Genomic DNA, 71,896 nt, shown 5'->3' with positions numbered 1-71,896 from the left:
TTGTTGTTGTTGCCGCCTCTTGCCATGGTAAAGTGTAGGTCTTTCTGTATGACTTGGGGCGTAGGAAGAGTTTCACCGTAGCCCCACGGTGGGCGCCAAAATGTTCCGGCCAAGGGGTGGACTAGGGGTTTTTCCTAGGTCAAGCCTCAAAGCCAGAGCATTCAAGGGTGTAATCTGCCTTCTCAACTCTAGGGTTTTGGGTTTTATGGTACGTCGTTCATGGGCCACTTGGGCCCCGAGGAACAAGGGATTTCCTTAACCGTTAATATTTGGAGAATATTTTATCACTTAGGATGGGATTTTATTCCTAATATCGGATCAGTATTTATGTGGGAGGGTTAAATCGGATTTTGGCCGAGTTACCCCTGTAGAGCAGACAGGTCGGATTCTGACCGAGTGCGCCCATATAGATGGGTTGGATCGGATTTTGACCGAGATAGTACACTAAGCTGAGTCGGGTTACGACCGACTAGACCCCCTACCGAGAGGTTAGGTCGGTAATATGCCGAGTGCCCTTCTAGATGAATGGAATTGTGCTGGACATGATTGTAGTCGGGTTTAGACCGAGTGTCCTCTCTCGTAGGCGAAGGATTCGGATTAAAGCGGGGTAGTAGGTTATGATCGCCATACCGCCAATACGAAGGTCATGTCGGATTATTACTTGGACGGTACAATTTCTTCTATTTTTTTTTCTCTCTAGTCAATTATTATATATTAAAGTCTAAATTATATAACTTCAAGCATGTAGTTTAGTAGTAGGAGTTGATCAACCTTTAAATAAGGTCAAGGATTCAAATCCTGTCTTGTGTATTAAATCTTGGAATCAGCTATCCCACGCTTGTGCAAGGTCAAGGGTCTAAATTATATTATATATTTTTTAAATTTATTTTGATCTTTTATTTTTTAACATATTTATTTTAGTCTTTTTTCTCTTAAATTTAAATCAATTTACTCCTTTTAATTTTTTTACTAATTCAATACTTAAAATTTGTCTTATAAATTTATTTATATGAAAATTATTGAATACAGTTAAAATTCAAATCTAAAGTGTCATAAACATGATGAATATCACAAAGTTTAAAAAATTTAATTTCATATTATTTTCTAATTATTTATAAGATATATTTTTTACATGATTTTTATTATATTTTTGATCTTTTGAATTCAAATGTCAATTATATTTCATAATTTTTATATAAATGAATTTGATATTATAAGTTTGACAACTTGAATTGATCAAAAATTGATTTAAAATTATGCTGCAAAATTAAAAATTATCATTATTTTAAAAGTACTAATCTGATTCAAATTTAAAAGATAAAAGACTAAAATAAATATTTTAACAAATAAAAGACCAAAACATACCTAAAAAAAGAAAACAAAGAAATAAAAATATAATTTAACCTATATTAAACACCAAAGATTATTTTATATGAAAATGTTTTGCAAAAATTTCTTTAACAATTTTTTTTAAAAGTTATAATTTCTTATGTAATTTAATTTTGGGTTATTATAATTGTTTATGAATTAAATTTTAATTTTTTTTAAATGAATTACTAATAAATAAAAATAATAGTGTTACGATTTAAATTTAAAATATATTTTATATGTTTTAAAATATATATATATATATATATACACAAATTTTAAATATAATTTATATAATCAAACATAAAATTTATTTATATATATAATTTATCAAAAATTTTAATTATATATAATAAACATTTAACATTTATATTTCACATGCTAAAATACTAATTAGTATTAAAAATATGTATCACAGTATATTGATAAATTTTATAAATTAACTTGATGAAATAAACTTTTTTTATACACAAATTTATTTTAATAATTTTAATTTATTTTCATAAGTTATCAAAAATAAGAAAACTTATTTTCATAAATTACTTAAAGTACTTATGAAAATAATCTAGCTTAAAGTTATTAAATTTTTTGTTTTTATTTTAATTTACTTATTTGAATTTTTTTAGCTTAATAATCTTTATATATTAAAGGCAAATAGTTATTTTGTATCAAAGTTGTTTCGACTATAAATCTATTGGTATCAATAGAGTCATGGTATTTGAAATATTATCTATTTTGACACTTGTTAGACCGTTACACTTTTATCTTTAAAAAGATGTCTCGGTAAGTTAAGGATAGAGAATGTTTATAAAATACTATTAAAATTGATATGAGACTTTTAGGCATATCAGAATAAGCCCTTTAGTCACCACGTCTAAGGTATTATTCGTTTTTTGTGTTCGTTGGATTATTATAATTTTATTCTTAAAAAAATGCATTTGTGGGTAAAAGAGATAAGATATTTATAAACTATCCTCTATTTCAATTTCTAAAGGATGTGAGACTTTTAGATATATCAGAATAAAAGTATTTATACAAGTGTTTTTTATGATGAAAGTACTTTTAGGGATTTTTTAAAATTCTTATATAATTTAATTTGTATATGTTATATTTATTTTATTTAAAATATAATTTATATGTTTAAAAGATATTTATTTATACATGTTTTACATAAAATTTATATATTCAAATATAATGTTTATATATATTCAAACGTAATATTTATTTATATAATTATTATAAAATTTAATTACACATAATAAACATTTAACATGTCCAAATACTAGTAACTAAGTAGACTTTTTTTTGTTATGTATAAGACAAAAGTAATATGTCAATCTTAAATTCAAACCTATTATCATCATTGTATTTAATTCTTATAAATAAAAATATTCTTTTATGCTATTTAATATTTATCAGTTAACTTATCAACAAATCTTAGCAAACTTTAATTATCTTATGAATTTTTAATTAACTTAATTATAAATTGGTTTTACTAAATATGATTTTCATATCCATATTAAAGATTGTTTTTTCATGATCTCTAACGATATATTTCTTTAAACTTGATTTTTAGTTATAAGTATGTTCTTTAAGAAATTAAATCTTGTGCTAATTTCTTGCTAAAACATGATACCATCATGATCAATTCATTCAAGTTTAGGTAAGCAACCCTCTCTTTTGCCAGTTGATACTATGAATATCTTAGATATTATAGTGTAGTTTTTTATTCTATATTTCCACTTTACATTTTTTTTAAGCATTAAATAAATGAATAAATACAAGATTGTCTTCTTTCACATATGGCGATTCATAACACTTGAGCATGAAACGGGAAAAAAAACTAATTAAAAAAGTCATGCACAACACAAGCCATTTCCTTGCACGTGGCCATTTATGTAAGGCCAAACCAAGTTTGACAGGCTATATATTAAGAAACAAAGTTTAAGTCTTACTTTGGTTATTGTAGGCATGAAATGAAAGTCTATTTAAATACCTAGCTTTTTAGTTAGGCCAGACGTTAAGTAGGTCCAGCACCTTGGCTTTTGAGAGACAGCTTAACCTGTTTCCAGCCTAGAATTTGGAGAGATTATAATATTCTACCATGCTTTCCACACGCAAAAAACCAAGAACGCCCATGTTCTCCCAAAGCTCTAAATTATGAAAATCGAATAGCAAATGAGAGGTCTTTACGAATAGCAAATGTATAGAGGATCATAGAAAGAACATGAAAGAATGTGAAAAGGGAAAAAAAAAAAAGTAAATAAAAGATATAATGGTTAATAATGAAAATGAAATGGATAAAAAAAATAATTATATATTCATATATAATAACCTCAAAATATTATATTTAAATCCATTTTTGTCCTTATAATTTTACAAATGTGTAACTTTATTCTCTCAATTTTTTTCTATAGCAAATTTGGTTCTCTTAAATTTTAAAATTTAGTAATGTTGTTTCATTTATTAACATATTATCTAAAATTAAACAAAATATAGATGTGTAAATGATATATATCCTAGTAGTTTTTGTAACTAAATTTTTGTGAATTAATTTCTAGCAGCAATAGTTATATGTTATGGTATTATGATGTGTGGTGTTGAGAGAATTTGGGAGTTAAAGAACTTCTAATGAGATTTTAGATGTTTTAGAGGGATTCTCTAGGTAGAGATTCAATTGGTTTAAAGGAAGAAAGTATATAATGTTTCTTTTGAAATTTAAGCCTCGTAAACTCATTTCTCAAAGAATTTTAAAGAGGGAGTAGTGAAAAATTTTGGAGCTCTAAAAGTTTTCTTTTTCTTCTTCTTCTTAGCTTCCCAAGAGTCATTGAGAATCGTTATTGGGTGAGATTCGAAACTTGTAGCTGAGAATCAATGTTGTGGTGTTGTGTAGAGCATCCCAAAGTTTAGAGCTTGTTCTTCTTCCTCTTTCTCGTTTCTTTTTTATTTTGAGGTAAGAGAAGTTAGAACTTGAACATTGATTGAGTTGGTTGTTCAATGTGTTTAAATTTATCTAAGTCGTTGACTATGTTGGTGGTTCAAAGATTAAATTCTTGCATAGTGAGACTTTTGGGTCACTTGAGCATGTTGGGGCGATTTAGGTGATTGTTGATCAACCTTGGTTGCATGTTGATTTTGTTGTTGATGATGAATATATGTAATTAATATATTGGATTGCATGCTTTAGATTTTCTAAATTTAAGGTATTTTGAACCAAATTTGTGAGTCTACAAGTGCAAAACTCGTCATCGCATCGGACATGGCTCAAATAAGGGGGTCTTTTCTTGTTCACGCCAAGTGCATGATTGGTAGCGTTGGGCGTGAGGAGAGAGAAAAGCCTCTAACTTAGCCATACCGAGCATGGTTTGAATGACACCAGGCATGAGGTGAGAGAATTGGTTATGATTGAATTGGTGTCAAGTGTCAAAGAAGTGATGTTGGGCGTAAGGAAAGAGACTAGTCTCTTCCTGGAATGGGTCCGAGCATAGATTTTTCTATGCCTAGCATTAAGGCCTAGGGGTTCCCTAACTTATCCACATTGGGTGTGGATTGAATGGCATCGGTGTGGGAGATGCAAAGAGTTGAGGTGTGATGTTGTAAATGTTTTAGGCATTTAGGCATGATATGTTGCATGATTATGATCGTAGAGGTGTTGATAGTGAAAATGCTATAAGTATTTAGGCATGTTGATTGACTTAATACTAGAGCAGACAATGTTTTCGAAAGTTGAATATCTCATAGTGTGGATATTGGTGTGGTTCTCTATAAGGCAAGTTGTTGAAAAACCCTCCTCGAGTAGGTGTTAACTCTTGGAGTGGATTGTTGAGTCTCCTTTAGATCCTTAGTTAATGTTGGAGTAAGGTATATGAAGTTAGTAGAAATACACACAGAAGGGGGAGGGGGTTGAATGTGTGTGTTTGTGTTAGAAGGAAAATTTTAAAGTTCTTTTGCAAGAGCAATTTTGGTTGGAAAACTTAAGTAGACTTTTCTGTCAAGTGAGTTTTCTTGTTTAGTAAAATTGATTTTCAACGTAAAAGGCTAAGTAAATTAGTTTTCTGTCTAGAAGACTTTATCGTCTAGTAAAAGTAGTTTCAACAAGGTCAAATATGCTCTCGTCTAATGCTTTGTTGAAAAACGAAATAGAACAAGAGCAAAGTGAGTAATAAAAAAAATGAAAAGAATGCACAGACAGTTATACTGGTTCACTCAATCTGAGCTACGTCTAGTTTTCTTCCGCAGAAAGGTTTCACTAATTACAAAGGATTAAAAGTATTCTCAACCACTTCTGGCTCGTCAACTAGAAGCTAGTATTCTTAACCACTTCTGGTTCTCCAAGTATTCTTGACCACTCCTGGTCCGTTAGCTTCACTCACCAACGCTAGTATTATCAACCACTTTTGGTTCATAAGTATTTTTTTCTATCAGCCTCTTCAAGCTTTATAGCAGTTGAGGGTATTGAGTGTGTTTATAACTCTCACAAAGAGGATAGGATAATTTCTACACTCACTAAGGTGCGCAACCTTAGTTTTACAGGGATAAGTGTCTAAGTGTTTGGTTACTCTCGTAGAGAGGATGAACTATTAGCAACACCACTAAGATAAGCTATCTTAGTTTTTACACAGGTATACAGGAAGTACTTTGAGAGGGAAAATAGTTTATCCTCTTGACTTTCTTTTCTTTTTGTATTACACATTTTTTTCCTTGTTCTCATTCTTTTTCTTGGCCTTGATACTTATACGCTTTTGATAAATCTACTCATTGTTTGAATTTGAATTTTTTCATTGGAGCGTAGCTTCGTGTCGTTGTAGATGGAGGCTTTGTTCATGTTCATGAAAATCTCCTCATTTAATGCATTTGATTTTGCATTAAATGTTTGCTTGTATTCGTGGAGACTCTCTGTGCAATTGATTACTTTGGTATCTGATTTCAATCATGATCTAGATATATTTGTACTTTTCTCAGCAGTTTAGCCATTGCAGTGTTGTCTTTTTCTGAAAAGTAGGTGTCCTTCCTCTGACACACTCAGCTTTGACTTGTGAATGCATGATTGCCTATTTTTATTCACGTTGATGTCCTCTAGTGTTTCTTGTATGATTTCTTTCAATGTGATTACTGGACTTCGGACGAGCTTCTATATTCTTGACACCGTCTGGTTACTCTGTTTGATCTTGACTACCCTTTTTGTTTGGGTATGGAAGTGATAAATTTGTCTTCTAGTTTACTTGGTTCTTTTTGATGGTCACTTCATGTTGATGTTTGGCCAACTTGCGTCTGATGCCTCAGACTTCTGCTGATAGACTTTGTATCTTGATATGTGCCTGAATCAAACTTAGTCTTGATATTGGCCTTTCTATCGTCTGATATTTTGTCTAGCCAGATTATGCTTGATCATATTTCACTGTTTGAACTTTTTGTTATCCAACTGAAACACTAATGCACATGTTAGTAATAACAATATGTATTATATTTGTCATTTCAAAACTTTGGTGCGATTTGTGAATGCGCTTCGTCTGACTTAACAGTATGAAGTCGAGGGTTAAAACCCTTAATCGATTACTAGAAAACTGCATGGTATCACGAGGATAATTGTTGAATGACATAATTGTGATGTAAGTTGATATGTTTTATCATGAATAAGTTGTTTGCCTTTGAAAGGTGGGTTTTGCCATGACACAATAATAATGTTGTGTTTCTATGATGTAAACTATAAAGTGTGTTGTTTGGTTAACACGTTGGTGCATATAGTATAGTTGCATTCCTTTTATGCTTATTATATGGTTATTTCTTTTGTATGCTAAATTACCCTTACGTGTTTCTTATCCAATCCCATAGGACATGATTCATTAATCTCATGAATTTACATGGTACATTAGTAAGCCCGAAAGGCATTACTAGCCACTCATATAATTCAAATTTGGTTTTAAAAGGAGTTTTCCACTTATACATTTTTCTTATCTTGATTTGGTGATAACCACTTTTAAGATCAATTTTGGAGAAAATAGTGGAACCATGAAATTCACCCAATATGTCATCAAGCTTAGGGACTTGGTGCCTATATTTAATTGCATATTGTTGATGGCTTTACAATCACAACACATCTTCCATTCTTATCTTTCTTGGCACCAAAAGCATAAGAACTGTACAAAGGGTTAAGGCTTTCTTGAGTCCAACTCTTATCCAACAACTCTTGAACTTGAGACTTTATTTCTTTAGCTTCTTGGGAATTGGTCCAATAGGCTAACTTATTGGGTAGGCTAGTTCCAAGAGTAAGAACAATTTGATGTTATATTTCCCTAAAAAGAGGTAATCCCTTCAGACCTTCTTTAAGAAATACATCATTAAATTCCTTTAAAAGTCCTTTAACCCCATTTGGTAGAGTTTCATGTTCAAGGGATGTGGTAGTGCAATTAAGTGTCCTTTTGTTGAAAAGAAGTATGGAGGTTATTCAAGAAAAAGTTATTTTATCTCACTTTTTTTCGTCTTTATATTTTATGAAGTATAAAATAAATAAATAAATAAAAGATTTTTTTTTTCACACATGACTATGACTATGGGGTAACACTTGTGCATTAAACGAAAAAAAAAAAAAAAAGTCGTGCTTCATCCTCCGAAAACAGATTCCGAATCATGTTCCAAAATGATAAAATATTAATATTTTATAATAAATTTATTATAAAATAATTATTAATTTAATATTATTTAATTTAAAGTAATATTTTATTTTTTCGAAATAATTTTCGGAACACTTTTCGGACGATCTATCTTTTCTGAAAAAAAAAAAAAAACTATGAAGGTCACGCACATGGCCATTTATGTACGGCCAAATCAAAATTTTAGTTATTGTAGGCATGAAATGAAAGTCTATTAAAAACCTAGCTTTTTAGTTGATCAAGACATTAAGCTGTTTCTGGCCTAGAATTTGGAGACATTATAATATATTAATATTTCTACCATGCTTTCCACACGCACAATACCCTCCAACGTCCATGTTGACAACTTGAACAAAATTTTAGAGAACAAAATTTTATCTCGAAAAACTACGGTGCCGAAAAGTGAATTTAACCTAAAATATTACTTGCATAGATTGCCTTTGATAACATTAACCCTCTTGCCAACTATGATCTAACACACGGCTCACTTGGAGTTGGTGATTAAGCAAGCAACGCGGATAAGTACACTTAATTAATAGCCAATCAGATTAATTTGTATTCTTTGGAGCTATGAGCTATGTGCTATCCCACCAACCACCTTTTAATAAATTTTAATTTTAAATTATTTGACACTAATCATATTTTAAATAATCTCTCATATATATATATATATAAAAAAAGGAGAAACCCGTTTATTTTAAAATAAGTTTATTTATATTTACTTAATTTAATATTTATATTTTACATCAAATTTTAATGATTTAATTCTTGAATTTAAAATTCTTAATATATAGATCAAGTTTATAAATTATTAAAAAAATTAAAGTTTATTTGATATTTTGTTTCATGAATTTAAATTTATATATAAAATAATTTTATAATTATTCGTCAATTTGAATTGATAAAATGAAGTATTTAATGATTTTTAAATTTTTAAAAAATTTGTAAACTTGATCTAAATACTAAGAACTTTTAAATTAACGATTTGATCATTGAAATTTGATGTAAAACATGAATTATTGAATACACTAAGTTTAGATAGAAATACTCATAGAATAAATTGATATTTCCTCTCTCTCTCTGTATATATTCATATGTAAATGCCTGAGGTTTTGTAGAGTAGAGAACAATGAATAGAGTTCAGCTAGTGGCCATAGTTTCGTTCATGCTTTTGCTTCCAAATACCCAAGGATGGGGAGACGAAGGGCATGCCATTGTTTGTAAGATTGCTCAGGTGCCTACCTACCTTCTTGTCTTTAACTTCTTTTGAGTCTGAATGTTCAATAATCAAATTAGTAAAATAAGAGGAGAAATATATGTCAATAAAAGTAAATCTATCAAAGTTTAAGTTTAAAATAGACCATATTAACAAAGAAATATGAGCATAACATAGTGTCAATCACAAAATTCATTTTTTATTTTTAACAGGCTCGACTCAGCACTGCAGCTGCAGAGGCTGTGAAGAAATTGTTGCCAAAATCTGCAAATAACGACTTGTCTAGCAAGTGTTCTTGGGCTGATGATGTTAGGGTGGTCTTTCCTTGGTCTTCTCCTTTGCATTTTGCTGATACTCCCGACAACGTTTGCAAGTACAAGGATAGCAGTAACTTCCTTTCTCATTCTTCTCCTTCTCTCCACACTCTCTTAAATTATGGATTTTGTTACCAAATTAGTTAATTTATCAATGCTAAAAGCATCAATTTTTCTGACAAAATCCACTTTCCGGGTCAACCCTTTGGTAAAACTGAGATCATACATGTAAATCGGGCGCTCACGACAATAATAGCCTGGGAAAAATTACAAATAAGATTGGTTCATATTTGAAATTTTATGGATCCTTAACCACAATTTTGTTTTGGAAAATAAGATAATTGTATTGAATTTCAGGGGATTGTGTAGATAACAAAACTGGAACTAAGGGGCGATGTGTTGTGGCAGCAATTACCAATTACACCAACCAGCTCCTAGAGTATGACAGTGATACTAAATCTAAATGTAAATCCTTGTTTCAAACTAATGTTGTCTCCCCCTTGAATTGTTCTATGTATCTTGTTTTCACACTAACAATTTTTGTTTAAATTTATGTTAACTTCCCGATATCAGATAATCTCACTCAATCTCTACTATTCCTTTCACATTTTATGGGAGACATCCATCAGGTATACATATATTTATGCATCTATGTAGATCTATATATACAAGGTTAATTAATTAAATCACCCATATACCATGCTTCTATAGAATTTTCAACCATATTTCTATAATAATGACTTTCTAATTTCTATACATTAATCTGCAGCCTCTTCATTGTGGCTTTGTCTCAGACAGGGGTGGCAATGATGTCACTGTTCACTGGTACAAAAGAAAGCAAAATCTTCACCATGTTAGTCAAATTCTAATTTTCCTCAACCATGAAACAATATTTTCTTTTAACACCCCGTCGTAAATATATAGTTTATATATTATATATCATATATGCGTACAGGTTTGGGATTCTAGCATAATTGAGACAGAACTTGAAAGATTCTATGATGACTTGGACGACTTCGTTGATGCCATTCAAAAGAATATTACGGTATTGTTTGTGGCATCTTTTGTTATCTTCAATCTAAAGATTTGGCTGACGAAAATTGAAGTTTAATTTGAATTTTCTTTTTCTTTTTGAATAAACAGAAAGTATGGGCTGATGAAGTAGAGGAATGGGCGAACTGCAGTAACGATGACATACCATGTCCAGTCATGTATGTTCCGTTAGAATCTATTATTAGATCGGATCATTTAAATCAAACATTTTGTTTTCAAAGAATAATGCTTTAACTAACGAAAAAATATATATGTAACTTTTCTTTTATACCTTTTGCTTTCGATTTACTTAACTTTTAGGAATAACTTATTGTTTCTCTTTAAAATTTCTCTTGGTAATTAAGATTTTGATTGTAAATTGTTTCTAAAACCGTAAACTAATGCTTTTATATATACTAGAGTGGTGTCGACTAACGTTGTGTCTGAACATTATTTTTGCTTTATCACATATTTTTTCTCATATTTTACTTTATCTTTAAATCTCTCTCTTTCACTATATACCTTCAAATGAGTTATTAATCATGGATTCACAGTTTCCTAGAGAAAAAAAATAAAGAAAATATCAACTATATATTTTAAGAGTTAATCACTTATACTATGTCAATATAAAATTTTTTACATCGACAACCAATTATATCTTTTAATTGTATCATGTCATTGTTAAAAATAAATGTGTTTATAGTGACATTACACAATTAAAAGATATAATTGATTATCAGTATAAAATTTTTTTACACTTGTATTGTAATTAACTCATATTTTAATAGTCTCTCATGTTATTCAAAAATATCAATGCACAGTGATTATTAATATCCTGTCTTTTCAAACACTCGATTAATATTTATTTTTCTTTTTTGCCACTTTTTCTTTTCCTAATTACTAACTTATTTTGTATGCAAAATATAAGTGACTAACACGGGTCAATTTTTTAGATATGCATCTGAAAGCGCCAAAGATGCCTGCAAATGGGCGTATGAAGATGCTAGTGAAGGCTCAGTACTTGAAGGTGAGTTATGAAAAATTTGTAGCCAAGAAAATTTTAATTTCTTATACATTTTTTTTCTCACTATACCATGAAAATGTACTTTGCAGATGATTACTTCTTGTCTCGTTTCCCAATAGTCAATTTGCGGTTGGCACAAGGAGGAGTTCGATTGGCTGCAACTCTCAATCGTATTTTTGACTCACAGTTTGCAGTGTCAATGTAATTTATTTATCGTAAGATAGGTTAGGTCCACGATTTCCATGGAATAAGAGAATAAAGTGTCAACTAATTTGTGGAGCAATTTGAATTGAACTGGAGTAGATGTCTTTTAAGATTTAGGTTCAATGTTGTTGTTGTTAACCAAAAGCCGAAAAGAAAAAAAAAATGTTGTCACTGGGAAGGGACACGTTACGAGGAACTTGACATCATAGGATATTAGATATTAAAGAGATCAATGCTTTTATTGTAACAAATAAAAGAGAACAGTGATTGTGAATTGATTTCTCGTGCATTCACATATTGTCACGTCAAATCTGCAATATCGTACGTGATTGGTCTTCTTTATATTACTCGTCTCTTAATTAGGTAGAAATATCATTTCAAACATCAAATGGAAAATCTCAATTAATTCACAGCTGCACATATTGTTAATTGTATCCAAAAGTTAGGGGGGAAAATTAAATAGCCATTAACCAATATAGTTTCTAATTCCTAAATTGACCCGTCACTTTCATCTCCATTTGAGAGCCACCAAACTTGATCCATTTGTACAAAAGACACAAGGTCTATATCTAATTTAGCAGGTATATAAGTCAAGGCCTTTTTCGTTTTTTCCTACTATATTAGTGGTAGAGAATATGAAGTAAAAGCTAACACACAAGAATTAGAGGTCGAATTATACGTATGTTATGACTTGAAAATCTTTCAGCGAACAATTTTATATTATAATTTCTAAAAAAATGTTGTCGGAAAACAATGTGATACGAATGATAGAGAGAAAAAATCTTTAAACATAAAATTATACTAGTTTGCTCCTCAACAAGATATATATATATATATGTCTAGTTCCTTCAACACAAATGTATTTTCCCTATAACAATCCTTGTTAAAGCAAGTGTTTAGTATATCTTCAAATTACAACAAAGTAATATTTAAAAGGTTACTTATTGTACTATCCGTGCTACAAAGCCAAGCTATGAGCTCGGCACAGCAACGCAAGACGACCTCGGGCACGCGCTACGCGACGTCAGCTCGGTATTTAAGCAAATCATAACCGATCCCCAAGGATCTCGCCCCAGATGAGATCCACCATTTAATCATATTATACCATATTATATCTTATTTCAGGCCCAAAGCTAGAAGTAACCCTAAATCACACCAAGGTACGTGCATTATATATACGAGACTAATACTCATACAAACCCTAACTTTAGCATCGGAGTCTCTTTTACAGGTACCACCCTCATCTTGGAGCATCAAGCGTACTAGTGAAGGAGGCTCACCAATCTTGCTTGGAAGATCGTCCCTACGACAGATTCCGGTAAGAACATTTGGCGCCCATCGTGGGGCCGATCAAGACAGCTCTTATCGGCCACCTGTATGGTTTTCACCAGAAGTCATAGTAGACGCGCGACAGACGACGTAGATCACTCAATCACCATGGACAGCGACGTTGCAACCTTGAGGAGACTGATCGACCAAGTCGAACAGATGCGACAACAACACGACACCGACTTGCACAACATGCGTGCCCAGCACGAAGCCGATCTAGTGGCAATGCGGACAGCCAACGAAGCAGACCTCGCAGCGTTACGCGAAGAAAACGAGCGCATTCGCGCCCAACTCCCTCGACGCCCCTTTGATCACTCTCCTCACGAGAGCAACATTCATGAAGACGAGGCACACTCGGCCTCTCAAGCCCGGACTACGACCAAGGCACCGACCTCACGACCAGCCACGCACCGATCTCACGCATCGACACACAAGTCGGGCCACGACGTCAGCATAACCCCCACTCATGTCACAAAAGGCCAAGAAACCTTCCGCCGTCATCCTTTCGTGGACGGCATTATGGAGACCCCACTCCCCCGCGGATGGAAGCCTTTCCATCTCAACCGCTATACGGCACGACGGACCCCGATGAGCACATCGACCTATATACAACCCAGGTAAACCTCTACACCAACAGTGATGCTATCCTATGCAGGGTTTTTCCGACCTCGCTTAAGGGAGCCACACTCCACTGGTACACCCAACTACCCGCCAAGTCCATCGACAGTTTCAGCACCCTAATCCGGCGGTTCACGACGCAATACGCCACAAGCCGACCTTACCACACAACCTCGACTGCTTTGGCCAACCTCAGGCATAACGATGACGAACCTTTGCGAACCTTCATGGAGCGCTTTTCTAGCATCTCGGTGAGGATCCGGAACTTAAATCCCGAAGTCGCCCTGCACTCCATGCTCATGGCTCTCAAAGCAGGCCCCTTCGTTGACAGCCTGTGCCGAGACCCCCCCTCCCCCCGCGATATGGACGAGCTCCGTGCGCGCGCGCCCGGGTACATCCAGATGGAGGAGCACTCCGCTTTCCGTGACCAGGTTCGCAGAAAAGGCCCGGCGAAGTCGGAACAAGGGCATAAGGATAAAATCAAAGTCAACAATGATAGTCAGTTCAAGAAGTCGACTAAGGAAAACAGAGGGGGGAGATACGACTTCTACACTCTCCTGAACGCACCTAGGGTTCACATCCTGGAGGAAGCCAGCAACAACAACCTGCTCGCCCTTCCGCCACCGGGTCACACTCCTAACAGCACCGACAAGTCCAAGCACTGCCGGTACCATAAGAACCATGGTCACACCACAGAGGAGTGTCGCACACTCCGGGATCGCATCGAAGAGCTCATTCAAGCCGGTCACCTCGGCCAATACGTCCAGCGACAAAAGGGTAACAGAGGCGGCTATGGCAGTCGGGGGCGGGGCAGAGGCCATGGTTCGGGAGCTCGCACTGACCCACACCAAGGCTTCCAGCAAAATGCCAGCGGCGTAGTACAAGCCGAGATAAGCCAAGAGACAGAGTCAGCTCCCTTACGGGGAGTAATCAACACAATTGCAGGTGGCTTTGCTGGGGGAGGCACCAGCAGCTCAGCTCGGAGAAGGCACCTGCGAAGCATCAACTGCGTCCACTCTACTACCTCGGCCTCGCACCTAAGCTCACTGCCGATCTCTTTCTCCGACGAGGACTACGCGGGTATCAGTCCTAACCAAGATGATCCCATGGTCATCGTCGTGGAAATCGCCAATTGGAAAGTGCAGAAGACACTCATTGACCAAGGAAGTTCGGTCGATGTCCTGTACTGGCCGACGTTCCACAGGCTGGACGTCCCCCATTCCCTTATCCAACCTCACACGAAGCCCCTAGTCGGTTTCGCAGGAGAGCGAGTTCACACTCACGGGTACATAGACCTACTGACAACCTTCGGAGTACCTCCGGACACAAGGAGAATCATGGTCCGATACCTCCTCGTGGAGGCCAACACCTCCTATAACATCATTATTGGGAAGCCAACCCTGAATCAGCTCGGAGCGGTGGTATCCACTCCACACCTCACCATGAAGTTCCCAGGGAATGACGGTAAGATCATCACCGTCAAAGCAAATCAGAAGACAGCTCGACAATGTTACGCCGAGAGCCTGAAGATCTCCTCGTCCAGCAAGCAAAGCAAGAGGGATCCTCCCACCGTAGCTCCTTAAGTTTCATTTCTTTTTTCCATATGAACAAAGTTGTGCACTTTTTTCCCGCCTCAGTCTTTGACCGAGAGGGTTTTTAACGAGGCACACAGACGTAATAAATAAAATCACTCATTTTATTCAATCTGTATTCTTATTTTCCTGCTTGTATAAAGGACGAAAACGAACCTCAAACGAGCGAACGCAAAATAAGAGGTCGAGTAAGAACCTTAGAATTTCTCACTAAAGGTCGAGTTCGAACCTTAACTAAATCGTTCTACTCAAATTTGAGGTCGAGTACAAACGTCGAACACGCAAAATAAGAGGTCGAGTACGAACCTCGATATTCTCACTTAAGGTCGAGTCCGAACCTCATCACCCGGGGTCGAATACGAACCCTGACACTTTCGTCAAAGGTCGAGTTCGAACCTTAATTAAATCTTTCTACTCAAACCTGAGGTCGAGTCCGAACCTCGTCACCCGGGGTCAAATACGAACTCCGACACTTTCGGTAAAGGTCGAGTTCGAACCTTAATTCTCTCTACTCAAACCTGAGGTCGAGTCCGAACCTCGTCACCCGGGGTCGAATACGAATTCTGACACTTCCGGTAAAGGTCGAGTTCGAACCTTAATTAAATCATTCTACTCAAATATGAGGTCAAGAATGAACCTTAAACGAACCAAATCCGAGGTCAAACACGAACCTCGATATTTTCATTTGAGGGCAAGTTCAAACCTTAACGCGTTTATTTGAGGCTCGAATACGACCCCTAAGCATTCTCATCTATTTATTTAAGGTCGAGTCTGAACCGCGTCATTCGAGGTCGAATACGAACCTCGACAACCGCTTCACTCAAATCCGAGGTCGAATACGAACCTTAAACACTCAAATTCGAGGTCGAATACGAACCTCGACGCCCTCGCCCAAGGTCGAGTTCGAACCTTAATCAAATCGTGCTACTCAAATTTTAGGTCGAGTACGGACCAAAACCGAGGTCGAGTACGAACCTCGATGCCATCGCCTAAGGTCGAGTTCGAACCTTAGTTAAATCGTTTTACTCAAAGTTTAGGTCAAGCACGGACCAAAAATCGAGGTCTAGTACGAACCTCGATGTCCCCACCTAAGGTCGCATTCGAACCCTAACGCATTTACTTAAGGTCGGATGCAAAGCCTAACACGCTAATCTGACGATGAGTTTGAACTTTCACAACAAATAACCAAGACCAACTTCAAACCGCGACATGGTCAACTCAAAACAGTGAGAATACATAAATAACAAAGAATCAAACGCAGACGCAGACGAAGAAAAATGCATATATATATACATTCAAGCCAAGTTCTCAAGGTTCAATACATAAATCCGAGAAAAAGAAAAATAAACTAAGCTATTACAGAGGAAGCCTAGGCTGAGGCATTCCCACTAGAACTGTCATCGACATCGTCCTCCTTGACCAGCCTCCCAAAGCGGACGACCTTCTCCACATGCATGGAGGAAAAGTCGAACCCAGGAGCAAGGAGCCGTGCCTGACGAGCAGCCTTTTGGAAGCCCCTCTTGTGCTCCAACACAACGAAACGTTCGACCTCCGCAAGCCTCTTTTCTGCGGCCGCCTTCCCCGCCGCCAGCTCCGCAAGTTCCGCCCTTAAGGTGGCAATCTCGTCCTCCCGGCCACCTAGAACGACCTCGCTACGGAGGCGCTCCTTAGCCGCTACCGACAGCTCTCCCTTAAGAGAAGTGACAACATCCTCTAGAGCCCGCACTTGGCCACGAGAAGACGTCACATCATCCTCTAAAGAGCGGACGCGACCCTGAGAGAAGGCAACGAGCTCCTGCAGCTCCCCCACCTGGGAGGCATAAGCCTCGTTAGACTGCAAGGCGATCTCAAGAGACTTCTACACCCTTGCAAGGTCGCCCTGCGCAGATCGAAGCTCAGCCTCCTGCCGCTTTGCCTCACCAAGAGCAGCACTTAGAGCCTTGTTCTCCTCCCTCAGGATCTTATTCGCATCCTTCCAGGGTTGAAGTCGGCCCCTCAGCTTGGCCAGCTCTTCTTGCTGCCTGGCCAGGTCCTCCTACTGCTTGGCCCACCTGGGCTTCCAGTGGCCCATTATGCCCATAGCCCTCTATAGAAGGACCTGGGCAGCGTCAAAACTATCCTCGAGTCTGACCTTGTCTATCAACCCCTGGTCCTCGGAGCTCAACGAGCCCTGAGGGAAGAACTTCTCAGCAGTCAACCTCGCGCTCCACAACGTATCCATGTCGGCCGAGGCGCTCACGTGGTCCAGCCGCACCTTTGAAAGGCCATTCCCGAAGCGATGGGATAGGTATCAGCTCTGGGAAGCCCCCTATGATGAGCAAGACGGCGGCGCCGAAGCTGCAGTAGTGGACATGGGAACCTCACGACTTGGACCTCCACCACGAGCCTCAATAGAAGCAGAAGCCAGTGTCCCCTGCCCGGCATCTAGAAAGTCCACAATAGGGACCTTCGACCTCACCTGCGAAAACCAGTCCCATGTCAAAAAATAAATAAGGTGACATACGGGGAACCACAAAAATAAATAAATACTACTTACCTCAACAGCATGGGCGGCCCGCTCAGTGGCCGGGGCCACTACTTCGACAGCTGGGGAGGCTGGCCCAATGCCGAGGGTCGCCATCTCGGCAGCTTTTTTTGCCTGCGAAAAATGGCCCCAGATCAGGCGACCAGAAAGCATAATAAAATATAAACAAAACACCCAAGAGACAAGATACTCACCACCTCGGCAACTTGAGCAACTTGCTCAGCAGCTTGGGCTCCTACCTCGGCGACGGCCACCCGGCCTACGAGAAGACCCATACCGCCTCAATAAACCAAACAAAGTCAACAAAAGAAGACGCGTATGAGGAAATAAGACACTCACCTCGGCGGCCTACGCAGTAGGCTCAACAATCTGGGCCACCTCCCCAGTAACCACTGGAGGAGCCTCTTTGGACGGCGGACTCTCGGTGAGATCCACCGCATCAACATCAGCAGCTCTAGAGGTCACCTCCTTGGCATCACGAGGGGCGGAGGTCCCCCCGACCTCCTTCTCCCCCTCTTTCTTTTTCGGTGTGTCTTCAGGGGAGCAACCTCCTCCCCCTGAGGCTCGGTAACATCAAGCTCGGTAACATTGTAGCGATGCTTCAGCTCACACCACAAGTTCCTCCCCATGATGCCTGCAAATGGAAAACCAAACACATCGGCAAAAGAAAATTACACAAGCCCTAACAAACTACCAAAACATGAAATACTCACTCTCTAGACCCCTCTCCCTATAGGGCGAATTCGCAAGCGATAGAACGAGCTTGCAATCCAATGGGCGAGGGAGCGCAGCAAGGTTTTCAATGGCGGCCGCCTCCGAGGCCGTCAACTTCTGGTTACCCAAACCGTGAAACCTAGACGGTTTAGGGCACCAATAAAAAGGAAATTTTGGCAAACCACCGAAATGGAACACCTCGTCCTCCAGAGGGTCAACACCCACAAGGGCGACCCGGAAGAACTCCTGTTTAAAATTTTTATATGATTGGGAGTAGAGAGTAAACAGACCCCCATCCCTACTCCCATTCAAAGACAATATACCGTATGGCGGAGCGCCTAACTTCAACTGATAAAAATGAAGAAAGACGGGAAGAGACACCTCTATCCCTAGAACTGTACAGAGGACTTGGAAAGCCCGCAAAAAACCCCAACTGTTGGGGTACAACTGGCAAGGAGCCATGTTGATGAACTCCAAAAAAGCACACTCAAACTGAGTGAAGGGAAGACGGACACCCAGTTCTCTAAAGAAACACTGGAACACATAGAAGTGGGGAGGGTCAGTGGACCTCCCCATATACACACCCTCACCGACCTTGCAAGGTTCGAGCAGGATCATCCGCGAAATGGAAATGTCACAAATCCGGTGTGTCCTCCATATCGCGTTGACCTCGAGGAACGACCGGAACACGCTTTGGACCCTGGCCATATCGCGTTTCACCCAGTCGTAACCAGGGACACCTAGTTCCGGACCCTTGGGTGGATCGTTCCCCTCGACGGCGACCTTTCCAGCAGGCACTGCCTTACCGCGCCCCCTACCTCTGCCCCCGACAGGCGTAGAAGACCCAAAACCAGTCTCTCTACCCATCAAGAAAATGAAAAGACTCGAAGAAGGAGGAGATGGGAGAAAGAAGAGAGAACAAAGAAATCGAAGTACCTGATACCCTTTTGACAAAAGAAAGAAGGGATAGGAAGAGGCGAAACCCAGTTGTCGGAAACAATTATGGAAATTGAACGAAAGCGAAGGTACAGGAAGCGCCTTAGGCAAGAAACTAAAGGAAAGAGAAAATGAAAGGGTAAAGTGAAAGGGGGGAAAGGCGCGAGTAAGAGAAAAGGGGTCTCCCAAAATTCAAACGGCCACAACACGTGCCAACCAGGGGACACACCTGAACGCCCAATAAATGAGACCCATTATGACAAAAGGAGCCATCATTGCATAACTGTCACACCCATTAACGCACGGGCCTCGGTTACCGAGATAAGAAATGACAGTTTTGACACGTGGCATCTTAACAGGCCGAAGTACGCGAAAAGCCATTTCCCCCCCCCCCCCCCAACAAGCTCGGTCTCGGCTCCGCGACCTACGGTCCAGTGTACTATCTGTACTGTGAAACCAGGCTCTGAGCTCGGTATCACAGTGCAAGATGACCTCGGGCATGCACCATACGATGCCAGCTCGGCACTCAAGTAGGCCATGACCGATCTCAGGGATTCTAGCTCCAGGCGAAACCTATTATCTGACCTAACCTTGAGACTACATTTTCTTAACCAAGGTCGAGCTCGACCCTTGAAGATCACATCTACTCAATAAGGTCGAATTCGAACCTTCAAACAAAAAATTAGGGAGCTCCTTAGAAGCTCCTTCACTCTTACATCACTCGCTACTTGGGAGAACAAGTGTACTGGCCAGTCGAGTCACCGACTTGTCTCTCGCCAATCTATTGACTCGGTCGAAGGTTTACTAGCCTAACCAAGTGGTAAACTTGGTACCTCCGATTTCCTCGACTTGGCCATGAAATATGGACATCGGGGTACCACATCGGCCCAACGAGGCCACATCGTCAAACAGATAAAAATACAATCTTGTCACTGCGCCGCAATCACAAGGTAAAACCCTGACAATGATCCTAATATTACCAAGGTACGTCTACATGACCGTTACCTCCCACCAGCACGCCCCCCACGAGTTTTGGGAGGCGAGTTGACATTTGTGACACGTGGCATCACAAGAGAGAAGCGTACGCCAAGAGTCACGACCCCTTACCAAGCTCGGTATTAACTCCTCGACCTACGGTCTTCGGAGCTCGGGGGGCTAGTGTACTATCCGTGCTACAAAGCCGAGCTCTGAGCTCGGCACAGCAATACAAGACGACCTCGGGCACGCGCTACGCGACGTCAGCTTGGTATTTAAGCAAATCATAACCGATCCCCGAGGATCTCGCCCCATATGAGATCCACCATTTAATCATATTATACCATATTATATCTTATTTCAAGCCCAAAGCCAGAAGTAACCCTAAATCACACCAAGGTACGTGCATTATATATACGAGACTAATACTCATACAAACCCTAACTTTAGCATCGGAGTCTCTTTTGCAGGTACCACCCCTATCTTGGAGCATCAAGCGTACTAGTGAAGGAGGCTCACCAATCTTGCTTGGAAGATCGTCCCTACGACAGATTCCGGTAAGAACACTTATACTAAGTGTTCCTCACATTCTCTTCATAATATACACTACATAATCACTTAATGAATTGAAATTACTTAAAACAAATGTAAAAAAGATAAAATATTAACATAAGTGTGCTTATAGTAAAGCACAATTACAACACTTAATATAAAATAAAATAAGCTTTACAAGTTTTTAAAGATTGTCAATTATAAGAGCTTTATGAAGGAAACTCTTTTGTAAAATGGAATCTGAATTCTCCAATGTAGCTCACATGATTCTTCCATGGACCAAAAACTCAAACAAGCAAAGCAAATATGGATGAGGTAGAAGAGGATTGGCGCACCACCTTTCAAGAGAAAGGTTAAGCTAGAAATGAACAACTTGCCACAAGGAGAGTTTCCTTAATACAAGCACTTAAGGAAAGAAATTTTCCTTAATAATTCTAGAGAGATTTTAGAGAGAATTCAGAAAATGAAATTTTCACATGCTCAAAAGTGACAAACTACACTAGGAAAAAGTCTTAAAAAAAGCTATGAATTATGGAGAAAACTAAGTTTGGTTTAAGTTGAACAATGGTAGCCTAATTAGGGTGTGTTGGTCGTCCAAGATTTTGAATTCAAATTTTGGTTCTAACTTGCCATGTGCATCATGTGCTTCTAGATCTAAGATGTAGACTAGCCAATGAAAGAAGGTCATGTGACAAGCAAGGAAAATGTGACTTGTTTTTGATTACCATGTGCTTAACATTTGAATTTAAATTTGTAACACCATGTGGTCCCCTATGAGCTTATTGATTTGGTTGGCCACATGTGCTTCAAATTCAAAACAAACATTAATACATGTCCCAAAAATGATTTGCACCTCCTAGGTCCAAATGTTACACAATAATAAAAATTATAATGAAGTTTCTATATTATTTGACCCAAAATAAAAGAAAATATACACAAGTGCCCAAAAAGATATATTTAGTAGCATATAGCTCAAGTTGAGCTTAGGTCCACAAACCTCATAATGGGTCTAATTCTCTTAGATCCTTTTAGCTGTTGAAGCCCAGAGAGGTTCATTGTTCACAAAATATTTGGATAGTTGCTTGAAGAGGTAAGTATAAAAATAATACTTGTATTTTTATTAAAAATAATGGAACTTGATCAGGTTGATCAAGAATTGGATGTAGTCTTGCCTATTGAGACAAAATTAGTATAAAAATACTTTGTGTTCTTTGTTATTTATTCTTTGTCTATACTTTTAAGACTTTTGGATACTAATTCATTATTTCAAAAAGTGTTGAGTTTTTTATTTACATTATTCGACCTCCTTCTAATATCTTTCTTTTCTCCAAAATGCTCGTGCTGGAGATTGAACGCTAAGGTTGGATTGACTGAATTGTAGTCTACATTGATTGAATGTTGGTGTTGGATTAACCAATATTAATGTAGGAATGATCAAATGTTAGGGTTGGAATGGTTGGATATTGGTGGTAGAATGACCTGAATGTTGAGGTTGGATCCACCAAATGTTAGGGTTGGATTGACCAATTGTTGGTGCTGAATCAATCGAGTATTAGTGTTGGATTGGTCAAAATGTTGGTGCTAGATCAACTTAATGTTAGTATTGGAGTGACCAAATGTTTGTGCTGCATTAAACATGGGTTGTGTCAGGTAGATACTAAGCTTATACAAAATAAAATTGTAACTTGTGTCAAGTAAGCACTAGACTTAAACAAAAAATCAAATATGTCAAGCAAGTACTTGACCTAATGGTTCTACGCTATTAGCTTTGAAGACCTAAGGAAACTAAGTCGTAGACACTAAAATGTGATGCAATGTAATGATGATATGATGCAAAATGTCATGAGAAAGAGAGATTCACATAGGAATTTTATACTTATTCACTTTCCACATAAAACTACATCCAATTGTCTATATATAAACAATCTTAAATCATAAAATTTTCACTATAGGCCTTCACTTAGTGATACATCTCATTGTTATTTTGTCTCATATTATTTTACTTGGATAAGAAGGCTCATAGATCTTATAAAGAAACCAAAATTCAACTTAGCATAATATATATAAGCTATCAACTACATGCATTTACGAATTTAATTTACACACCAACTTATTAATGTATACACACCACATGCAAATACTTTCAACTCATAACAACTCAAATAATGGAACAATTAACTTCACAACCTAGTGGCAACAATTGGCAAGTCCTCAAATCAACGAGACATGGTGGGAACAATTGGAGGGTCTACGCCTTCCCTCTTCCACTTCTCAACGTTACCTTCCCAACCTTTTAAACAAGATGTAAATTTTATAATCAGTATTCAACATGAATAAATTTAATTAATAAAAAGTCATACAAACAATGATATTTGACTTAGCTAAAAGTATAAAATTACTTTATAGTATCGGTGCATATGACCATTAACCTCTTAAGCTATATAGGAACATAGATAGATATTATGCATGAAATGGAATATGAATGGGAATTACTTACCAATGGAAGGATCAATTCCACGGTTTTTGAGTTCTTTGTATTCTTGTGTGAGGGAACAAATGCAACAACAACAATGAACAAATGAATCAGAGTAGGGTTCCTGTGGCAGTGAGAACAATCGTCTCAATTTGGATCTGTAAGTTGCACCATATAGCCATTTCATCCCCTCGTGTGTGAAAATATAAATGCAACATGCTGCATTTTTGGCTGCCAATTGATGCAATTGAATGATGGTTTATTAGCTTTTTATTTTCTTATTTTCTTTCAAAAGGAAAAATAATATTATATTCACATGATAAATATATTGTAAATATTTTATCACTGTTTTGGCTAAAACCTACATCAACCTTATTTACAGGTTTAGCTAAAGGTATTTTTAAATAAATTTTTAAGTCAGACTTTTTAAGAAGTTAGATCAACCCTTAAAATCACGTATCGACATATATCAATTAAATAAGTTAAGTTAAAGTTTTAAAGAAGACAATCAAATCAAAGTCAAACCTTTTAAAGTCAAACCTTTTAAATTTTAAATTCATTTAATTTTATTCATTTCATATAAAAACTAAACTTTACCTCCTAAACTATCCTTAATAGTATTTATTGAAAATAGTAATGACATAATTTAAGGATGATTTTTGTAATAATAATATTAAATTGGATAAGTTAGTTAGAATTTAGTTATATTTAAATTTAAAAAAATTATGTACTTTTTTTACTTATATAAATCCAAAGGGAGTAGTTAAAAATATGAGTCACATAAAAAATAAAAGAAAAATTTATTGGTATTGAACTTGAAAGAAAATTGATTGGTATTGATTAGGACATTAGTACCACAAAAAACACTTGAAGTATAATTCATACTACTTGACTTTGTATCTAATTAATTGTTTGTTCAGAAATTTGTGGTTCATTGTGTATTAATTCTACATATTGTTACGGTCTTATTTTTAAAATTTTAAATGTAGCATCAACTTGCAGGAATCAAGCGATTACATTGATTATAGCTATAATTTTATTTCTATTTCAATCTATTTTTATACTTTAAATTAAATCATCATAATTTTTTTAATGAAAGTGTTTTTAGACATGATTTTCTTTTTTATTTAACTCGTTTTCTTTCTTCTTTATTTTATTTATATGATATATTTTCAAATATTTTTCCTTGAATTTAGTAAATATTAGTTTAAATTAAATTTTAAAATTTTAATCTCAACACATTTTTTATATATAAAAATTAGAATAATTATATTGAATGAGAACGATTTTAAGAATTATTTATCAATAAGAATGTTTTTAAGAATTTTTTTAAGGAGAGTTTTGAGAGATTTTTTTTAACTTCTTTTATCTTTTGATTTATCCTTTTCATCTTTTCACTAAAATTCTGAGAAAAGCATTATATTTTTATATGACTAGAACTTTACTTTAGAAGTAGGAAACAAAACTAAGTCTAACCGGTTGTATCTATATTTTTTAAGATAGTGAATTTAAACCTTAACTCAATCCTACAAAATCAGTTTATAAAGTAAGGATCATTTTCCACTTATATATTTTTTAATTGTCTTATCTTTAATCGAAGTAAGACTTGAATTTTTCTCAATTTTGTCACCTCTAAATTAAGGTTTGATTATGAGGCGTCTTCTCATGAAATAAATAATAACTATGAATATGTTAAATAATTGATATCTTAGCGTTCAACCTCATTCATATATGTAAAATTTATAAGCAAGCCAACTAATACAGTTAAATATTATGTGGCATATAATGCTTATATTACAAATTGAATAAAATTTAGATATAATTTCTTAAGTGTGGTTGATATTATTCTCCGATCAGAATTAAAATTTTATTTCGATAATATACATAAATGTATATTAATAAGGCTCATATTAAATAAAAATATATAATGTCAAAGTAAAATTCAACACTAATATAACAATAACACTAATCATACATAAAAAAAAATTAAAAAAATTAAAAAAAATAAAAACTATACCTAAATTTTGGACTTACTAATTTTGTAGAAAACACATCATCCAATAACTCATGAATATTAGATTTCATTGATTGACTTACATATTGTCCCTTCATCAACAATCTCCGCAATCTGCCCAAACGTGATGCATGGACAACAGCATGTGAAGCAACCTATAAATATCGTATGTAGCAACAGTGTTTAGATCAACCAACAAAAGCAAGAAGCTAGCATGTAATAATTAATCCCAAAAAAATTATTAATTGGACTTTACAATGAGAGGGGTCATCCCAACAATCATAGAGACCAGTGGTCCATTGTCCCTTGGTGGGTTGCTTCCCATATGGCTTGTATGCTTCTGGGTTTGAAGCCATATTAATAATGCTATAATATGGAATAAGAGAGAATCAACTTTGTTGCTATGATATTAATGGTACAAGGGAGCTCAACTATATATATATATATATATACGTGAATATTATATATATATATATATATATATATATATATATATATATATATATATATATATATATATATGTATGTATGTGTGTGTGTATGTGTGTGTTTATCAATCTTTACAGGATAAATTGTTTAGTTAATTACATCTGGAGTTTTTTAATTTTTTTCTTATTGGTTACGTGATTACTTGGTTTCAAGGTTACGTTATATATAAAGGAATTAATTATTGGTTGAGCTTTGAATGGTATAAGGAAGACATTAAAAAAAATATCCTGAATTTAGGTAAGGGCCTCAATTAAATAGCGATAATTATAATATTTCAAAATGGTTATATTTAGGGTCAGCTTGTTACAAATTAAAAAAAAAAAAAAAAAAAAAAAGTACTTGATGTAAAAAAAAAATCAAGCGGTTATATTTTACAAAATTTAAACAAATAAAAATTAATTTATGTTTGTTAATTTAAAATTATAAAAACCATATTTTTCTTCAAAAGAATCAGCTGGTTTTTTAAGAAACTATTAAAAAAAATAGCTTATGATTTAAACTTATTTTATATTCATTTTTTAGTTTTTGATTATTTTAAAAAAAATATAAAGAACTAAAATAAGAGATTATTTAAAAAAAATGATTATTTTACTAGACAAACTTTAACAAATGGGCTCTTAAAATATTTCCCTACATTGATGAATTCTCAAGAAAATTACATTTTATGTTTTATTCTTAAATTTTGAATTTGTTTCTACTTGCTTGGAGTCCATGTTGCGTAAAGGAGTTAATTATTGGCTGAGATTTGAAGGATAAAGATAAATGGTGATATTTAACGTTTAGTTGACCAAAGAATTAACAATTAAATTTGCTTCTGACATCAACTGGATATTGTACATTGTTTCTGAAGTCCAACAATTTTTAGGTCATTCTTTGAATGCATATCTTTATGAGTTTGACATGGTATTAAGAATAGAAGGCATAAGAGTGATTAGTAGTGCAAGAAAACTGTATATGAACATGTTACGAAACTTGGTGTTCGATGATTGCCAAAATCTTTTCATCGTTCAAAATAAACATATGGCTTATTTCTGTGCGTTCACCTTGTTTAATTTTCTGTGCACCAGTCAAAATAATTTTGTAATGCACGTTAAGCTTCATATGAACCTTAACTTACATGTGTACGTTTATTTTTTATTTTTTTTATTTTGTCAATAATGAAAGAAGAGATGAAGAAAAACTTGAATAATATTGTAAATAGTTTAAGGTTGTTACTCGGTCAAGGCTCAATACATGTTGAGTGACGAGATTTTTTCCTATTGACCAAATTATAAACATATTTGTAAAATTCACAAGGTCAACTTAGTGGTGAAGAATGTGAGTAATATGTACAAGATTTTAAATCTTAATGTTGGTAGATAATTGAGTTCTTTGAACATGTTATGGTGAGTTCGATTTCTCACTGTGTACATAAAGAAAACCTTATTGAGAGAGACAATTCATTTTAGTAATTTTTATGTCTCCAAAAAATTAGCCTCCAACTATCATTTGGAGGATAGCTTTAATGCAAATAAAATATGAATAATTTGAATTTTTTTTTCTGTTGTAATTTAATTTTAACAAAATTTGGCATTCATATTCATAGTAATATAAGTGGTAACTCATTAGTTGAATTGACAAAATTCACTTTTTATATAATGTTATTAAATGGTATAAGAATCGTAAAAGTTATACCAATATAATTCATTTTGATCCCTCCCTTATATTTTGATGTCCAAACATCTATCTTCTTTAATTTTCCAAACAAAAATAAATAAATAAATAAATAAAGAGACTACAATCATTGTTCAAGAAAATCCCATCTTAAAAGAATAATTATGTATGATTATAGGACTTTATCCTTTTACAACATTTAATTATAATTTATACATCTATATATACACATATATATAGGAGGGATCCACTTACTCTAAAATTGGTAGACTTCTTCCACTCAATAATTCATGTTTTATCAAATTTTAACAATTCAATTGTTGAATTAAAAGTTTTTAATATATAAATCAAATTTAAATTTTTTTAAAACATTTAAAAATTATATGATATTTTGTTATATAGATTCAAATCAATGTATGAAATATTTTTATGCTTATCTGTCAATTTAAATTAATGAAATGTAGTATCAACTAGTTTTTAAATTATTTTAAAAATTTGTAGACTGAATGTATATATTAAAAATTTTACCCCTTTTATATAATGTATATAGATACACACACAATTATATACAACCTAACCTTGTGTTACCTGTTATTTCTAATTTTATACTAGTTGTTTCAAGTTGTTGTGTCAAATGTTATTTTTAGTTTTATACTAGTTGTTATGATTCGGTAGGGTCAAGTCACTTATACTGTTTACTATTGTTATAAGAGACCTTCATTGGATATTATGTGTGGCAACACATTCATTGTTAAGTTGTTTAGCAATTATGTTTGGTTTTAATAATTGTTCCATTGTTAGCTATGACTCTATTGTGTTTGAAAGTTGTTTATCATCTATGTTGAGGTATTTATATGATGATCTACTATTACTTGATATTATTCATTTGTTGTTTTAAATCATTGGTGAATGATTTCAGATGAAGTTTTACTTGAGCTTATTATGTTGTTGAACTGTTTATGTTATTTATTTCACAAGCTTACCCTTTTTTCTCCATATGGTTGAAATTGTAATAATCATACTTGGTATGAGAATGAAACAAGATTAGTAGGATAGATTGGTTGGTTGGTAGAGGATCGTGCTGGTGATGGCCCAATTTTGGTGATGTTATTTTGATATAGCATGGTTGTTGTAGTGACATTTAACTAAGGATTAGGATTATTTTATACATAGTTGTATAACCTCTGTAGATTGTATATATGTAATGGGTATATATGTAATCGCATAAGGGGATTTTTGTTTTTACTCATATATACAGGAACAATTTTATGTTTTTACCTTTATACATGTATTGAATTACATGAATGATCAGAAACTATTGCATGAAAACCATAAGAGTAGTAGATTTCAGTTTAGTATTTCAGTTGCATAGTAACTATACTATACTAAGTGTAATGACTTGTCGGGATCATTGTACATTTTATCTTTTTTATTTAATCATAAATCTAAATAACTCTTTCTCTCTTAAGGTATTTTCAGTCTTAAAATACTTACTCTTTATAAATAACTACCCATTTTTTTCCTTTTACAAAATAAGTAACTACCCACTTCATGATTTATTTTTTTTTATTTACTTTAAAAATTAGAAAGACACAAAGTGTCTCTTTTTCCTTTTATATATATAAAGACAATACATATTTTTGATAATTTTCTTTTATCTCATTTTATTTAGACACTTTTACCCTCAATTGACCCATTTTTTATTTATTCTTTCATTCTTTTTTAAAAACTAACCATTACTACTCTTCAAACTCTTCAACATTTTTCTCTTTTGTGCGTCATAAGTTTTTGTCTTTATTTTTTATTTTATTTTAAATACATATACAATGGCATAAATGTCTTTTCTCTTCAAACTCTTCAACATTTTTCTTATGAGTAATTTATAGACCACCTTTCATACACACAATAAAACGCTTAGAATTTTAGAGTAAAGTAGAAATTCCTTTAGCTTTTGTCATGTAAACTAATGGAGAATCACATGCTTTTACATGTAAGCTTTCACAAATTACAAACTTGTGTTAAAATGCAAGTGTGAGTAGTTTTGAATTTCATATTGGATAGAGATACAAGTTAAACAACATTTAAGTGCCACGAATCCAAAAACCTAATGCCTTAATCGGGATTTTAGGTTAAATGTGATGTCAAATTTATTTGTTTAATTGATTCATGACACATTGAAGAGGATTTCAATCCTTCATTGTTCTTCCATTAAGAGTTGATAACCTTCATAATGTAACAACTATTCCTATTCAATTTAATAGCTTTTCCATCAATAAAAAAAATCAAAATGTAAACATTGACTATTCAAATTCTAAATTATATAATATTTTCTCGCTTGACCCAAATATTGTCAATGATAATCCGAACTGTTAATTATATGACCTCAAACTTTGTTGTCAACTTAAGCTTGGTATTTATTAAACTCAGAAATTAACACACATGAATAATGACAATTACGTTTTAAGATAAAATTTGCGATTTAGATAACAATACAGAGACTGAATATATAGCTTTTGACAGAAACAGAAGCTTTTTTTAGTTGTTAAATTTTGATCTAACAATTAAATAGTTAGTCTCTAAGCAAAAAAAAAAAAAAAAAGTCCGTAATAATTGAGTATTAACACGGTTTAGTGATTGAAAAACCATAAGCTAGATATAGATTAAAATTAAAAACTAAAACAAAAACAAAAACAATACAAGTCACTAAATTCTTAAGTAGAAAGAATAGTTTTTTTTTAAAATTGCAAAACTATAATATATATATATATATATATATATATATATATATACAAAAAAACAAACTTGTCTGAAAATACCAATATGTGTAAGTCAAGTTACTCAAATTCAATTGTTGCTTACATAAAATTTAACATATATTACCGAAAAAATTTTAACATATACAACGTTGCAAAATTTATCATGTATTGATTAGTCTCATCCCTTTTCAAAGTTTTAATAGAATAATTTTATTAAATGTAATTTGATTTCAATATTATAATTTGACTTGATTTCATTATTACAACTTTTCTTCGTCTCTACGCTATTAACTGGGCAAACATTTTGAATCAGCAAGTCCCTTACATAAATATGATATATTTTCAAATTTATTAAAGTTACCACCTTCACTAGTTTAGTGCTAATTGGTGTTTAAAAAAAAATAGTTTGAAACAACCCCAATGGTAGGAATTTAGTAAAAGGTCGTAAATGCAGCAATACAGGGTTGAGGTCCACAGGAAAACTATTTTGGGTTGGCCAATAGGAGATAAAATAGTGTCATATAGTTATAGAATACCATAATAATAACCATTACTGCTCCTAGCAAAAATACATAATGAAACCAATATAAAATACATTTTTATACAATCTAAGATGATTAAATAAGGAAGGTTATAATAATATCGACATAACTTCTACCAAGTGTTACACCTTCAAATTGTTCAATTTTAACAAAATTTGATATACACATAGAGGTTATAATTACACCGGTGTAATTTTTACCAAATGTTACGCCAATTACCAAGTATTCATATCTCTTAAATCATATATACAAAATTTTATATTAATCCAAGATGATTTGATATTTCATTTTTATAAAAACAAAATTAGCGTAATATATTCATTTTAAAATATACTAAAATATGAACACTTTGATTACCTTTAAGTTGTTCAATTTTAACAAAATTTGATATACACGTATAAATTGATATGAACTTTCAATCTAACGGTTGGATTTACAAAATTTATAATTAATATAAAGTTATTGAGTGGTGTAATACTTAGTAAAAGTTACACCGGTATAATTATAACCCCCTCTATATACATACATACATACATACATATATATATATATATATATATATATATATATATATATATATATAATGAACCAATGTAAAATACATATTATACAAGCTAAGATTTAATCTCCCTTAACCTAGATTGAGTCCTTAATATTTAGAAGTAGTTTTTTATGGCAATCACAGACAAGCAATTCGCTGTCTACGAGGACAACAAACAAAAAGAACCTAGCAACATACAATCAACATATTATACACGGGTACAACATCACCTAAATTGCTAATGACTAAGATATCGCTCACAAAACCATATATAGCTATCGCTGAGGAACACCAAGTAGAATACAAGTACTTTTGATAATATTAGCATCTCTACAAAGGCATTCAATCTAAGGCGTGTTAAAGATTGCTGCCTAGCTAGACATCATGATATGATCAATCGCCTGAAGTGCTTGATTGGAAAAAAATCTTACATCGACATCGGGATCCTCGCTGAGCTCAACCAGATTTGGACGGATGGTCGTCTCCACAACCTAAATGGAAATGAAGTTCACAGACATTAGAAGTGAACAACAAACAAAGAGTATATAAGAGGACAGAAAACACAAGAATTAGTAGACTTATGTGATGCTAAGTTGCTTACAGATTGATCCACTATGGGGAAGATTGACTCCAAGACCTTTGCCACATTGAACTTAATGTTGGGTACTCTACAGGGGATCAAACAGGCAGTATTTAAAAAGGTATTATAACAATACCTTATAGCATAACCGCACTCAAAAAAAATTAAGATACCTGTCTTTAGATGCATTAATAATAACAGGCAACAATCTCGAACAAGTGATTTCAGAGCCCATTACAGGAGCAAGTAGAGAGATGGCATGAAGAATGGTCATTCGATACAAATAGTGCGGATTGCTACTCATCTCCAAAACCTGTTTCATACATGCCAATACAGTTACGTGTAAGTTATATTTGGAAAATCAACTAAAAAGTAACTAGTATATTAGATTAAAAGCAAATCTTGTAGTATGCATCTTAGACCATAGCAAAGGGGAAACATGTATCGAGCTCAAGAGATATGTTAGAGTAGAACTGGCAAAAAGGATTTTAGCAGAGAACAGAAGAAAGCTTGGACTGAAAGAAACCACAAATCCAAGCTTTGTTCAACTAAACCTCTCAATTATCTGGATATTTGACTCCAAGGTCATTTGTAGAAGCCAAATAATATAGAAGTTCCTATTTTCAAGAGTATTGATTGTTCAGTACATGACATCATATTTAATCAAGTACCAGCACAACATTTAATTACATTATTCGGTTACGGTTATCAGTACATATATGCTTAGGCTGAAATGAGACAAATCCAGTACCAGGCCGCAGCGTCACCAATTTCAAGCAAAACGTTATCAAAGGACCATGGCATTGCAGGATTGTCATGGCGTGGCGGTCAATGGCAGATGTTTTTGCCATAACAGTCATGACAGTGACTGATAGGCTCAATGTTAATCAAAATCAGCTCAAATCAACCAGTTGACCTGGGAACCAACCACCTAACCAATCTGAGTCACCTATTAGATTGAACTTGTTTTTTAACCACTATACCAAGCATGTTTCTGGTTATAAATATGAGAAAATAATTTGTATCGATTCAAGTAATGACCTAGTGATTCAATACTACTAACCCAGTACGTGATTGAGTCGATCACTGATCCGGTTCTCATAACACTGGGCAGCATAGAGCAACAATGTAGAGTCTCTGACTGTTCAGAGACCATTAATTGTGTATTGAATGTTATTTAATTTAATACAAGAATTCCAAATATGCTCTGACCACTCTATTCTGTCAAACAAAACCCAACATCGCAATGAGAACAATATGACTGAAATCTCCATTCCGGCAAATGACTAATTTGGTTTTCTCAGGTAACCTCCCTGTTCTTGAGTCTCTTTCTTTGTTTCCTTCACTTCCTCTGAATCTTTGTTCCTCTGTATTCCCTACATCTCCTTTCCTTTCTATTCACTCTATTTCTCTATTTTGTGAGTCTATTTCTGTTCTACAAGTCTGGGTTCTGTCCTCTCTCAATTTATGCTATAAGGAGAATGATATTTATACCCAGTTTGTGAATCAATATATACTTTTGCTAAATTTTATTTCTTACAATATATTTCTAGTGTATTGTTCTTCATATATGGTTGTTTATTTTTTATTATTTTGCAGTTTTTAATTATACATAATTTTTGCATATTTATACTTATTTTTCTTTAAATGTTTTGCACCTTTTATTTTTCTTTTTTAATGGTTCTTTTTTATTAAATGTTTTTCTGAAGAAAATATTTTTTTTGTGACCTGTTGACCCAACATGAACCAACCCAAATTTGTAACGTCGGTTCAGTTCAGGTTAAGCACCAAAAATTGCCAAACCAACCCAGCCCAACCTTATTTGTTCAGTTTGGAGCAAAATTCCCCCCAACTCTGGCTCAAAAAAACTTGTCCCTGTTTTTTTAACTCAAATCAGAGAATCGGTTACTAGTATACACGAACTAACAGAAAAAAAGTGCAAAACAAAAATGACAATCCAATACAAAAGAGTCTGCACTGTAATTTAATAATTTTATACTTCATATAAGCTACATTCTATACAGATCCAACAAGGTTCTTTCTTCACCCACTATGGTTTACGTAATTTTCCAAGTATCCGTTTGTTTTAGATTTTGGTATAACAGACTTTGAACCATTGAATGTGATTGAAATGTGCCCAAATTAATCTCAATGATCAATCACAGATTTTGTATGGGAATGTGTGCCACAAGTGAAGTTGATTTTGGTAGTAACCTGAATTGGCCTTCAAAACTGCTATTTGTTCATTCACTATGATTTAATGTAATTTTCTAAAATTTCATCATATTGCACACAATGAAAATATGAAACGTATCCAAATCAAAGAATAAAGCAAAACAAGATGTATTCTTGTAGAAGATACAGAAACACACCCACACAAACACATTCATATAGACATGTTGGTGTATTATTCTAAAACAACAATCTAAGCCAACACATGAACAAACCTGTGGAATTATATGCTGCATGGCCCACTCAGGACCAAATTCTTCAGCTAGGCGCTTCAAATTGTTAGCAGCTGCCTCACGGATTGAATGAACCTATGACAAACAAGGAGGTTAATGACAACAGTTATGTAGAAAAAGTGATTCCCAAAACTATGCTCAACCTAGCATGTAGAGTCCACAAACCTTGTCCTGTAACCACTGCATGCAAAGGGCACCAAGTTTGTCATCGAAAAAACCAACCCCCAATTGACTGGCCAACAAGGGTATATACTCTATTATTGCAAGCCGAACCCTCCAATGCCTATCCTCAGCAAGCTCAACAATGGCTGGTAACAAAGATTGAGATAATAAATCGATTCCAATCACCTGCAAGAATGACTTAATCAACATCTCTTTGATACGTTTGAGTTCTTTATACAATTTTTATTTTGCAAGTGCATATAAGGTGGCATAAGACCATAAGCATTGCGAGCTAGAATTTGCAGCATTGTCAAATGAAAAGAGAAAGGAAACCAGGTTGCTAGAAATTTATAAAGCAATTTGCACATAAAAACAACTTGAGAACTACAAAAACCTGGTTCACTTGATCAAGCTTGCTTATGATATTAAGCCGCACATCAGGAAATTCATCCTTCAAAAGGGAGAGGAAAATAGGAAGGAGCTGCTCAATTGTGGCATCCTGCAATAAAGAAAAGAGAATACATATAGTTTCTTGAAAATTTTGAAAGAACAAAAAAAACTAAACACTGCCACAACACTAATTGCAGAATTAAAGTATCACATTCAAAATGCAGTATGGCCAACATAAAAGTCTCAATACCAGCATAAGTTAGAAGTCAGATACCATAAAATTAGGAATGGCAAATGAATTGATCGAATAATTTTTTAGGAGGATCATAATGGATCAGATAAAAATATTCCATTAATCCATTTAAATCCATTAAAAATTCACATAAAAATCCAATTCATCCTATCCATTTAAAGCAAAAAAAAACCATTCAATCCATTCATTAACAATCTTTTTATGGATGGATATCCTATCCATCCATAAAAGTAATGTTTTAAAAATTAAATAATTTTTACTTTTGCAATATTTTATTTCTCTTTTCTTTATAAGTCATTACATTCTTTTATAGTCTTTTAAAATTCACAAGACCTTTTTTGTGAGTCAAAATAGTCTTTTTAAAATTTCAATCTAATAAGCATTTCATATTGTAATCCAATGGATATTGAAAAAAGTAGTACATGGATCACTAACCATCCATAAAATTAAATGGATGGATTGGATCTGATTCTTTATTTATTTTTATTATAATGGATGGATTGGATGGATTTACAAGTGGATGGATGATAGATAAATGAATTCATTTGTCACTCCTACATAAAATAACCACTCAAGAACAATTATCAAGAAACATCAATAACATTCACATAGGCTTCAACTCTCATGATTTACACCTTTACTACCAATGTGCATTGCACTAAACTCCGTTATTGGTTCCAAGGAAAGTGGCATACTCATGGTTTGCTAGATTTTCATGCCCATGGTGAGGGAAAGTTAACCTGGTAATATAACATTAATTTCCTTTCCCAGTCCCACATTTTTCTCCTATCATTATAGTTATAAAAAAATTAAAAAAAAAAAATTTACCAAATATGTTTTTAAATTTACCAAGAAATAACATTCCTGGTTATAGTATTCTAGTAAAGTAATCAATATCTTGAAACAAAAACCTCCTAGAGGGTGATTCTGGTTAACCATAGGTCAATAAACTCAACAGTGCGTATATCACCAAACCAACTCACAAGGGACAATTAGGTATTTTAAAAAGACATAAATCGGTACATGGCTGTTTGAAGATTTAATGAGCCAATCACCACAACCAGGTGATTCATGCGTGAAAATGCATAACATGAAGTATAACCCTACACACAGAATGAAGTGTACATCTCATTTTAGAGTTTAAACAACACAAAAAGGGGGGGGGGGGGTGGAAATAATTTTTGACAGCTATGCACCAAAAAGAAAATTTTAGTAATTTGAAGGGCACCCACATTTAAGCATGAATGATATGAATACTAATGTTCCTTGCTTAGATCACAATAATTGCAAAGAATGTTATTCGATACCTATACCTTCCCTAACACTGGAGCCATTCCCATTATTACTGAAGCTAAAGCAGAGCGAACATGTTGTGAAGAATCTATAGACAATTCCTGAAAAAGATATGGCAAAGTATTTTAGCCTGCAAAATTTTTTTTTAGAATACTGAATTTCAAGACCAAAACAAGAAAGAAACACCTTTACACAAGGAAGAATATGCTGAATTGCAAGATCTGGATTTAAAATCCAGCAAAACTTGGTCACTTTCCCAGCAGCTGCAATCCGTACTTCGGCTTCATTATCTCGAAGCAACCGCACATAGGCAGGGACTAATTCCGTTCTTTACAATAAGTAGTCAAGAGAAATTATTAATAGATAGATAAATTGATAGGACAATGATCAGGACCTTGTTAAATATGAGTAAATCATATAGGATTCACAAGTTTTGATATTTAAAGTTTTAAACCATTATGCATGACCACTTCAACTAGTGAACACAGATTATAATTCATAATACAATATATTAAAATGATGTATTATTAGTTATATGATATGCAGCATGATTAAATTTCAGAGAAACATAATACCTTGTAGGTTCAGGGCCTACAGCTTCACAAAGCTCATACAATTGATTTGCAACCATGTATCTCACACGCCATGACTTATCCTGTTCATGATCAAATCAGATCGAAGGGTGAAAAAGAATAAATAAATCAAAGTGGGACAACATCCCGCTGATAGACTAACACACACATGGACATACATTTATACATGGTATATATGCATATGCAGACATAATAAATTAATAAAGGTGTGTTTGAGAGTTGTGAGGAAAGGATAAAAGAGGGACTACTCCTTTTTAGAGTTACAATCAACAAACTAAACCCAAGGGACTGAGATAGTGAAATCTCTAAACTTATTTATAGTTATAAGATAGCAAAGCAAAGATGGAGGAACCGTTATTGGTCTCAGCTCCTACATTCTAGTCAAAGCTAATTTAGAAACAAGGGATTATCTCAAACACAGAATCGATGCTTAGTATCTTTTGTAAGATCCAAGCAATGATGAAAAAAAAAAAGTAGGATGCCACTGCTTGCATCCCAGTTGTTTTTTTAATAATGTTTTGCAAAAGTATATACTACATATTTACTACTTACTAATATTTTAACCTATACAATGCACAAGATTCATATTCATTTGATATAACCAAATTTTATAATTAATAAATATTTAAAATATATAAATTAAATAGGTTCCAGCCCCTGGTTCCCCAAAGGAGATTAGACGAAGCCAACGAATATTTCGCACAAATAACATGGTTACAAAAAAAAAATTATATTTTAGATTTATAATAAATAATTTATACTATGATATAAAATATTCTTAACCAATGATAATTTATAAAATATATATAATAAAATTCAACTTAAAAAAATAGAACTGAAAATAATAAATTGAATGAGATAGAAGGTTGAGAAAAAATACCTAAAAACACTCATCTAATTTTTTTTTAACTAAAAACACTATTTTTAAAGAAAACTTCCTAAACTAAAAATTCTTCCACACAAGGTAGTTATTCTAATTATATATACTGGCGTAGAAAAGGTACTTTGTGCCTCGTTTTACTTTTAAATAAAAATAAAGCAAAATAAAATTAATAAAGATTGAATAATAGTTAGTGGTTAATAATAGGAGGTAGTTTTTTATGTAGTTATAAAGGGTAGAGATATAATATAGAAGTTATAAAGACAAAATAGTTCAAAAATTGTGTACACCAAAAGGGGATATCCCCTTTATATATACTAGCAATTTAAAAGCCACTACATGCCTTTGTGAAAAAATAAATATTTTTTTAAATAAGTTGGTAGTTACTATTTTTTAAAAAGTAGTTATTATTTTGTATATGCATTAATTTCCTATTTAATCCTTAGATATTTATATTTCCACAAAAAAAATTCCTTTTTGGTGAATATTATTTAGGAAAAAATAGATATTTATATTTCCACAATTTATATTTATTGTTATTAGAATACAAATATAGGGATATCATTGTCTTTGTAAAAGTGGATACCAAAAGCATATATCTTCTTTATATATTGTTATAAATAAATATAAATACATAAATATAAATATATAGATATACATACATATATAAAAGATTACTATCACATTAACATATAAATCAACACTGATATTTTGATGAAATTAGATGTATTTTGGAGAGTATTGGCACTATGTATCATTGGTGTATCTATAAAATTATAATAAATCAAATACATATATTCATAAATCTTGAGATACTTTGAGAAATAAAAATATGGTTGTCTTTGCTTGCAAGACATCAAAAGTGAAGAATAATAACATTTTGCAGCTATTTCTTTTATTTCAAAATACTGGAATATAGGCATGTAGCCATGTATTTTGTGATACATAGGATAAGGCCAGGGTTTTTATTTCTTTTTGCGGTACAATTCTTGGTATCTTTTGGTTGATTTTTGACAAGGTATATATATGCCTGAAGCTACTCTGTAGATGTCCTTTAAGATATAGAGTATCCCTATTTGTTCTTAAAGAAAAAAAAAAGCCAAAAAAAAGAAAGATAGCATAACATCTTAGAAAGTGAACATCACTAAATCAAACACATAGTTTTAAGCATAATGAAGAAGAAAAATTAATTATATGATTATTAATAGTACTAAAATGCACCTGTGAAAAGTTGACAATAACCGGTAGTATATGTGTGACACAATCTTGTGGCTCCAGCAGCTTGCCAAGAGCAGCACAACCCTCCACAGCCAACAATCTAACAGAGTCTTGATCTGAACCATGTTAAAGAATAAAATTACATATTAAAAGGGATACTTTCATTAAGTAAAACTTATTATTGAATTTGAATCTACTATTGACAATCCCTTTACATCTATAAAGAAAGAGAAATATGTATTCAATTACCATCCTTAGTAAGATCCTCAAAAATTGACATAGTGTCTGCCTTCAAATGAGCATACTCAACAGTTGCAGCAAACTTCCCAAGATTTGATGCAGCAGATCTTCTAACCATAGGCATGTCATCTTGACACAACATACTGTATATTGATCTCAATTCTGTCTTTGACATTTCTGGTGCACTAGGGTAAGCAATATGAAATAGTCCACATGAAGAGACTCGAGCAGTGAACCATTCACCTGCTGCCAATCTCTAAAACAAAAATCAAAAGAAAATATTGTCAGGATGTTCAACCAGCAAAAAAGATGTATAAGAAAATTTACATTGACGAAACAATGGTATCTAACCTTCACCAATGGGATGAAATACTCAACCAAATCACTCTCCCTCATCTGTGATCCAATCCTACAAAGTGATTCCACAGCTTTATCTCTCACACAAGTTTCCTCAACGGTGCAAAGCGTCTCCAAAGGTGGGAGCAACATGTGGGCATGTTCCACTCCCCCAACAAAAGGAATGAACACCCCCAACTCTTCCGCCATCGCAAGAAGTACCTCATCATCATCATCATTATTCTCACCCAAAAAGGGTATCAGTTCCCTACGCGTTCGCTCCTCCCCAAGAGCCCGCGCAATCGTAGACAACTTTCGAATTGAGTTCAACCGAAGCTGAATGTCATCATTTTTCAACTCATCTATAAGCACTGCTATTGGATATAGCGGCTCCTCAACCATAGACATTTCCTTTTCTTTCAAAATTTCCACCCATAACAAGTAACATCAAATTAGGTTGTCAAACTAACATAATTTGAATGTATAAATCATTCAACTGACAAAACAAAGAAAGAATAATTGAAATTCGAAACTAATTAGTATGAAATTAATTGATTTAAAAACAAAATACTCTCAATTCAGAGGTTTATGTTTGCATCAAGCCTCATCCAAAATATTTCAACTTTTTCTTGAAATCTTAAAAAAAAAAAAAAAAAAAAAAACTGAAAATGCAGTGAAAATTGCAATTCAAAAGGGGTCAACAAAGCCCTAGAATCCAGAGACTGAGGAACCAAATGCCGTACCGTGTCGCAGGATAATGTTGCTAGAACGGAACTGCGAAGGAATTGGGATACTTTGTGGAATCGGTTGGATAGAGTGAATATTGAGAAAAAAGTGAAACTCGGAAAACCCTAATGCTACGGTGGAAGACGACGGCGAAAGGAGTTTTCTCAAGACTCAGTCCTTCGAATCCTAGTGTTTCAAACGCATGGTTTTACCAATTTTTGTTTGTTTTTTAATTACCAAATTATATGGCGGAAAATTTTTGTAAGGGAAATTTTTATGTTATTTCAAATTCTATTGAAAAAAAAAATTAAAAAAAAAATAAAGAAGGGTTAAATATTTTTTTTTCTATAAATTTGTAATAGTTATTTTGATTTTTCTTAAAACAAGTATTTGTTGTTTTTTTCTTTAAAATGTAATAAATTGGATAAAATTCTATTTTTTATTTCTTTATTTATTTTAAAATTTAAATTACTTTTTTGAATCCTAGACTTAGATATGAAATAAACTATATTTAGAGAAGAATACTTGTCTTACATCTCTAGAAAAAATTAAACACTATTTTTTTATGGTGGATACCTTGTATCAATACCATAATTATCTAAAAAAATCTATGTAATAGAAGCAATTAAGTATAGATAATGTTATTTATTAATTTAAAAATAAATAAGTTGTGACTAGTATTTAGATTTGTTTAATAAATATTTCAATTACATAAAAAAAAAAGATGGATTTTGTTGGACAAGAAAAACATCAATAAATTATTACAAAGGTGAGAAGACAATATAAAAAAATTTATAATCATATAAAAATTAATATAACAATGAATGAAAGAAAGATAAAAAAAAAATGTAATAAACTGTAAATTCTATTTTTAAAAAATAATTTATTTGTTTAATTTAACATTTGAGTAACCATTTAATTTGATCCATAAAAGATAATAGAGGTGATTGATAAGTTGAAGTTGATATAAGAGAGGATAAAGACTACTCAGAATAAGCAAAAAACTTATGTTGACAAGAGGGGAAAACCTCTTTGTTGTAATGTTGTTTTTCCTAAAACGAAAATGTATTTCTGCTCAACCTAGGGTGCACCTCATGGATGTTACACCAAGGTGATTGTTATGTTTTTAATTTATAAAAATTTTGCTCTATCAATGTATTACAAATGTATGAATAAGATAATCATCTCAAGACTTCTTGTTGCCTTTTAATAAAACCTTAATAGTATAAACATGGATCTATTGACTAGTTTTGTTTGTCCATCAGTCTGTGGGTGGCAAGTAGTAGAGAAAATAAGCTTAGTTCCAAATATTTCCAAAATAGTCCTCCAATAAAGACTTAGGAACTTAGCATCCTTATCTAACACTATGATTTTGGGTAAACCATGCTACTTGGAAACTTCTTTAAAGAAGAGTCTTAAGATATGACTAGCATCATCTACTTTGTTGTAAGGTTAACACGCATCATCAAATGTGGTCAAATAATACTAGTTTCTCCTAAATTTTGCAATATAAAGAAATCCTAGGTCGAATTCTCAAAAGACATAATTCATAAGAACACAAATTTTTATCAAAAGTTAACAAGGGAATTTTTCACATATAGTTTATGTGTAGAAATTAAAACATATTATAAAACTACGATTTAATTCTAAAGAATCACGAATTTGACAATCTAATCAGATGAAACACCAATTCAAGTATCTAATTGCCATATTATTAAGAAATAATATGAATTACACTGTTTAATATTCAATTTGAATTAAAGGACGCAGAACGCAATCGCGCTTTATAAAAATCCTATGAAGACAAATATGTTTTGCATTGTTTCAATCTAAATTGAATAAATTCGATGTCCTAAAATTAATTTGAATTGATTTTATTCTTCAATTAATCAAAAACCCAGTCCACAATCATGAATCGAATTCAAAATTAATTGAAGAACCAAAAAAAAAAAGGACATTTGAATTCGAGAGGAATTTACCACAAAAATTGGAAACTTGAATTGATTAATCAAACTTAGCTAGCTGCACATCTCCATTGCTATCAACTCACAAATCTATGCACAGAGAAGATGAAGAGTTTTGTCCAGAAAATAGAGAAAAGAGAGAACTCTGAGAGAAAGGAGAGTTGAGAGAAAATAAGAAAAACTTGTAATGCAAGAAAATTTGAAAAATGAGATAGAAGTTCTCGACTCCAATGCAATTACACTTATGTATAGACAACTAAATGGACCTAAGTATGACTTAACAAAGCCTGACCCACTAATTAAGTTACTAATACACTAATTATAAGTCATTTAAGTTTAAACTAAAAATAAAAAAATAAAATTTTATTGGGTTGTAACTTTGCACTACATTTTTGGAGCTTTTTTTTTATCTGAATTGGCTTTGGAATTCAACAAAGAGGTTGTACCACTCTCTTAAGCTTTTCAACGGTACCAAGAACATCCCAATCAGAGTTTGGGAGCTCAAAATACGGCCTACACAAGACAGAGTATTCAAGTTGATAAAAGTCCAAAAATTAAGTAAAAATTACAAAAAATATTAAATAATATCACTATCATAAATCTAAGCCAAAACATGAATATAAGACACATACAAAGGTCAAAAAGGATAAATAAATGCATACAAAGTTATTTCTCAAAATGCACTATCAAGGGTATAAAATGAGTCATCTTACTAAAACGATTCACAACCACAAAGATAGAATCAAAATCCCCAAGATTCAATAGATTCAAACACAAAATTATAGAGAAAATTTAACTCCTTCATCATCAGTTGAAGTTCCTTTAAAGACCACAAGCTTTCCCTTCTGTTCTAATAGTTTCAGTGCACGATTCAAAATAGTTCGATCTATTCCATGAAGCTCTGCGAAATATAAAAAATAATGAGTCAAAACAATTGCAAAGCCCAGCACGTAGGAAATAACTAAAATATATTAAGAAAAAGAGTATTCAATCTCCCTGAATTGTATGACATATCTCTTTTTTCTTTTATCGGTCAAAAATGGTAGATAGGGATAAAACTATTATGACATATCTCTTTAGCATGTAAACACTTTAACTCGTCCTAATTAATCTTTAAATTATAGTAATTGTTCCAATGTCATTCTATTAACTAGGGATTAAATGATTACGTGAAAATATATATTTATAATACAAAAAGCTTAAAAAGTTTATAAACAGGGAAATAAAGAGAAGTGACAACACTTGAGGTGAAGTTAAAAACTTCCCATTTCACGACGAGGGTAGGGGTCAATACTCGCAACAGGAAAATTTACTTGGTACCATATGATGTTCCTATTAAGCAGGTAGGTTGCCAAAGATGTCATCAAATTACACAAACTAGATTAAGTTATGTTATGCTACAAGAAAACACAATGAAATTTTAATACAGTGCATCACGGAGTTTTAAATCTGTTTTAATATACGCACTCCACGGGCCATTGCTAGTGGCATATAATACTAACTAATGGATCACAGTCATACCAATAGCCTTGCTAGGTTCTGTGTGGTTCACTTCCCACACAGGGCAAGACAAGAATCGGTTACTGACGCATGGGTAGGATGTAACCCAAGAACTATACACTACAAAACAAGTCAACTACAAGTGGGAATGTAGCAAGCAAGCAAGGATAAAAGGTACTACATTATTCAAATGTTAATTAGAAATTAATAGCAATGAGAGAATAAACTATAAAACAAATTAACATTCTTTCCATCCTTTCAAAGCTTAAACAGGGAAATGGATGTCCTTTTTCTTTTTTTGTTATAACATTGAACTTAAATTTGATCCACCGTGAGCAAGACATTTTATGTTGTCAGTAAACAGAAAACTGTAATGTCATTGTAGTAGTATATCGAGTCTTTCCCTAGCAGCACAACTTTTAACAGCTTTGGTGATAGAGTAAGACTCTTTAAATTGTCGATGGATAAAAATTAGATCCTTTAAATTTAGGGCCTGTTTGGGGTGGTCACAAGTTTTCCCTTGGTTTCCAAATACAAATTTCAAAATGGAAATGTTCACTTAAAATGGGACTGAATTGATTATTAAACAAAATTTGAATCACTTTAAGCTTAATTTTTAAAACAATAAAAGGTAGCTTTCTTTTTAGTTGTATAATCAAAGCATTCAATTGACGTAGCTTTTTAAACAGCTTTGATGGTATGGTAAAACTCTTTAAATTTAGTCTCTTTAAACTGCTAGAGTTATTCAAAATTCAAATCGTGATCTTGGATAGAAATAGACTATGTTGAAAAGAAAAAACGTCATCTTTACAATTTTTAGCAGAGATTAGTTATTACTTTTAACAGTAAATACTTCATATTAGTACCACTATCAAGTCCTAAACATACACTCGCATGCTTCAACACACAAGACAATTGTATTGAACAACCAAATAATCGTCAAACTTTTCCTGTCACAAATTATAGCTTAACAAATAGATAGGACATAAGCATTAACAGATTACCTGTTCCTTGAGATTCAGTCCCAGATCGTATTTCTTCTATCGTCACAACACCATCTTCCAGTCCATTATCTTTTGCCTAATCAATATTAAAGCAAATTCAATAACAAGGCATTAAATAACCATTGCAGTATCAAACTAGTAATCTAAACTTACAAACTGTATCAAAATGTCAGCCCAATCTTGAATCCGATGCCAGAGAATAAGACACTTCCTATGTCCTTTATCCATCCATTCTGCACGTCCTTCCAAATTAAAATAACACACTTCAGGCATTTTTCTCTTAGCCAAATACAAGAATTATAAATCCATAGACATGAATGAAGCATACCTTCAGAAACTAACGCTGAAAGGAAAGCTGCTCTTGCTTCATGGGTAAGAGACCCTGCAGGATGAAAAATCTAAAACAATCATACAACAAAAAAAAAATAGAAATAAGCAAGACCAAACACTAAAGAAGCATTTATTCACCAAAAAAAATTGGCGGAGCATTTATTCACCTAAAAACACTAAAGGAGCATTTACGGGATTACTCAACTTCACATAAAATGACAAAAAAGCAGGAATTTTGAGCTTACTTTCAATTACATGATTTGTAAATAGAGGAAATTCTTCTTCAAGTCCAATTACAAATATCTTCTGTGTTTTACAATAATCTAAAATAAGCTCTTTCCATAGTTGTATCTGTTTCTCTCTTGTGTCTCTTACTGGCTGCAAACTGAAAGGTAGAAACAAAGGTGAACCACTGGTTAATTACTACCTCACTCTCAATAATCTTATCAGTAACCCTAAGCAACGAACTTTGCAAACAAAAGAGGAAAAACAATTGAATCACACAACAATAATACAATATCACAAGCAACCTGATAAAATATCCAATGAAAGCAATAGGAAGGTCCCAGCAAATTGACAACAAAGCATTTTTTTTATTCACGGAGGAAAATAAACGATCATATTGTTAGTTTGAAATCTAATAAATTACTTAGAAGAAAATTGATAACAAAGCAGAATTAAAAAGAAAAAAATTGCAAAGCATAAAAAAACTAAAGACAAGGATAAAAAGGGAATTTACGTGAAGTAAGGTGGGTAATTGAAGAAATGTGGTAGTTTGAAGTCACCCAATTTCTGCATCTTTCAAGTGCTTCAATGCTATGCACAGAGATTAACGATCTTCTCAGAAGCTTAATAATTTTTCAGCTAATTACTTGCAGGCACGTAACGAAATATCAACCGTGTCATGCGATGCTGTTGATTTGGCGTGTAATTGGTGGAGGGATCGAGACGTTGATGTGAGGATGAAGAAATGAAGGGAAATTGCAACTCTGCGAACCCTACCACGGCAACGAATAACGATGGAGGAAGAAGACCACCAATGAAGAACCACAACGTTGCAAAAGAAACGACAGCGTTTTCTACTCAAGTGCACCTTTACTAGATTAAATAATAATAATAATAATAATAATAATAATAATAATAATCACAATATTAAACACATAACAAATACAGAAAATAACCTCTAAATCACAATATTAAACAAACTTAAATTGAAAAATCATAATCATAATAAGTCATAAGATTCATATTCAATACATAACAAAACACACAACTCAACATAAGTAATTAAGTCACAACACATAAGTTAATAATACATTCACAAAACATAAGTAGAGCCAATTGTTCGCAGTTTGAACTTCATAGAGTCAAAGTTCTCCACTCCGCAATTCGCCTAGGAGTGCAGAACCATCTGTTTGCAGTTTGCACTTCGTAAAGCAAAAGATGCAGCACATGGTGGAGATGGGGTGGTTGCAGTTGGCATTGGCGGAGAGAACTTAGGGTTGTAGATGAAGAGACAAACAGAGAAGGTATGAAGGAGAAAAGGGAATTTAGGGTTTTTCAAAACCTGGTCAAAAAGGGATCTGACCCGAAAATTCAGGACTGCAGGCCTTACCAGGGATCAACAACCCCACGATAAAAATCGTTATTCTACTATGATCCCACTCACAGGAAATCCCACAACTAACTCAACATGGAAAAGGCAGCTCAACTCTTGCGATCTGACTATCCTAACAACAATGTCTAAAAGAATAGAAGTACCCAAGTTATAACAGGAAAAAGAAAAATAGAAGAAAAAGATAAATCAAGACTAAAGAATAAGACACAAGTTGTAGGCAGGAAAATGGACTACCTTTTAATGAAAAGTGTAAAGTAATATACTGGGAAAAATTAAGCATGAACAAGGTACATTAAAGCAATTTTTGTCAAGTTAAGGGCCAATCAAGCTTGAAGCCAAAAGGAAAAAAGAAGTGTAGCTGTGTCAATATAATTAACATGTTAAAGATGAAGCAGAAGCTAATGCCTTAGCAACTTACATAAACTAAATTAGCAAGAGTAGAGTAAGTACCATTCAACAACAAAAAAAAAACCAAGTGACAGAACAAAGAGTGGAGCATATTCAATCCACAGTTATCACAACACTCATATAGCAAGCAAGAACAAAGAACCCATTTTAATTTACAATCTAACCTATATTACATAAGCTAAGGAATCAATTGTTACAAGTTCCGTGTCTCCTAAATTTTGATAAACTGCCAAAATTTGGCGGTTCAGTTAGCTTCCAAGGGAAGATGACAAATCCCCATCCTCAAACCTCACAAATTGTTACAAGTCATAACAGTGCAATTAAATAGCCATTATAGTTCCATAATTTCTATAGCATTGCAAATTCTTAGGACTGCAATTATGACTCCGGCTATTGCAACAGGTGTCTTGCTGCATCTTTCTGTCATTTCTGGCATCGTCAATTGAACTTGTGAGCTAATATTATGCCAATCTTTATACGTTCATGTTTATGTGGATACAACTTAAATTTCTATATATGACCTTACCATTATAGCCTAAACCTATTTGTCACGTAGTAGGTGAACTTAAGATTATCTCTATCCATATGCAGTGAAAGAAAAGTAATAAAAAGCTAATAGTAAATGGATTGTACACCCTAGACATAAACTTATAACATAAACTAAACAAAATATGGTTTCTTTCTTTCTCAAATTTCATCATCAGGCTCTAGCAATTCACGAGACCTTCAGTTATCCAACCTAAGAGGGATAGCAGAGCACAAAATGTCACACAAACACAATCCACCATGGCATGAATTTTTCATCCTAATCCAACGCTAACAACTTGTGTGCAAAAAATATCAAAATTAAGAAAACCCAGCTCATGTAAAATTGAAAAACCGCAACTGTGACAAAGCAATCGAATGGCGGAAAAGTGGTGAAAAATCAAAGCAGGTGGTATTAGAGTTGAGCAAGCTCTCACCTTTTGTCGTCGAATTTGAAAAGTTGGGGTTTCCAGAATTCTTGGCTTCGGAGTTGGGAAAAGTAGGTTCGGAGCGGTGATTGGTTTGGTTGGAGAAGATGGCGTACGCAGCACCGATGAAGTGATGTGGTTACGACGAACGCAAATGGCGAATTGTAAGGTCAAATAATGTAAACAAATCTCGCCCTTTCATTCCCTTAAAAACAAATCAACGGCTGCAAATAAGAGTGTACAAAAATGAGGTTTCACAATTCTGAAAATCAGTATTTTATGTACGTAAAAATAATAATTAATCTTTGTTATAGTTAATTAGTTAATTAATAGAAAAATAAATATTAGTTAATTAATAGAAAAATAAAGAAAGCTCTCATTAAAAAAAGAACATAGTAACAATTAAATAAAGTCGAGAAATAAGTTGTTATATAATCACAGTTCAAAGACTTTGTTATAGTTTTATTTTCATTTCGATTTAGTTTATCATAGTTATATTTTAATATTTTATTACACTAATTTAATTTTATGTTAATTAAATTATTTTTTATATTATTTTATTTCATAAATTAATCTTCCATTAAACTAAACAACTAATTTAAATAAAATTTAAGTTTTTAATTTTATAAAATAACTTCTATTGAGAAAAAGAAACTTGTTATCTAAAACTTTTACTTTGGTGTCTGTTCAAAAACGCTTTTACTTTAGTTTAATTAAAAAATAGTAGTAATGTATTATTATCCGGTGAAAAAATAAAAAGAAAATTGTCACCAAAAATTAAAATAAAAAAAAAAAAATTGTCTTAGAGCATCTGGAGGTTGCTTATAAGCAATTTCCTATGTCACATCACTGCCATATCAGCTCTGACCCATTTTATGGGTTGCTTAAATTTTAGCAGAGTTGCTTGTAGTATCCGTGTTCTTCTCTCCATCCCAAAATTTCGGCGGTGCTCGTGCGCCATCTTCTCCGAACAATCACCACTTTACCTAACTCCCAACCCAAAAATTTGGTTTCGCTACCTCAGTTTCCCAATTTTAAGACACAAGGTACCAACGCTTTTTCCTTCCCTTATCTTCAATTTTCTTTGTCAGCTTATAAGCCTTTCTTTTTTCTTGCTCAATTTTCTGCAACACTTTCGGGACTCAATAAATATATAGGGAAATTTTTTTAATAATTTATTTGTTTTATGCTCGAAATTTCTGAAAGAGCTTTGAAACTGAGCAGATTTTTGTTTGGTGTGTTTATTTTCCGAAAATCGCATTTATTTTTTATGTTTGTTAAAAAACTGTTTCTAAACCCTTCCTTTTCCTGTCCGCTATAAATAGCCCTAATCATAGGAGCGGGAAAGCCACGATTCTGAAAATGCAGGTCTCGGGTGCCATCAGCGACGTTTTGGTGGTGCTTCCTCCTTCGGCATCTTTCAGACAACCAGAATTTCTGCCGTTTCTGACACCAAGGGTTTTCTTTCTGGTTGATTTCTTAAAGTAAGCTTTCTATCATTTTCGTTTTTACTTTCTTGTTAACCGCATCATCTTATTATACTATTAATTGTGGATAAACGTTTACCGTAAGGATAAGTAAGCTTAACCATATACAGGATGTTTGAATACAAGTTAAAAGTGTTTTTGAAAACTTCTTTTACTGAAAATAAAGAATATTTTCTAGTAAAGAAGCTCCCGGAAGCACTTCTAAGTTTGAATTCAAATAGACTCATAATCTTGAAAGGCATGCTGATGCCGGAAAAGATATTGGGGATGAGTTGGTAAGGAAAGAGCTATTTTATTTGAATGGCAAGTGGCAACTAATGGGTTTTGTTTAGATGGCAAGCGAATAATAAAGACTAGTTGGATTATACCACATGTATTATTTCTGTATTATTTGCGTGCAATGTTCAGTTTCAAGGTGCCATTTCCTTTTCTGAGCAGTTTTTGAGGTCAATAAATATTGTTTTGCTCCAGCGTTGGGAAATAATTTGATGTGTACAGATAAAATAATTTAATGTACATTTAATCATATTATTATTTTTAGTTATCATGATAAATTTTATAATTTTTTAGTTATCATATTATTATTTAATTATAAATTTTTTAATTTTTTTCCTGAATGCAGCATAGAAAAGTCGTATTCAGGACTGAGGTTCCTTCCTACCAAGTTCCAGCTATCATATTTGGGACAGTTTTGTAATAATAAATTGATAAATTCCGGTTGAATACTTGAATCATCCTTCTTGTTGTTGCCCTTACCGAGCAAGTTGCAATCTTGGCCAAAATGGTATCTGGGTTAATCAATGCAAACCCTGTCATATATGAAAAGAAAGAGCGTCGAGCTCGAACTTCTCCATTTGCTCCCCATGATGAGTATGCTGTGGAACCAATTGACCAACAAGAGATTTTTGATATCCTTTTTTAAATTTCAAATTTCATTTTTTTTTCCAGTAATTACTCAGAAAATAAAAAGAAAAGTTGATAATTGTAACTTCAATATTTTCTTAACATTCTCAAATCATATAAGAGATATAAAGGACCCTGAGCACCCATACTCCTTGGAAGAGCTTAAGGTGATCACAGAGGAAGCAGTTGAAGTTGATGATCAGCGTAATTATGTTAGGTATTTGTGATTATAATAATTATTACTGTTATTAATTTATTATTATTACTATTATTTTCATTTATTGAGTTTCTAGATTTTTTGATACACACTTTATGTGGATTATGGAATATTTAATTTCCTTGTTTTATTGGATGGTGACTGGGTTATTCTTCAGGGTTACATTTACTCCTACAGTGGAACATTGCAGTATGGCGACAATTATAGGTCTATGTTTACGTGTCAAACTCATGAGAAGCTTGCCTTCACGATACAAGGTATTCTCCATTTTTCTGAGTTTAGTAACTTGCTCTGATAAATGCTACGTGGAGTTGGAGAGGCAAAAATGTATTGATGGGTTATTTTCTTATATGATTAATAGAAGGGACTTCCTGTTGTGTGTGCCCAGGGGCACATAGTAAAAACTTCAAATTAGAAATTTCTTAACAATGAAAAAGCTATTTGTTTATATAAAATAAATACTAAACTCTTTTACTAGTTTTTTTAAGTAATTTAAAACAATTCATATGGTGTATTTAATGCTTTCATACTATGTGCCAATGGGCACACAGTTGAGTAGATAATTGCTTTAAGTTAAAGTACTGTTGAACTTATAGATTGTTAATACTAACTAGAGAGAGGGATTAAAACAGTAATGAATTGCTTAATTGCAATCATGATTTATGATATGATGCAAAAAATGTGGTAGTGAATGTGAATTGTGACTTTAATATTGAACAGCATGCAACAATTCTGAATCCCTTATTCTTGCTTGAATGATTTCTGGCTTCTTACAAAATAATCAATACTAAATATGTGGGACACCTATTGCAGTAGAGGCAGCACTCATTTTTTTCATTAGTATAAAATTGTTTTTGTTTCCCTTGTTCTTTAGAAGTCAATCGTAGATGGAAATGATGCAGGAGGATCAGAAATCCTTCTAAAGAAGAATCAAGAAAACTCTGTTCAGAGTATCACCTTTGCATACCAGATAAAGATATGTAGATTGTAGATTGTAGACCCTTATAAATAACCCATGAGCTGAAACTGGAAGCCACAAAGCATCTAATAAAACAAGCTTTAGAGAGTTCTTGTTAAAAATCCTGGAACCTAAGCTTGATCCGTGAAAGTGATTCATATAATATATTTAGGGTTTAGGCTTTGATTAGTCAGTAACAATGCTTTTGTTGACTCATTACTAGGCATAGTAATTGATCTGAGCCTGTGGGTACATGTCTGAATCTAACCCAATTTTTGATGAAAAAAATTACTTTAATTGGGTTAGGTTCTTCTCAATTTGTTAAGGCACGCAAGGGTTTGGGGTATAAATACCCAACTGCCTTCAGTCCCACATGTTGTGGGAAGTAGAGCTATGATTTTATTTCCACTCACATTTCTCATAATCATTGAAAATAGTAAAGTAATTTTGATCATTGTAATAATAGTTCAATAATAAAGTTGATATCACACATTTTGTTAAAGGTATGATTTAATTCTTACTTCTGAAGTTTCTTATTTTTATTAGATTCTTGACATCTTTTTTATATATATTTGAATTAAAATGTAAGTCATATATTTATTTTAAAAATATATAAGTGAGTTGAATTAAGAAATAAAATAGAATGGGACAGATTCTCCACATATTTCTCCAAACCCGATGGTAATGGGGTTAGATTTATTTTTCTCTCCAAACTCTCATGCCTATTCAGAACATCCTTTGTTATGCTCTCTTAAAATAAGTTGAACTGGTGCTACTTCACAAGATTTATAGAGGAGGACATGCTAGCTCCTGCCATTGGTATAGCTGTTCCACTCATGATATCTCTTACACCTGCAATACTATTTGGCATGTTAACCATAATCCACATTTTTTTTTTTCTTGTCTAACATTTTTGTATTGTTACCTAATTGTATGATAGTATATATTGTCAAACTATGGTGTTTATAAAGCATAATATGTACTTTTATGTTTCTGGGTATGTAGGGAATACTGAAATACTATTTATAGTATTTACTAATTAAACCAAATATTCTACCAATCTTTGAACCCTATGTTATTTATCTTTACTAATTAATTCTGGTTAGGTGGATATCAGAGTAGCACCTGGATCTCATGCAACTGAAGCTGCAGGTTTTAATTTCTTACTTTTTTCTCTTTCTCCCTGTTGTTATGTGTTACTTTACTGCACCGATGTCCTTGATTTGAATTCTCTGTGTACTGAAGCATTCTGCTGTCCTTCAAATATTGATCTAGGAATGTCCTACTACTTGAATGATTGCCATGGCATTTCTTTCTTAGATTAAAGCATGCTGTTGACCGACCTGTTACAAAACTCCTGACTTTGGTTTAGAATTTAGACTTTTTTGGGTGAAAGAATTAGATTTAGTATTTCATTTTATTTGATGATTGTTTGTTTTATACAAGTAGCTCTGCCCTTAAACCCAGCATTCCTGCTTTCCTGTGCTCCCTTACCCTTTTCAAACACAGGCATTCCTGGCACATGAACAAACATGATTTAATTTTTTTATCAAACCAGCTTATAAGCTCTTAAAGTGTCTTCTGAAACACACTAGTCAATGAATTGTTGATTTTGCCTCCTGACTATTTTAGAATTCTTTTATAGATCATTGATCATGACTGGACATTCATAGTATTGCATTTTAATTTTTATTTCTTTGTCACAAATATATACGCAGTTAACAAACAATTAAATGATAAAGAGCGTGTGGCAGCTGCACTGGAAAACCCAAATCTTTTGGATATGGTTGATGAATGTCTTGCTCCATCTTATGATTGAAGGAGCTTTTCTCTCCTTCAAATGCGTTGGACTGGTGCTTTTGTGCCTGTCGTTGAAGTTGGTCAGCTTTGTTTGTGTATGATATTTTTGGTTGCTGGCGTATTGGCCATGCATTTTGTGTTTACCTCACACAGTTGTTGAATAGGAATGCGTAATTGACAATGATAATTAAGTAAACTATTAAGGTTCTCTGATTATTAGCTCAAGAAAAGAAATAGAAAATTCTTTCCATGTTTTGAAGTTGTCAGCTCACGTTTCATACATTGAACTATTTTTATCATGCTTGATTGAACCTATCTTGAACTATTGAATCATAAAAGTTCATAAAAGTTAGATGAAGAGAAGTTGCCAAAAATGAACATCTCAGCCCTGCCATTAGCGATGTGTGATATGATCATAGAAAAATTTAATTTTTATCCCAAAAGAAAAATAAAGATTTATCCCACCTATTGTATATGTTAAAATAATAGTTACTAATAAACATCGATTATTATTAACACAAAATAAATTCATTAAAACTGAAATAAGTTTAAAAAGAAATGTATATTTAAACAAAAAAATTATTAACATAATAGTATTATGTATGAATACATTTATATTATAATATTAATATCTTAATTTTTTTAAAAAAAATAAACACATTTCATGTACCAAAAAAGAGTACAAACAAAAACCAAAAGTTAAGTTATATGCGTTGTTAGTATAAAACATTTTCATACGTATATTCAAATGAAATTTACCATATTGCAACCTCATTATTGAATAGAATATAATAAGGTAATGAAATTTTATTAAACGTCTATTTAGGGTTTTTTTTTTGCACTGACGTATATTAATTAAATTTTAAAAAATAATATATACTTCACTAAAAATAATAAATTATATAAAAAGATTGTAATATTTTTTTTAAGTACATGCATTGCTTGTAAAATATTATTGATATTATTTGTAATTCTTGTATTACTGAACATATATATATTTTTTTTATATCGTTGAACGTTGTATTTTTAAAATTAAAATTAATCAAATTATATTTAATATTCAAATTTCAAGTACAAGCAATTATCGGTAGGTTCTTGAGGATTTTGAGAATTTAATTTTGGTGTCTAAATTAAAAAGAAAATATTTAAATATGTTTTAAGTTCTAGACATTGCTAAGTGCTCTTGCAAATATGGCTCAATTTTGTTTTAGTTCTTGTAACAAAAAAAAAAATTGTTATTTTTAGTCGACATTTTCTTCTTGCTCTAGACTTATGTTCATTTAGTACTAAAATGACATAAAATAAAGAATATTAATTAAAATAGTTAAGATAACATAATTTTTTATATTTAGATAATTAAAATTGTTCTTATATGGATAATTTAATCAAGTAATGTATTTATTTTTATATAAAACTAAATTATAATTTTAACTCTTTTATTTTTGTCAATCCACTAATTTTATTTTTTTTATTTTAAGATAAAAAAATTTAAGTCCTCTAATTTAAGCAATACATAAATTAAGATCTTTTGTCAAGTTGACATCAATTAATAGTTAAATTTTAAAATTTATTAAATTTAAGTAATATGATATTTAGTGACATGATATTTAAAGATAATTTTTTTTTAAAAATCATGTAAATAATATTTATTAAAAAAATATCAATTATTTGTTAAAATACTCTAAAAAAAATATTCGTTAAAATAAATACAAACAAAATATTTTATATGTTATTTTTTAATCATTATAAAAATCTTTTATATGCAAAATTTTGTACTTAAAAAAATATAGAACTAAATATCTCTATTTTAAAAATAAGAGAATAAAATTGTAAATTAATAAAAATAGGATAACTAAAAGTGCATTTAAATCTTTACATAAACAACATAATTACATATAATTTATTTAAATTTTTAATATGTTATGAAGAATATTATTTTTATTATTTTAAATATTGTTCATACTTTTCAATTTACAAATTTTCTTTTAAAATTGTATTTTTTCAGTTAAAAATATATAATTTATTTAAATGCTTATAATTTACTTCTTAAAATATATTCGGCGAAAAAAAATTACAATTAAGTTACTGATCTTATACAAAATACAATACCAATAATTCGATTTCTGAAATTAGTAAAATTACTACAAATTATTATTATTTTTATAGTGATTTCAAGTTACTATAGTTATAAATTAACTCAAAAGATTAAATTATAAAAGTTATAAAGAAAATCAACAACATAATTACAAATTATTCATATTTAAAGATCTAATTAAAATTTTATCGTAAAATAATATATTAAGCCTATTTGAAACCATATGATTATTTAAATTTATTTAATTTTAATTATCTTTTCATTTGATTAGAGGCTGTCCGCTGTCGTTTCGTTTCAACATGGAAAGAATGCTGTTTGCTGAATTATTAAAGTTGACGCAGACTTCAGATATTTTTTAAAGTTCATTTAACTTTTACTTATTGTCTGCTTAGAAACGTCATTTCAACTACAAAATTGAGTATTTACTTTAATAGTTTGATAATTTTTAATGCAAATTTTCATTGCACAAATTACTAAAATAAAATTTTAATTTTAATTCAAAATAAAATAAATAGCATTTATTAAAGTCATGCGTAATCTTGTAAAAAAAGAAATACAGATTCATTAAAGTAGACGTGTTTTTAACATTTTTTAGTTCTTAAAATTAAAAAAAAATTGTTAATTTGAGGGTTAAAAACTAATTTAATTTGATTAATTCAAAAAATAATTTATATATTTTAAATACTAAAAATTAAATTTTAAATTTCAGGTCTAAAAAAATATATACAAAAATTAAATTTCATTTTTAAAACTACATAAACTAAAAACATAAATTTTAGGCTTAAAAGATCAAAAAATAATTACTTCAAGATTTAAAGCTAAAAACATAATTAATCTAAATAAAACGTCACATAAATGACGCAGGAATACCAATTATTGAATTAAAGTTGACAATAGGTGTTTTATTGGATTATATATATATACATGATAGAGAAATAACGCCAACTATAAATAAATAATTACTCCCAATAAGTCTCATCCTTTTCCAACTTTTTTGTTTTCTGTGTCCGTGGAGTGTGACATGCACTAACTATTCTTCTCTTTTGACGTGATGCATAGTTATGGGGAAGAAAAAGAAAAATAAGTGAAAAATAAAATAGAAAAAAAAAATATAAACTACCATCATGAAATATTAATTTTGATTATTTTTAACAGTTACAAAAAATTGACTTGTTTAATTTTGTGGGAAAAAAAGTGTAATTCCACGCTTTTCTCCCACTCTTCTCTTGTTTTTACACAAGTAAACAATTCTATAATATCTTATTTGTGGTCACTAATGTATGGACATTTATCATTAGCTATATTGGTGAGGTTCATGTGGCTGATAAAGGTAATGGAGGTGAATGATTGTGGATTTTTTCACAAATAATGACACTGTAGGAATGGGCAACGAGCGGGTTTGGTCGGGTTCGGGTGAAAAATGTTTAACCCGTTGTAAACTAACTTTGAAAAAATGTGACCCATATTTGACCGACTGAGCTTTCGGTTTGAGGCAGTTCGGGTTGCAACGAATTCGGATTTGGGCGGGTGGGTACAATCAGGGTTGAGATTTTTTGTTGACCAAGTTATTTTAACGAAGGTGAAGCTTAAAACGGTCAAAATGTATTTTTAAAACAATATACAAAAATAGAATGAAGGTAACAATAGATGATGTAAGTAGATTAGTAGATGAAACATTTACAAACTAAAGAAGCAAAAACAAAAGATAACAAAATTCATAGTTGTTACATGCAAAAGAAATCTAAAGTTAGATTACAAAATCTATAAGAAACCACTGTTGCACAAGTTGTACTCAAAATGGAGATAGGAAGATGGAAAAAAAAGATAAAGAAAGAAATAAAAAGAAAAATCTAAAAATAGACTAGTGTGTTGAGAAATTGAATGAGGAAGGAGAAGACAAAAGAAATATATAGGTTATGAGAAAAAGAAAAAGTTATAAATTGATGGCTATATTATACTTGAAATAAAGATTTTGAATTTGGATCATTATTGTTTAGTTATACAAAAGTAATAAAAATATAAATTTATCTCATTTTCGGTTGGGTTCGGTTTTAGCAGGTTTAAAAATTTAAAATCAAACCCGCCCAATATAACCTGTATAAAATCAAAATTTTAACCCGAATTACCTGTAAAACCCGTCCGAACCCACCCAAAAGTAATATTTTTTATCGGGTTTTTCGAGTTCGGTTCAGGTCTCGGTTTTATGCTCACCCCTAAATGACAGACTGAGGCTTATCTCTCTCTCTCTCTCTCTCTCTCTATATATATATATATATATATATATATATATATATATATATATATTAAAATCTCATTGCTTGTGGACCAGATCAATCAAACCATAGACATGCTATTTTTCGTCAACTAAGAACACTGCATAAGCCATTAATGTATGTGTAAGTATAATATTTATGAACAACTCTTTATTTAATTAGTTAGTAGCCTAGTAGTTGGGTGGGGAGGGATTAAAGTAGTTAGAAGCACAAGGACTTAAGTTTAATCTTCATTGCGACCATCTTTATAATCTTTCGTATCTTTAAAAAAAAAAAAAAAACTAAGTAGTACGTCTAGACTAGAGTTAAACCTGTGCGATAAGCAATGCAGCAAAATGAAATAATGGAGTAGTCTTTTATGTCTAAAGACCCCGTCTCACTTCTTCCTCTCTTTCTCTCCCTCGTCTCTCTTTCTTCTCTCCTTTCCTCCCTCTTTCCAATATAGGAAAATTCTAGAAAAAGCATGTTAAAGAATGTGATAATTTAAAAAAAAAAAAAAAAAAAAAAACTTCTACGATCTAATTTTTTTTTGGTAATATAAACATTTAAGGTAGGATAAGGGACAATATCTTGTGAGTTAGACTTAATCACTAATCTTTTTGAGAATTTTAAAGCGAGATTGAATCACCTATTTATTATCATTAACATTACAAGTTCACATAAAAAAATATAAAATAAAAAAAATCTATAAATTTATTAGTGTATAAGCATGAATAGAAAGTTTAACCCATAAACTTTAAACCCTAAATTTAGGGTTGAAGGTTATAATTGTGTAAAAAGTTTAAATCCTAAATAAATTAGATAAAAATAAATATGTTAAATAATTTATAAGTGAGAAAAACTCATAAATATAATATCTTAAAATTTTGAATTAAGATATGATATCAAGTTAACTTATGTCATTAGATAGTGTCATGTCCCATTAATAAAGTTTTTCCTAGTATTTAAACTTATCTAAAATAAAATATAAGTTTATTTGAAGCTTTTTCTTAGAGTTTATAATTAATTAAATAAAAAATAAAATTCTCAATTTTATAATAATTCTCATACTATCAAGTCTCTTAACTTAGTAATTATAAGGTCTATCCTAGGATCTATAGATTGATTTGGTACTCTCATATTTACTTATCATTTATGTTAAAATAATATTTGAATAATAAAAAGTATGTATTATAAATTCGTATTAGTCATTAATTATAAGATTTGAGACACTATCATTTTCATCGACCAAAAAGGTTACCGGTCTTTGTTTCCGATTTTAAATCCCTTATATTATTTATCAAAAGGAAAGAGAGGAAAAAAAAATATATTTAATTTTTAAATATTATCATGATGCTTAAATATTCTTTCATTAAAAAATAAAAATATAATATGTACATCGATAACCATACATAATTTTTTTACATTATTATTTAATAAAAATTATTATCCATAATAAATTTATTGAATTTAATAATAATTATTTTAAAAAGAATATTAAAATAAATTTTAATTAATTAATGATGTATTTTTTTTACATAATTCTTAATAAATTATTAATGATTCAATGCATATCCATTAAAATTTTAAAATAATATTAATAAATAGATTGAATAAATTTTATTAAATGAATAATAAATATATAAATTTATCAAATAAATTAATAAATTATTTTTTATTAAATACACTGTAACCTGATTAAAAAATTGAGTCATGCTTCAACCTCCGAATCATCCTCCGAAATTTTAAAAAATTAATATTTTATAAAAAATTTATCATAAAATAATTATTTAATTAAATATTTTATAATTTAAATAATTATTTTAATATTTCAGAATGAATTCGACACACATTTTCCGGAGGATGAGTCATTTTCCTAAAAAAATTTATCCTATCTATTTGTTAGTTGTCTCTGATGTGAATGATGGGACGGGTGTATATCCTAATTCAAACTTGGCCTTTTTCTCTGCTTTGGCATTTTTATCTTTTATTAGTACCCTGTGAATGATTGATCATATATATTGGTTGGATGCATGTTTTGATCAAATCAAAAAAAATTATTGTAGTTTTTTTTTTTTTAGTACATAATAGTAGTAATGAGATTTGAATTTAAAAAATTATATACATTACAAAATTTTCACTGCAAAAGTAATTAATTTTAATATGTTTTTCTAACATTGCTTAGCTTGTTTAATTAAATAACTAAATTCAATCGAATATTTAGCAAACTTAAATAATTCATCTCATTTATATATTTATGTGATGAGTAAGATAGATAATTAAAAAATAAGTGATATTTGTATGGTTGAATTATCAAAAACAAATTGTAAGATTGATAATGTGTACCATATCTTCTGATAAGGCCATACATATCGATAGGGGCATCCTAAAATTTAAAATCTCTACTCTGGTGCATAGGTATGAACTGATCATAATTATCAGCTTCCCTGCACATTTTCTTCCTATAATTTTAAGTCTCATTATATATTTTTTTTGTGTTAAAAAAATTGGAAGTTTTAAAATAAAGGGTTATTTTAATTTTTAATATATATTATTAATTATTCTCTCTAAATTATAATAAGTATCATTTTAATATTTGAATATGATTACAAAAAACTTTTTATTATAATAGTATATTTTCATTTATATTATTAATACTATAATTTTATAAAATTATTGTGTTATATTATTTTTAGGTAAAAATTTAATAATAACATTAACTTTGTAATTGAAATCATTATTTTCTTTCGTCTCTCGTCTCCCTTCAGTTGCTCCAAGTCCTATTCCCGTTCTACCACCGTCACGCCGCCTCCGAGCACCACCGCAACCCGCCGCCTCTCTTGCAAGGCCATACCGCAGAGCATACTCTCCGCTCTCCCATTTCTCAACATAGAAGTGATGAAGTTGTTGTAACATATAGATACAGTTTTCGTCATGTATTTTACTATTTTTGTTGTTACCGTTCACTTTTTAATCTTATTATGATCATAAATTATTTATCAATTTTATTGATAGTTAATATTTATAAATAAAAAAAATTTGATCCACTATGTTTATTAAATTATTTTTAATCACATTATTTTTTATTTATAATATTCTAATCAAAATCTTCTCTATTAATGTTACTTGTCATTATGGGTTGTTATGATGTGAATTTCACACCTATTATAACCATTAAAACATTATTTTAATAAATATATTTATTTAAAAACATGTTTTTTTTTATGTTACAAATAAAATCTCTCTTATAAATCTTTCGGGAGTTGCTACGGTACCCTCAAAGATTGAGAGATTTCAATACATTTTTCTATGTAAACTTATAAAAGATTTTAAAAAATTAATTTAATTATAAAATAAATAATCTAAATTATACTTATAAAATAAATAATCTAAATTATACTTATAAAATAAAAAGTAAGATAAAATTATAAAGATTAAAATTATAAGATTTCAATAATATTATAGAATATTAAAAAAAAATTAATAAATAGTAGAAATAAAAAATTATTAAAATTACAATATAAAAATTTAAAAATTTAAGATAAAAAGACAAAAAAAAAATATACTTAAAAAGTTATTAAAATTAAAATATAGAAAATTAAAAATTTTAAGTGAAAAAATAAAAATATACTTAAAAAGTTATTAAAAATTAAACTATTTAAATATATAATAATATTATTACAAATAAATTAGAATATATAAAATAAAAATAAAATAATAAAATAATTTAAAAATGGAAAGAATAAAATATTATAAATATTATTTAAAAAAATTATTAAAAATATAAAATATAAAAGACTGTATCGGTACCCTCTCAGGTAAGATAAGATGGGTAGCATAGAATTTGTGAAATGTTTAATGACCTAGTAGCTTATCAGGCAATCGAGTGAAAGTTACCTGCGGTAGAAGGAGAACTATGTCTTAAGTTTTGTCTTGTATATATATATTGAAGCTTAGTGAAAAACCAAAGCTTATGATGTCTTATACGGTCACACTCTCCTTGGCTTTTGTAGGTTGTTTCCTCTGCCATTTTTGGAGCTCGATATAGGGTTGGAGAATGGCGGGGAAGAATAAAAAGAAGCGTTGTATTTTGTGTAAAGTGGTTGAGAAGTTTGCCTCTAACCTTAAACGGAGACCAGCTGAGGCACCCAATGATTTTAAGGACATAGTTCTGTCCTTAGCAAAAGCCGTCAGATTTTGTTATGCTGAGACACTCGGCAAGTGGCCCGTCTTAGACCCTCCCAGAGTCCTCATTTATACAGCTCTCAACGATAAGGTCCATGCATTTCCAATAACTTCTTTATTCAATTCTTCTTCTTATTCTCTATATATAATATATATCTACGTGCAAGCATCGCAGGGTAAGAAAATAGTTGCAATGGAATGTGGCCAAACAAGTGATTGTGTACAACTGAAAGACCCTGAAATGTTAAAGGACTTATATCAGATCAAAAGATGCTTGACACGAACCATGCTTGTCAGCAAAAAACGCTTTCGTGCCAAATTATTTGCTGCTGGCTTTGTCAAGGAGGATGTTCTCCTAAGGAAGAGAAGAGCTCGGGTGTACGTTTCACTTTTTACAATAATTGTTTAAAAAAAATTAAAATTAAAATACATAAAATTAGAAGAAAATGTATTTTTTTATTTATAAGCTAAATTTCATCATACTAAAATTTAAAATACTAAATATTAAATAAAAATAATTACAAATATTTATATAATAGTACCAAACTTTCAATATAAAAGCATTAAAATGTCATAAAAATAATTCAAATGACAAATAATACCAATTAAACATATTTTTGATATCATAATAATTTAAAAGATTAAATACATAACTTAATATTAAAGTCTTAATATAACCACTAGGGTTAGCCTAGTGGTTGGGAGGGGAAGGGTCGGAGTAGTTAGAAGCATGAAAACCTAGGTTCAATCCTCATTGCGGTCATCTTTGTAAAGTTTCCTATCTTTACCAAAAAAAAATATTAAAGTCTTAATATCTAAAAATATTAATTAGTAAAGTACGTATGAAAAAAATTTACGAATCGGTTTGCGGACTCAAGTCCATCTACCCACCCCTAGATACGGTATATGTATAATTACACACAATTTTAGTATTGATTTTAAATGAGATTCAATAATATATATATTGTATATTATTATAGTCTTTACCTATATTTTTTTTAATAAAATATTAATATATATTACATCTATAATATAGGTAAAAATAAACTTTAATAACAAGTATTGTATCATTATAGGGGATATGGTCACTATATATATGATTTTATTTTTTTTTATTTCAGTGATCCTTTTATAAGCAATAAGATGTTTTAACTTGAAATGAATTTTGATGAGATTCTAAAGCCAGCTTTCACAGTTATACTTGATAAAGAAGCAAAATGTTTGTTGGTGTTGATCCGTGGAACTTGTAGTTTAACAGACACGCTGACAGATGCAATGGGTGCTCCCGTTTCCTTCGAACATAAATTCATTTGCAGTGATGGTGAGGTGAGAAGGAACACTATTTCAGGACATGCACACCGTGGTATGGTTTCTGCAGCAGATTGGATTAGAAAGCGCTGCACCCATATATTAATTACAAGATGCTCTTCGTCAATACCCTGGTTTCCAAATCAAGGTATTAATTGTCACCCTGTTAATTATACTGCCAAACTCTTTTGGAAGAATCTACGTTCATTGATTTTAATTAATGCACCCTGGTAATGCCACATATAATATTATCTTTTCATAGATCGTGGGGCACTCGCTTGGTGGTGGCACCGCTGCACTGTTGACATATAAGCTTAGAGAGATAAACGAGCTCTCTTCATGCACTTGTGACACGTTTGGCCCAGGCATGTACTTAAAACTATATTAACTTCTTTAATTTAATTACACCTAAAGTTCTAATTTGTTCGATTCAGTAGTAACTAATTAATTCAATAGGCTTTGTACTATAATTAGTGTTAACCACATGTAGAATAGTGCGTTATTACGCAGATACGACATTGAATGAATAAGTGTTAAAAGAAAAAAAAAATGAAAAGAAGTTATTTCAACCATGATATGCTATTCTCATTTAAAATACTGAAATAATGAAATAATACAACCAAATATTTCATACTAATAATATAGTTAAAAAAATACATTATTTATACCTATTATAAAAAGGATATATTTTAGTAATTATTATTTCTTTGATTTTTATTCTTTAGTAGACTATTATACCCCTTAGAATAAAACAAAAAAAATCTTCTTATATCTTTTTTAAATAATTATCCGTAATTTTTAATATTTGTTTATGTAATTATTAGAGATACAAAATGCCTCAAATTTTCTAGTAATAATAACAATGAGAGTTAATATAAATTTTTCATCTAGTAATGCAAAATAAGTGAAGCTTACTTAATAGTATTTATTAAAATTTAAAAAAGAGATAGGAACAAGATTTCAAGCGGACATATCATATGTATGAAATGATCCTTTCCTGAAATTTGTCTGTCTTGTAATAATCATTATTGTTAAGTCTTTGTTAATTGTAATCTTTACAACTGTCTGCATGACATCGGAGTTAGCTGAATTTGGAAAGCCCTTTTATCACTTCCATTATAAATGGTTGTGACATAGTGCTTACACTCTCAGCTTCTTCTATTCATGATTTCATTTCCGAGGTGCTTAAACTAGTTCTCCCAACCTATCGTGACTTTGGCAAATATGAATTTATGTTAATTGCTAAATAATTTTTTTTATAACATTATCCGTTAAAAAATGGTTTGATCTTTGCTCAAGTTAACTTTCATTAGGGCAATGCATAATATTGATTGCATGAGTTACAGGGTCGAACTAAGCGTAAAATTTTCCTAAAGGATGTGCGTCGCTCTATCAATGCATTTGGGTCTCGTTTGGTAACCCGTGACACCAAGGTAGTTTCAAGTTCCCTTGTTTACATTTGACAATAATTGTATTCACTAAAATGTTTTCTCTTGCATTTATTTTACACATAATAATATGAGGAACAATGTATTGATCCATTGATCTTGACAAATGCTTATATGTCTCCTATATTTGCATATGAATTTCTCATATAATATATATCTTTTCATTATCTTACATAGAGATATTTTAAATTAATTGAAAGGTTGGGTTGAAGAATAAACAAAGAACTCCATCGTGGTTTCTCTGGACTCGATGTGAGAAGACTCTCGCATTGCCACAATCAAAATCTGAGAATCTTGATGAAACTTCTCAATCATCCAAGCCATGTTATGAATCTCTTTTGACTCAAGAGTTAATTCTTGAGTCTGCAAGTGATGAGGACGAATGTAATTCATCTAATGAAGAATCTGACCATGATGACACGGATGAAGAGAAACAAATCACATCTTCTACTCAAAACATTACTACTCCCACTAATTGCAGTATCTCTATCGATGAATTGTTGAAGAAATTGAAGGAGATTGAACTAGAGGCACGTGATGATATCCCTAGCATTCATGCTAAGGAAAAAGAAACAAGCACAACCAAAGACACCGTTGAAGAGATCAACATGGTTGTTCACTATGAAGAAAGTGTTGGCACAGTCACAACACCAAAGACCTTGGATAGACATCTTTATCCTCCGGGTAGGATCATGCATATTGTCCCTGCACCTTTGATTGAAAATTCTGATACAAACGACAATGATCTTGATGAGAAACATGTTTACTTATATGAAACGTCTAAAGAATTATATGAAAAGCTCATACTTTCAAGAAGGATGATACTTGATCATACGATGAAAAAGTATTTGAAGGTGTTACAACAATTAATCAATCAGCTAGAGAAAGAGAAGATCCAATGTGGTGGGTCATGAGTCAAAAGAATTAATTAATACCAAATGTATTGATACTACTTGGCTTGTGGATCATAGAACCTCTAGATTCTAATTATCATTTTTGTTGTGTGTATTAATTATAATTCTAATTAAATCTTAGCCTAGCACTGTGTAATTTTTAGCAGTTATGTGTTAATATGAGACTCTAGCTTGGTGCTTGTGTTTTGATAAGTATGTGTTATAATAGAATATTCATTGATCAGGGTGATGATAGTAGTGGGAAAATGGGGTTTGGCGTTTATGTTATTTCTAGTATGAGAAATACAATTCTATTTAAATAAAGAGAAAAAAAAAAGATTGTTAACATATAAAAAAATAGTTTAATTTAGAATTATATTGATAATTACATATGATATTTTAGCCCCATACATCAACATGTGATTACACAATATAATGGGATATGATTGTGTGAGGAGAATTGTTTATTGCACCATCTTTTTATATTATATATGCACTCATCACCATTGTTTTGGAAGGTGTTAAAAATAATAATTAGGTTAAGATCAAAAAATGGATGAAAGAAGCAAAGTCTTAATTTTTAAGGCAAATCGTGCATGATGCACTCACATTCCTAGGATTGTCACATAACACAAACGTGGGGAGACAATAGGGCTAGTGCTAGTCTCACTTCCCACTAGAGCCTTTTGTTTGGGCTAACCTTAGATGCCTTGCGGAGAATAAGGAGAGTTTTTGACGATCTAAAAAACTAAAATTCTACATGTACCCCAACTCTTTTCCAAGCAACTACTCTTCAATGCACTTTGATGCTCAACGTATCAAATTTTAATTCTCCACCTTCACCCCCATGTGATTACTCTCATGATTCTGAAGATGAGGAAAAAAAAAAAGTTCTTCATGAAAATACAAAGCAAAATAATGCCCGAAACCCAGTAAGCATACAGAGAACAGCAAAGATTATACAGTTGCCTTTTGGCCCTCCACCCAAGATACAATAACAATTGGAGTTTGTTTTTGAAGATCAAAGCATTCAAAAACCCCAAATTGATTGCTGACTTGGATCCTATGCCATGTGTACAAATCCAAAATTTATGTGATGCTTGCACGGGGGCTTTGCTTCTTTCACCCTTCTTTTTAGATTCTGCACCCATCATTTTTCTTTTAGAATACTCATTCCGAAATAATGATGATTGTGATATAAAAAGATTGTGTAATAATATATAAAATTATTGGTGTTTGGATTTTTTTTTTTAACTTTTTAGAAAATCTTAAACAATCTTGATTTTCTATATTTAATAATTATTTGAAAATAAAAGATTCTCAGAAAACATAATTTCTGATGAATTATTTTTATCTCATTTTTACACAAAAATATTTTCATGAAAAATGAAAATCTAATTTTTTTGAGTTAAAAAACTTTTTATGTATGTAAAAAGATCATATTATTTCTAATTAATATTTTTTTTATCTATTATCGGTTGAACAATAAATACAAAAACACATTAATTTTATTAATTAATTAAAATATAAATTAAATTAAATAATTCATGAGATATAGTATAAACTTTTAATAAATTATTTTATAGTATTTTTTATTATAAAATATTTTATTGTTATCAGGTAGGAATTACTATTTAGCTTTGATCACTTTTCTCCTTAATCTAATAATATAATCATATAACTTTTATAAGATATAGTATTTTATAGTTATTTCAAGTTTATAAATTATAAAATTGCATTGTTAATTTTTTATTACGATTTAGTTTCTAAATTTAACAAATTATTTAAGTAAAATAACGTTACATTTTTATTGTTTTCTAATTTACTTGTATTTTAATTTTAATTGTTAATTTAATTCTTTTTCTTATTATGATAAACCATGAAATTATATTTTACAATTTGATTTATTGAAATTTTACGTATAGTTTAATTATATATAAATTGATTATGCATTATTTTAAACTAAATAATTAATTTTTTTATGTTAGATTATGACATAATTACACCTTAGAGCATCTCCAATGGGGGTTGCTTATAAGCAACCCCTCTGCCACATCATTGTCAAATCACCAGTCTTTGTGGGTTGCTTAAATTTTAGCAGAGTTGCTTAGTGGGCCACTGCTGATTTGGCAGTGATGTGGTAGAGGGGATTGCATATAAGCAACTCCCATTGCAGATGCTCTTACAGTTGAAAGATATTTATGTACAAACTTTTGGTTGGTATCTCATGTGTAACAAGTGTGGTCTAATATGGCTATGTGAGCCTAAAATTAAGAATGAATCTAGGCCGAGTGAGATTTGGCCTCATTATCATATGACCTAAAGTTTGAAGGAAGGCCCAAAATATTTTAGCGCCAACAGTAAAGTTGCTAAAAAGCATAAATAGTATTGATGCATTGTGTGTCTCCTATACAAATATATCCTCCATCTATTTATACCTTTTACAACCAAAATGCAATGAATTGAAATCACTAACAACTCGTAGTGCATTATGCTATATTGTTATCTTTGAATATTTTTTTTTTTTTTGTAGAACAACAAACTTAGAATTTGGGACTTGTTAGTCGTTCAGCCCAATGTCCCAAAGTGCCCCAATAATTTAGCACCAACAAAGACCTTATAAACTCACTAATTAATCTGAATGGAATTCTGGAGTTTCAGGAATAGAAGATGAGAAGAACCAACCATTACTAATTATGTTATTTTGAATCACCCAGCATGCTGAAGAAGAGAAAAATAGTTTTCATCTGTCATGAATGTTACCAAATTCATTAATATATTTTTTCTGTCTATGAAAGCCATGGATACGTACAGCTCACAAAAGCTTTACCATCATGGTATTTTTTCAATCACGTTGATATCAATTACAGATATCACAAAATTGATTGTGAAAATTTGAATTTTTTTTTAATTTAAAATTTGAATGTATTTTGATTGATTCTTCAAGTTGAAGCATTTATTGCCGATAATAATATAAATTAAATGTACTAATTTGTGATATATATTTTTAATTGATTTTTAGAGTTTTTATTATTTTTTATTATTATTAAATATTCTCTGTCAAACACAAAAATAACTTTTTTTCAATAGTTTGACAGATATTAAATAAATAAAATTTTTTAAATTAATTTTTTTATATTTACAAGTGTTACAATATCACTTAATTAAATGATGTGAGTTTCTTACTATTCACGTCAACTTAAGTAATTAGTAGAGTTGTCATTAATTTTAGAGGTTATATTAAATTATATGTAGTTATTATGTAATTATGTGAGAGTAAACTTTTTTATGTTTACTTATGTGAGAGTAAACTTAATAAAGAAGTTGATTTCCGAGAAGAAGAAAAAACTTCTGAAGTTGATAATTACATAAGTTGATTTTAGAGGTTATAAGATCAATTATTCATTTTTATTTCAATATTAATTATTTGTATAATTTTTTTCTTCTCTTTTTTGTTGATATTATTTATTAATCTCCGATGTGCTTCTAACATTGAATGGACAGCTCTAAACATGCCAATTTTTATTTTTTATTTTATCAAAAACATTCCGATGTTAAACCTTTGAAGAGCAAACCAAATATCAAGTTTTAGAAATGTTACATAGAATTTGCTTTTAACATTATAACAAAATTTAGTATTATCGATAATTATTTAATGACAATAAATTAATTGTCTCTACTTTATTATTTAATAAAATATTAATGACTATTATATAATGGTCACTAAAAATATATTTACATCACATCAAAATTTATTATTAGCGACAATTATTTGTTAGAAAAAACTTAAGTCTCACATCGACTAGAAATAAAATAATTAAAGAGTATATAAGTGAATGCTAACTCTCACCTTACAAGTATGTTTTATAAGGTTGAGTTAGGCCTATAACTTACTATTCTAAGTTGGTATTTAGGAGATAAGATAATTAAAAAAAATTAAAGAATATATACTTAAAAGATAACCTTCATCTTCTAAGTCACACATCAATTAGAAATAAGGTAATTAAAGAGTATTTGTACTTATCTTACAAGTCTTACATCGAATAGAAATAAGATAATTAAAAAGTATTATAAATCTTTTCTTAAACTTTTAGCGGCAATTTTAATGTTAATAACAAATGACAAAAAAAGTTATACACTTTTCTCGACCATTATAAGGGTCTTTACCAGCATATAGGATAATTGCCGGTAAATATTTTAGCGACACTGCATACAATAACTAATGTGTGAAATGTCGGTAAAAAAATTTGTAACAATTTTTATTACCACTACAAATCATATTAAATGTCACTAAAAATATTTTATTGTAGTGTAAGATTAATCATTTTCACAATGCGATATTCTTCTATTTTTACTTTTCAGTAACATGAGTGACTTGTATTCATTTATAATTGTTATTTGTCTTATATATATTGTTGGACTACGAAAAACAAAATGAAAAGTTCAAAAAAATTAGGTGAATTCTAGCATGAGGATGTGAACCAAATGGTTCAACCATTGGGTAATAAAAAATATTTTAAAAAAAAAACCCTGCTGCAGTAACCGCAATAATCTCACTAAGAAATATTAATTAGAAAATTATAAATAAACATTATTGTTAAATAAATTATCACTATATCAATAAATCATCAAAGTAGTACTTAGTTCCATTTTTTTTAAGTAAGATTTGAAATTTAAGAGGAAAGACATCATATATTAAAGATTGTTAGTTAGATTTTCATCCCTCTATTCTTTGTCATTTGTCAAGTCATAACCAACAAAATTAATTATGTCATTGTCTTGTCTTGTCTTCGTATTTAAATTTAACAAAAGATTAACTATTATCACAAATCATAAATATTGTTACAATGGTTTATCTATTATTTTATAATTTTAAATAAAATTTCATTAACCTATTAAAATAACATTTATTTACTGAATAACTTTATTTATTATTTAAATTTTTTAAAGCGACGAGTATCGTAGACTTTCCTGCCAGTACCAGTGAACCACTTATTAATTCACAAATAATGCATGATTGTTAACGTTGACGAGACCTTTATTATTCGTTTTGGTGTAAAAAAATTAATTAAAAAAAAAAAGCAAAGGCTATTAAAATTAAGGAACAAGTTGCCAAGTTGGTGTAAATAAAAAAGAACAAGTTGGTGGTAGATGGAAACGCTAATATTTGTTTTTGGTGTAACTAATATTGTTTTCTTAGTTATTTATATATTCACATTTGTACCCATTTGCAAAATAATATATATTTTTTAATTTCGCTCTTTTCTTATTTCCACGTGAATCACGTGATGTAACATATTATAAAGAGAATGCAAAGGAGTGAAGAAAATGTAAATGAAACATTTTTCATATTTAAGAATAACTTTGTCTGTAATTTTCATTATTTAATCAATTGAGCAGCAAATAATAAATATTTTTAGTAAATTTTTTTAAAAAAATTTGAGTAAACCATATCTAGAAGCTATGTAAAATATAAAATATTGAAATAAATTCTTATTTAAATATTAATTTATAACAATTAAAGTTGGATGAAAATTGTTAGTTATTATAATTAAAAATAAGTTTTACAGATGAATTAAAAAAATATTACAAAAAGTATTACATATAATGAGATATAAAGTTCCATTATAAGTATAATATATATGTATATATTTATTTAACATATAATTATATATAATTTTAGTGTTAATTTTTAATGAAATTTAATAACATATTTTGTATATCATTTTAATAATATATTAATATATATTATATTTATTATATAAAAAATAATAATTTTTAAAAATATATAGTATATTATTATTGGACGTGTGTTTTGATAATTTTCTTGTAATAAAATAAATGTTGGATGATAAAGTTATGAAAGAATATATTGTTAAAGTTGAGGCGACTTTACATTTTGTTGTCTGATTAGAAGTGGT

At 31.4% G+C, this 71,896-nt stretch overlaps 8 protein-coding genes across 13 annotated transcripts in view; 4 read left to right on the top strand and 4 right to left on the bottom strand.

The window, feature by feature from the left end:
- LOC109792881 (uncharacterized) overlaps nt 1–26 on the bottom strand; it is a 1,689-nt gene extending 1,663 nt beyond the window's left edge. The window contains exon 1 of the mRNA XM_083067372.1: nt 1–26. This exon is cut by the window's left edge and continues 187 nt beyond it. Coding sequence (XP_082923498.1) covers nt 1–26 — 26 coding nt within the window.
- A 9,066-nt stretch (nt 27–9,092) lies between these two features.
- On the top strand, nt 9,093–12,111 carry LOC109792880 (endonuclease 2). The gene is made up of 9 exons (XM_020352333.3): nt 9,093–9,252; nt 9,447–9,621; nt 9,906–10,013; nt 10,122–10,177; nt 10,318–10,401; nt 10,504–10,593; nt 10,692–10,759; nt 11,534–11,607; nt 11,694–12,111. The coding sequence occupies exons 1-9, from the start codon at nt 9,148–9,150 to the stop codon at nt 11,807–11,809; spliced, it is 876 nt and encodes a 291-aa protein (XP_020207922.1). The 5' UTR covers nt 9,093–9,147; the 3' UTR covers nt 11,810–12,111.
- A 7,570-nt stretch (nt 12,112–19,681) lies between these two features.
- Nucleotides 19,682–25,932, bottom strand: LOC109793155 (protein PLANT CADMIUM RESISTANCE 9). Its single transcript, XM_020352615.3, has 4 exons — nt 25,792–25,932; nt 25,619–25,690; nt 23,546–23,752; nt 19,682–23,338 (listed from the first exon to the last, which is right to left on the bottom strand). The coding sequence occupies exons 1-4, from the start codon at nt 25,889–25,891 to the stop codon at nt 23,265–23,267; spliced, it is 453 nt and encodes a 150-aa protein (XP_020208204.1). The 5' UTR covers nt 25,892–25,932; the 3' UTR covers nt 19,682–23,264.
- Nucleotides 25,933–31,580: 5,648 nt separating this feature from the next.
- Nucleotides 31,581–40,873, bottom strand: LOC109793156 (uncharacterized). Of its 2 annotated transcripts, none has more exons than XM_020352616.3 (13): nt 40,670–40,873; nt 39,942–40,342; nt 39,600–39,846; nt 39,354–39,466; nt 37,235–37,314; nt 36,846–36,987; nt 36,680–36,760; nt 35,118–35,222; nt 34,727–34,909; nt 34,544–34,636; nt 32,270–32,409; nt 32,118–32,184; nt 31,581–32,007 (listed from the first exon to the last, which is right to left on the bottom strand). In XM_020352616.3, the coding sequence occupies exons 2-13, from the start codon at nt 40,332–40,334 to the stop codon at nt 31,888–31,890; spliced, it is 1,764 nt and encodes a 587-aa protein (XP_020208205.1). In that variant the 5' UTR covers nt 40,335–40,342; nt 40,670–40,873; the 3' UTR covers nt 31,581–31,887. The 2 variants fall into 2 exon arrangements, with proteins under 2 accessions (XP_020208205.1, XP_020208206.1); XM_020352617.3 differs by having other exon boundaries at nt 39,942–40,337.
- Nucleotides 40,874–43,193: 2,320 nt separating this feature from the next.
- LOC109809716 (vacuolar protein sorting-associated protein 25) lies at nt 43,194–48,600 on the bottom strand. 5 transcript variants are annotated; one of them, XM_083066702.1, is made up of 7 exons: nt 48,439–48,600; nt 46,190–46,529; nt 45,696–45,835; nt 45,449–45,502; nt 45,274–45,353; nt 45,121–45,196; nt 43,194–43,517 (listed from the first exon to the last, which is right to left on the bottom strand). In XM_083066702.1, the coding sequence occupies exons 2-7, from the start codon at nt 46,246–46,248 to the stop codon at nt 43,396–43,398; spliced, it is 531 nt and encodes a 176-aa protein (XP_082922828.1). In that variant the 5' UTR covers nt 46,249–46,529; nt 48,439–48,600; the 3' UTR covers nt 43,194–43,395. The 5 variants fall into 5 exon arrangements, with proteins under 5 accessions (XP_082922828.1, XP_082922824.1, XP_082922825.1 ...); XM_083066698.1 differs by having other exon boundaries at nt 45,274–45,362; nt 48,439–48,599; XM_083066699.1 differs by having other exon boundaries at nt 45,274–45,362; nt 46,190–46,548; nt 48,439–48,598.
- Nucleotides 48,601–49,310: 710 nt separating this feature from the next.
- Nucleotides 49,311–54,060, top strand: LOC109816623 (protein AE7). Its single transcript, XM_083066703.1, has 7 exons — nt 49,311–49,475; nt 49,755–49,913; nt 50,539–50,826; nt 50,933–51,036; nt 51,194–51,293; nt 53,101–53,146; nt 53,713–54,060. Exons 3-7 carry the CDS (start codon nt 50,698–50,700, stop codon nt 53,811–53,813), a joined length of 480 nt encoding a protein of 159 aa, XP_082922829.1. The 5' UTR covers nt 49,311–49,475; nt 49,755–49,913; nt 50,539–50,697; the 3' UTR covers nt 53,814–54,060.
- A 7,693-nt stretch (nt 54,061–61,753) lies between these two features.
- On the top strand, nt 61,754–66,219 carry LOC114917081 (uncharacterized). Its single transcript, XM_029275073.2, has 6 exons — nt 61,754–62,417; nt 62,502–62,704; nt 63,577–63,782; nt 63,897–63,999; nt 64,981–65,067; nt 65,283–66,219. Exons 1-4 carry the CDS (start codon nt 62,199–62,201, stop codon nt 63,944–63,946), a joined length of 678 nt encoding a protein of 225 aa, XP_029130906.1. The 5' UTR covers nt 61,754–62,198; the 3' UTR covers nt 63,947–63,999; nt 64,981–65,067; nt 65,283–66,219.
- Nucleotides 65,153–65,996, top strand: LOC145953419 (uncharacterized). The gene is made up of 2 exons (XM_083067371.1): nt 65,153–65,164; nt 65,283–65,996. Exons 1-2 carry the CDS (start codon nt 65,153–65,155, stop codon nt 65,994–65,996), a joined length of 726 nt encoding a protein of 241 aa, XP_082923497.1.
- Nucleotides 66,220–71,896: the final 5,677 nt, after the last annotated feature.

The sequence above is a fragment of the Cajanus cajan genome, chromosome 11, assembly GCF_000230855.2.
Source record: "Cajanus cajan strain Asha chromosome 11, NIPB_CcT2T_4, whole genome shotgun sequence".
Lineage (NCBI taxonomy): Eukaryota > Viridiplantae > Streptophyta > Magnoliopsida > Fabales > Fabaceae > Cajanus > Cajanus cajan.
The sequence above is the reverse complement of the archived record's forward strand: the minus strand, read 5'-3'. Positions and strand labels throughout refer to the sequence as shown.

Excerpts from the sequence above, each read along its gene's own strand:
- LOC109792880 (XM_020352333.3), top strand. The coding sequence starts at position 9,148 with ATGAATAGAGTTCAGCTAGTGGCCATAGTTTCGTTCATGCTTTTGCTT. Across the intron at positions 10,178-10,317 it reads TTATGGGAGACATCCATCAG|CCTCTTCATTGTGGCTTTGT; the intron begins GTATACATATAT and ends ATTAATCTGCAG. Across the intron at positions 10,594-10,691 it reads CCATTCAAAAGAATATTACG|AAAGTATGGGCTGATGAAGT; the intron begins GTATTGTTTGTG and ends TTGAATAAACAG.
- LOC109793155 (XM_020352615.3), bottom strand. The coding sequence starts at position 25,891 with ATGGCTTCAAACCCAGAAGCATACAAGCCATATGGGAAGCAACCCACC. Across the intron at positions 25,691-25,791 it reads TTGGGATGACCCCTCTCATT|GTTGCTTCACATGCTGTTGT; the intron begins GTAAAGTCCAAT and ends CGATATTTATAG. Across the intron at positions 23,339-23,545 it reads TGGAATTGATCCTTCCATTG|GTTGGGAAGGTAACGTTGAG; the intron begins GTAAGTAATTCC and ends CTTGTTTAAAAG.
- LOC109793156 (XM_020352616.3), bottom strand. The coding sequence starts at position 40,334 with ATGTCTATGGTTGAGGAGCCGCTATATCCAATAGCAGTGCTTATAGAT. Across the intron at positions 36,988-37,234 it reads GTAGGCCCTGAACCTACAAG|AACGGAATTAGTCCCTGCCT; the intron begins GTATTATGTTTC and ends CTTATTGTAAAG. Across the intron at positions 34,910-35,117 it reads AGCTTGATCAAGTGAACCAG|GTGATTGGAATCGATTTATT; the intron begins GTTTTTGTAGTT and ends TCATTCTTGCAG.
- LOC109809716 (XM_083066698.1), bottom strand. The coding sequence starts at position 46,248 with ATGCAGAAATTGGGTGACTTCAAACTACCACATTTCTTCAATTACCCA. Across the intron at positions 45,836-46,189 it reads AATTACCCACCTTACTTCAC|TTTGCAGCCAGTAAGAGACA; the intron begins GTAAATTCCCTT and ends TCTACCTTTCAG. Across the intron at positions 43,518-45,120 it reads GACTGAATCTCAAGGAACAG|AGCTTCATGGAATAGATCGA; the intron begins GTAATCTGTTAA and ends TATATTTCGCAG.
- LOC109816623 (XM_083066703.1), top strand. The coding sequence starts at position 50,698 with ATGGTATCTGGGTTAATCAATGCAAACCCTGTCATATATGAAAAGAAA. Across the intron at positions 51,037-51,193 it reads GATCAGCGTAATTATGTTAG|GGTTACATTTACTCCTACAG; the intron begins GTATTTGTGATT and ends GTTATTCTTCAG. Across the intron at positions 51,294-53,100 it reads GCTTGCCTTCACGATACAAG|GTGGATATCAGAGTAGCACC; the intron begins GTATTCTCCATT and ends AATTCTGGTTAG.
- LOC114917081 (XM_029275073.2), top strand. The coding sequence starts at position 62,199 with ATGGCGGGGAAGAATAAAAAGAAGCGTTGTATTTTGTGTAAAGTGGTT. Across the intron at positions 62,705-63,576 it reads AGGAAGAGAAGAGCTCGGGT|TTTAACAGACACGCTGACAG; the intron begins GTACGTTTCACT and ends TGGAACTTGTAG. Across the intron at positions 63,783-63,896 it reads ACCCTGGTTTCCAAATCAAG|ATCGTGGGGCACTCGCTTGG; the intron begins GTATTAATTGTC and ends ATCTTTTCATAG.